General features: G+C 40.3%; 1 protein-coding gene across 1 annotated transcript; it reads right to left on the bottom strand.

Annotated features, from left to right (window-relative positions):
* Window positions 1–25,697: 25,697 nt before the first annotated feature.
* LOC133072644 (fatty acid desaturase 2-like protein FADS2B) lies at window positions 25,698–69,418 on the bottom strand. Its single transcript, XM_061166181.1, has 12 exons — window positions 69,098–69,418; window positions 58,275–58,385; window positions 48,700–48,897; window positions 46,937–47,038; window positions 40,930–41,055; window positions 38,474–38,534; window positions 34,845–34,921; window positions 34,586–34,683; window positions 33,044–33,140; window positions 30,156–30,235; window positions 27,173–27,298; window positions 25,698–25,758 (listed from the first exon to the last, which is right to left on the bottom strand). The coding sequence occupies exons 1-12, from the start codon at window positions 69,416–69,418 to the stop codon at window positions 25,698–25,700; spliced, it is 1,458 nt and encodes a 485-aa protein (XP_061022164.1).
* Between the last annotated feature and the right edge of the window lie 2,671 nt (window positions 69,419–72,089).

Here is a 72,089-nt window from a genome sequence, read left to right as displayed (position 1 = left end):
AGAATGTTTTGAAAAGAAAGTCAGAGCTTCCTGGTACTTTTTGATACAGGCAGTAAGGGGAAGGAAATAGTCTTGAGCACTCAGCGAAATAATGACCCTTGCTCTCAATTAAATCAACTTTGCTTTCTTTTCTGGCCAGCTTTTCTTTAAAATAAATTGAATCTTTTCTCTGAGAGATAGTTGATTGGTATAATCTGCTGAATGGATATAGCAAATATATGCAAATATGCTTTATATATTTTCAATGCATGTAAACTTGTATGTGTATATGCTATATGCTGCTGCTGCTAAGTCGCTTCAGTTGTGTCCGACTCTGTGTGACCCCACAGATGGCAGCCCACCAGGCTACCCCGTCCCTGGGATTCTCCAGGCAAGAACACTGGAGTGGGTTGCCATTTCCTGTATACACACCCATAAACACACTCTGAGCAAATATATGACAGAGCAAGCATTATACTAGCTTAGGGGGAGGTCCTGAATTGATGAAATAAGTTTAAATGGATATTACAAGGCATACCAATGCTAAGTTTTCAGATAAAAGTGAGAGGGTTGCAATAAAAAGCCATGACAAATTATGCAAAAGAGAAACATTGGTGGAACTCTTGCTGTTATAGCACATGCAATAGTCAACCGAAAATGGATTAAAGACTTAAATGTAATACTTTATACTGTAAAAACTAGAAGAAAACATAGAGGGAAATATCCTTGACATTGACAATGATTTTTTAAATGTGACACCAAAAGCCCACAAATCAAAAGCAAAAATATGTAAGTGGACTGTATCAAAATGCTTCTTCACAGCAAAGAAAACTATCATCATAATGAAAAGACAACTTGTGTTTGGAAAAATATTTGCAAATCATAGATCTGATAAGGAATTAATGTCCAAAACATGTAAGGATCTCAAACATCTTAGTAGTAAAAAATGTCAAAGAAGTTGATTTAAAAAAATGGGCAAGAGATTTGAATAGACATTTTTTTTCCCCCAAGGAAGACATACAAATGACCAATAGGTATATAAAAATATACTCCACATCACTAGTCATCAACAAAGTGCAAATTAAAACCATAATGAGGTATGGACTCATACTTGTTGGAATGACTATTGCCCTAATAGTGGTTTGCACATGTGTCTTTTTGAATTGTGCTTTTCTCAGATATATGCTCAGTGGTGGTTTCTATTTTTAGTTCTTTCTTTCTTTTTTTTTTTTCTTTTAAGGAATCTCCATACTGTTCTCCAAGTGGCTGTGTCAATTTACATTCCCATCAACAATGCAAGAGAACTCCCTTTTCTCCACCCCCTCTCCAGCATTTATTGTTTGTAGGTTTTTTGATGATGGCCATTCTGATTGGTGTAGACTGGCACCTTACTGTAGCTTTGATTTTCATTTCCCATGTATGGATATGAAAGTTGGACTATAAAGAAAGCTGAGCACTGAAGAATTGATGCTTTTGAACTGTGGTGTTGGATAAGACTCTTGAGAGTCGCTTGGACTGCAAGGAAATCCAATCAGTCCATCTCAAAGGAGATTAGTCCTGAATATTCATTGGAAGCACTGATGCTGAAACTGAAACTCCACTACTTTGGCCACCCGATTTGATGAGCTGACTCATTTGAAAAGAATCTGATGCTGGGAAAGACTGAAGGTGCGAGAAAAACAGGATGAGAGACGATGAGATGGTTGGATGGCATCACCGACTCAATGGACATGGGTTTGGATAGACTCATGCAGTCTACGGGAGTCGGTGATGGACAGGGAAGCCTGGCTTGCTGCGGTTCGTGGGGTCTCAAAGAGTCGGACATGACTGAGCGACTGAACTGAAGTGATTTTGATAATGTAAGATAGTCTTATTTTAATTTTTAAATTTCTTTAAATAAAAACATCTATTACTTTATATTCTGTAATTGGTAATTCCAATATTTCAGACCCCATGTTATTCAATTCTGTTATCTGCTGTTTCTGCTTAGTTTTGTTCAGGATAATGCTTTTCTTTATATATGTATGTATGGATTATACCATTTTTTTTTTTTTTAGTGATTTTACCTGCAGGAATCTTAAGGTAATCTGGAATATTGTTATAGTCTTCCTCATAGTTTTACTTTGTTTCTGTCAGATAGCTGAGGTATTCACAACCAGCACAAGGTTCTGTTAATTTATTACCTAATAATGCAAATTTCAACTCCACATCCATGTGAATTCAGGGTGGTTGTTAGAAATGCTCATGGGGACTCTTTTTTTTTAACCAAACAGAAGGTCTTTTCCCATCAAAGTAATTTTTTTTGAAACCATTATTTACTAAAATTCCATTTTTGAGTCCATCTACACTGTGTATCCAAGACATAGTTCCCCATCCCCCACTGAAGTCTATAAACCAAAGGTCTATGTTTAATGTAATGGCAGAAGTCCTTATGGCAACCTCAGCACTATCTCATGACCCCACTCTCATTGCAGGTTCGTTTTCAATCTTCAGTGCTAGGTATTTTCTTACTTGCATCTTACTGTATCTCTAAAGTCTCCTGGCAGGCAGGTTCGATCCCTGGGTCAGGAAGATAGGAGAGTATTACAGATTTCCCAAAAAGTAATCATTGAAATGACAGTCTCAGTAGGTGAGCTAAACAATAGATTAGAAATATTTGCAGAGAGAATTAGTGAGCTGGAAGACATGTATGAAGAATTCCTTAGATATGGGGCAGTATGACAAGGAATGGAAACTATGAGAAGGAAGTTAAATGTGGAAGTTGGAATAGAATACATAAAATTAGCATGTCAGAAGAAAGAGAATGTTTTAGGAAATGATGACTGAGAAGTTTTGAGAACTGCCAAAAGATAAAAAAACATTTGGAAAGTACGAAGACTCTCAAGCAGAATAAATAAAAATTGTCCACAGTTAGAAATACCACTGTGAAAAAAAACCTGAACAAAAGAAAACAGAAGATCATAAAAGCAGTCACAGAGAAGGGAATGACAGATTCTGAAAAAGGAGACTTCAGGACAGTAAAAATAAAACACCAGGTGAGGAGAACAAAATCCTCAAAGTGTTGAGAGAAAATAATCACGGTCTAGAAGTGTACATCCATGGATCAATTATACCAAGTGGGGCAAAAGCATCATCTACATTGTTTTAATGCCAGAAATCTTTATCCTGAATTTAATCATGATTAAGCAACCTGAAAAAAAAAATCCAGATGAGGGGAACGTCTCAAAAGTTTTTTTTTTTTTTGAAACCTAAAGAAGTCAGTTTCAAAAAATACAGACAAGAAACTAAACTAAGAACTGCTTTAGATTTTTAAAAGACTAGAAAGATATTATAACTATCGTAAACAATCCTTGATTGGATCCTTAATCTAAGAATAAAATATCTACAAACGATATTGTTGGGGCAAATAGGGAAATTTAAAGAAATTTAAGTAATGAGTACACAGCTGCTACTGCTGCTGCTAAGTCGTGTCAGTCGTGTTCGACTCTGTGCGACCCCACAGATGGCAGCCCACCAGGCTCCGCCGTCCCTGAGATTCTCCAGGCAAGAACACTGGAGTGGGTTGCCATTTCCTTCTCCAGTGCATGACAGTGAAAAGTGAAAGTGAAGTCGCTCAATCGTGTCCAACTCTTAGCGACCCCATGGACTGCAGCCTACCAGGCTCCTCCGTCCATGGGATTTTCCAGGCAAGAGTACTGGAGTGGGGTGCCATCGCCTTCTCCGGAGTACACAATAGATCATGTCATTTTGTGTGCTCAGTCTCTCAGTCATGTCCACTCTTTGCAACCCCATGGAGTGTAGCCCACTGTCTGTGGGATTTTCTAGGCTAGAATACTGGAGTGGATTGCCATTTCCTTCTCCAGGGGACATTCAAGAATTGAACCCACATTTTCTGTGTCTCTTGAATTGGCAGGCAGTTTCTTTACCTGGGAAGTGATACTAAATTCCTTTGGCAAGAAAACTTGGTTATGATAGAGATTTTCTTTGTAGAAGATAAATGCTGAATAGCCCTTATCTATTTGTCAGTGTACAGATAAAGCTAAATGGAAAGAAAAAGAATAGGTTAATCTAGGTGAAGTTCATACCAGTGTTTCTTGTACTATCATTTTAACTGTTATGAAGGTTTTATTTTTAAAAATAAGAAATTAATAAAAATGGGTAGAATAAAATACTTTTATGCAAGAACAAATGCAGAGAGTTTAACCATCAATAGGTGTACACTAAAGATGCTTCTAAAGACTTGTTCAGAATAGAGGAATATGATTTCTAAGCAAAGTCTTAGAAGAAAGAAGAAACAGTGAGCTTAGAAACTGGCAAATGTGGGAAATAACATATTGGCATAAACAGAGGTAGTTTTAAATATTAATAATATTGTCTATGTTGTGTGTGTTAGTCGCTCAGTGGTGTCTGACTCTTTGTGACCCCATGAACTGTAGCCCACCAAGCTCCTCTGTCCATGGGATTCTTCAGGCAAGATTACTGGAGTGACTTGTCATGTCCTCTTCCAGGGGATATTCCCGACCCAGGGATCGAACCCACGTCTCTTATGTCTCCTGCATGGCAGGCAGGTTCTTTACCGCTAGCACCACCTGGGAAGCCCTTTGTCTATGGGGAAGTGAGAAATTAAAAATATCAGCTAACACTAACACCTTATATTGGAGTATTCACTACATTTAGAGTACTCTAAAATTCTTATACTTTGTTACTTAGATGTATGTATTTTCAAAGGAGAAGGCAATGGCACCCCACTCCAGTACTCTTGCCTGGAAGATCCCATGGACGGAGGAGCCTGGTAGGCTGCAGTCCATGGGGTCGCGAAGAGTCTGACACGACTGAGTGACTTCACTTTCACTTTTCACTTTAATGCATTGGAGAAGGAAATGGCAACCCACTCCAGTGTTCTTGCCTGGAGAATGCCAGGGATGGGGTCTCGCAGAGTCAGACACGACTGAAGTGACTTAGCTTAGCATGCATTTTCAAAAATTACAAAAGATAACAATGAAGTTTTTTTAGAGTTTAGGGGAATTAATGGACTTTTAAAATCTCTCAATCTAAATTAAAATAAAGAAGGTAAATAGAATAAAAGGAAAAATCAAGACAAATAGAAGTCCCCTGAGAAGGCATAAATAAGTCTAAATGAATTAGTAAGGAAAATAAAAATGGACTGAACTCATCATTAAAATTCAAAGATTGTGAATGTGGATTTTATAAATGTAAATCAAGCCATTTGATATAATAGGGAAAGATGAAAAAGAAATGAAACAAGTAATAATTAAATAAATAATGGCATAGAGAAGAATGTCATGCAGAAATGAAAATGAATTGACATGAGCTAAACTTTTTAACCCAAATTAAAAAAACACATAATATTGAGGCAAAGAGCTTATAGATTAACTATAGCACAGTAAAATACTGAGGCTTTACGGTTACTGGTAACACTTTACATTTGGTGGTTATATGTGTTGGTTGTATATTCTACATGCCTTTTGTAATATTAAACATTATTTACACCCCCCAAGTTGCCTTTAAAGCACAAGTTACAGACACACCACCTCTCTCAGCAAGTCAAAATGCTGACAGTTTTACTAAATCAAAGCCACATCTCCTTTGCTAGACATTAGAAGGCATTACCATTTTCAAGATGAAAAGACAAATTGGTACTAAAATATATTCAGGATTATATAGACTAGAGATGTGAACAACCAGTGATGCTAACTCCAAACAGGACGCACAGGACTGCTGTCCCAAACTAAGGGCAAGAGGCACAGGCACACACATACACAATTATGGAGTGTTGCTCTAATTGGCAGCGGTTTCTATATTAATATATAGCAAATTTTTCTTGTATCTCTTTCAGTGACATTTTCCCCCCCAGGTTTACTGATATATAACTGACATATAACATGTAAGTATAAGGTGCATAGTGTGATGATTTGATACCCACATACATTGTCAAATATTTATAGTAAGATTAGTTGACACATCTTTCACCTCACGTAACTGTCACATTATCTTTCTTATGATGAGAACATGCAAAATCAACGTGTACAGCACCTTTCAAGTACTTGACAATAAGTGTTAACTGTAGTCACTATGCTGTACATTAGATCCTCAGAACTCATTCCTCTTACAACTGGAAGTTTGTGCCCTGTGACCAACATTTCCTCCAACCTCTGGTCCTTGGCAACCACCGTTCTACTCAAAGATATTCTTAAGTAAGGTAAATTATGGTTCTAGACCTGACTTTCCCTTTCCCCAAAGTGCTAACTGGTAACTACGATGAATTATTTCAGTTGCAAATCTTTCAGAGAGCACTGACAATATCCAAGGCATTGTTTTAAATACTGATGTTCAAAGTGTTCCCATCTCTCCTGGTCAGCAGATCCTGCTATTCATTCCCACTCCTGATTTTCTGGAAGAGGATTCTTCTGGAGTCTGCAAAGAATCAAGAGATAAATTTCCTGGTGTATTTTTCTGACATATAGGCTTGGATTTTCTTTCCAAGACACTATAGAAAAATTTGACAAGAGTTATTTTTTTAGAAAGCCCCATTTATGTTAAAATATCCTTTTCTGTGTGTGTGGCAAAGTGGTATTTTGCTTTTGCTACAAATGGGGGATTTATTTTTAAGGGCTGTTGGATTAAGGACCATTCTCATGAGAATCTTAAACACTGTGGACTTAAGTTGAATGCACAGGTATTGAGCTTCCTAGTTGAGACCATTTAAAATTTTTTTGTTCAGGTCTGTCCTTTAGGCACTTTGCACTACTTTACCCCAAGAGTTTGGGGACTACCTGTTCTGACATGTAGCTGATCTTGGATTTTGAAAACTTGGCTTTGCATCCTCAATTTTCCATTTACTTTAAGTCTTAGTTTCTCCCCTTACACTTTAGACCTAATGACACCAGACATCGCTGCCTTGGTGTTGCTGAAAGAGCGAGTGTGGAATGCACATCCATCTATATGTGTTTTGAACTGTGGAGGGTATTGCCATGAAAGGATTATCAGAATTATTCCTGTTAGAAGACATCTCCAAATCTGGGTGCCCCTCTTTCTTCTTTCCCTGATGCAGCTGTTCTCATTCTCACCCACCTGAAAGACTCTTGGGGCCTTACACAGCCAGGATCCTCAACTTGAACGCTGTTCCCATCATGAGAGAGATTCACATGCCTCATTTTATTAACATGATTAACTCCCTGCCTCACTTTAAATGTTGCCAAAACCTTGGCACTGCTGCTGAATAGAAATATGGAGACAGGATTTTGGAGAAAAGACAGAGTAACTTTATTTCTTTGCCAGGCAAAGAAGGAACATAAAAGGCTAGCACCTCAAGGATTGTGCCTTCTTCTTAGGGAAATAGGGAGAGGTTTTACTGTCAGGGTTCATGGTCTGGGGAAGATGTAAAGGATCAGAGTGCTGAAAGTCTTGCATTCTTCTTCTTCTGTAAAATCTATGGTCAAAGCCAGCATCAGGTGGCTCAGTAACAGTTTAGTGCCTCTGAGGTTATCTGCCTGTGACCTTTTTGTTTTGAAACACAAGACTGCTACAAGGGATCTTAGGGGGAGAAGAATGCCAGGTGCAGAGTATAATTCATATGGAGTCAGAGAATATTAGCTTTGTGAAAGCCATATCTACCTTCAAGTGTTTGTTAGTAGCAACAGCCAAAGAATAACACAGATTGTTTAACTCTTGCAGATCTGTTTGGCTGGTTTGTATTTAAGGCCGTTTATTCATTTCTATTTTTGCTGCAACATTAATCCTGCGGTAGTCTTTGGAAGAAACCTCACAAGCACTACCCTATGGTTTTAGATTCAACGAAGAGGGTGAAGCATGGTAAATAATGCTGGTCACCATTCACAGTTTCAGTGTAGGTTATTTGTTAAGTACAATGAGGATTTGGGCAGTCAAATTCCAACTACTGTCTGCCTACTTGGTAGATATTCAGGCAACAGCTTCACCCTCTCTCACTGAATTTCTTCCATGACTCCTTATTATTTTGGGATAAAATTCAAACTCATTTTAGAGAGCTCTTTTTATGTTCTTGAGCTCAACTGCTGAGGGAGTCTACAGAATTCAAATCCTTTCTCCTCCAGGTATTAGATGCCCTGGCAGGGACTCTGGCTGAACAACAAAAAGTTGTTATAAATTCATATTTTATTGCCTTCTCTTCTTATATTTGGTAATCTCTAGTATTAAATGGCTGTATTCATCTTTTACCTAGCTGGACGGGCAAGGTGGTAGGCTGTCTGTCACATTAATTTTTAAAGCATGAACTCTCAGAGACATTCAGCCTGTGCCCAAAGCCTGGCTCTGTCACCCATTAACCTAGTAAATGTGGGCAAGTTACTGAACCTCACAGAGACTTTGCACTTTGGGGTTTGTGGGCCTAAGGATTCTATAATACATTAAATTATATAATTCATGTTTACTGAAGCACTCAAGATATTTGAATCTGTTACCTGAAAAACTACCAAGTATGCAGACACTGTAGTAGTCACGATTTGATTGACCAAATCCTCATTTCACTTAATGAATAATCTACACTGAACCTGCGAGTGGTGACCAGCATTACTTACCATGTTTCACCCTCATCAGCTGTCCAATTGCTTCTTGATCACTGGCTGATGCTGCACCAAGAGTCAGAACTTGCCAAGAGGGAATTATTGCTCTCAATCTGAATAGGAATGAAGTCTACATTTCCCTTTCACTGGCCATACTTGGGCTTCTCGAAGTGGTCTTTTATTTGAATGTCTTTTTTAAAGCCAAGTTAATTCTACTTCTCTTTCATAAGCTCCAAACTTTCCATCTTCATATCTATTGCCTTAGTTCGTGCCTTTGCTCCTTTAGTTCAGGATCGCAAGAAAAACTTCCTAATTGACTTCCCATTAGCTACTTTCATCTTTCACAAATCCTATCTTTCTTAAAGACACTTCTGGTGTTGCATTTTCTCTCACTGAATTTCTTCCATGACTCTTCATTCTTTCAGGATAAAGTTCAAACTCCTTGGCTCAGCACACAAGACTCTTCACAGTTTGCTCACTAGACGCTAAAGCTCTAGCAGTGAATAAGAAGATAAGTTCTTGGCCCATAATAAGTGGACATTCTGGTAGGGGAGACAGATCAGATACTACTGAAATTATTAATAAAAACTTTAAGCATATGTTAAAGAGTGCCCAGACCCACAGGTACAGGATAATCCACCTAGTCATGAAAACTATTAGAATATCAGAGCTAGGTGAAAACTTAAATATCATCTTAACTCCCTCATTTAATTTACTATATGTGAGGTTCAAGGCACGGAGGCCAAAGCCCAGTAGACATTATTGCCAGTGCTTTGTTCTAGAAGACTACACTAACTCCTTGGAGTCTTAATTATCACTACTTTTATTTTTCTTTTTTCTTAACATTTGAATGTTATTTCAGATGTAAAATTGGTATTTTTGCTGTTTTTTGGATAGAATCCTTATATTTTTATATATTTTGAAATATTTATGGACGAAATTATATAATATCTAGGAATTGAGTGAAAATAATCAAGGGGAGGAGGGAACTTAAGATGGCGGAGGAATAGGATGGGGAGACTACTTTCTCCCCTACAAATTCATCAAAAGAACATTTGAACTCTGAGCAAACTCCACAAAACAATTTCTGATCACTAGCAGAGGACATCAGACACCCAGAAAAGCAGCTCATTGTCTTCGAAAGGAGGTAGGACAAAATATAAAAGATAAAAAGAGAGACAATAGAGTTCGGGATGGAGATCCGTCCCAGGAAGAGAGTCTTAATAGAGGAAGTTTCCAAACACCAGGAAACCCTCTCACTGGCGGGTCTGGGGGAAGTTTTTGAATCTCGGAAGGCAACCTAACTGGGAGGAAAAATAAATAAAACCCACAGACTACATGCCTAAAAGCAACTCCCAGCAGAAAAGTACCCCAGACGCTCGCATCCGCCACCAGCAAGTGGGGGCGGAACGGAGAGGAGCGGGAGGCAGTGCTTAGGGTAAGGACAGGGCCCAAATGCCCTGAGGGGAATCGGAGGGAGCTAACGTGAGATAGCAACTTAAACTGTGGGATAGCAAGAGAGAGAGAATTAAGTTGAGAAAATCCCTAAACTTAGGCACTACCCTCCGGTTCCCAGAACAAATGACTGAGCAAATACCAGGGAAGAGCTACCTGGCGGGGGACAGGCCCATCTCCCGCCGGAGGCAGGAGGCAGGGGGGAGGGGAAAGGGTCAAACTCGGCCCCAGAGATGGCACCCCCTACCAAACTGCAAACAGGCCTCCAGCTTCTAACCAACGACTTCCTTGAGATTCTGGATGGTCGACATCTGCCGGGAGGGTCACAGCTAGAGTCCAGCTCCCCAGAAATGACACAAGGCGCACCCGACTGGCTCGCACGGAAACTGAGGTTGGGACTGCAGAGGGGGATAATGTGCCCCGCACCCAGGGAGAGTGTGCTCATCAGGCTCCTGGCTGCCTGAGCTGCTCCTATCAGGAAAGGCACAAAACGCAGGCCCAACCAAGTCTGTGCTTTTGTGGAATACCCAAAAACCTGTATCTGAGTGGCTTAGGCCTGGGAAGTCCACGCAACGCAGGGCCTGCTCCCTGGAGAGCAGCCTGGAGCCTGAGCAGTGTAGATGGGTAAGCACACACCCGTGAGCGGGGGCAAACCCAGTGAGGCCGGAAAACCACGAGTGCTCCCCACACAGGCAGGTGACATTTGTCTGCAGCACCCCCCTCCCCACAGCACGACTGAACAAGCAAACCTAAACAAGAGACCACTTCCGCCCACGTGTGTCAGGGTGGAAATTAGACACTGAAGAGACCTGCAAACAGAAGTCAAAGAAACAAAGGGAACCACTTCAGAAGTGACCAGTGCAACAGATTAAAATCCCTGTAGGTAACACCTACTACACTGGAAGGGGCCTATAGATAGTGAGAAGTGTAAGCTCGAACAAGAAGCTATCTGAAACTGAACCGAACCCACACTGCTTGCAACAGCTCCAGAGAAATTCCTAGATATATTTTTACTACTTTTTTAAAATTTTTAATTAAAGTTTTTTTTCTTTTTTTACTTTTTCTTTTTCTTTTTTTTTTTTAAAGTTCTCTATTACTCCTCTATTACTCCTTAATTTTCATTTTTATAACCACTATAACCTGGCGGAAAAAAAAAAAAAAAAAAAAAAGGACCCTATTTTTAAAGTGAACTCCATATATATTGCTTACATTTTTTTGTGTTTTTGTGGTTTTTTACTATTGTATTTTTAAGAGTCTAACCTCTACTCTAGATTTTTAATCTTTGTTTTTCAGTATTTGATATCAATTTTGGACATTTAAGAATCCAACCTTCAGTACCCATTTTTACTCAGGAGTGTGATTACTGGTTTGATCACTTTCTCCCCCCTTTGATTCTCCTTTTTCTCCCCCAGATCACCTCTATTTCCTCCCTCCCCGTTCTTTTCTCAATCCAATTCTGTGAATCTCTGTGGGTATCCTGGGCAGCAGAGAACACTTAGGGAACAGAGTACAACCTAGATCTGCCTCGCTCCTCTCTTAAATCCCCCTTTTTCTCCTCCTGCTCACCTCTATCTCCTTCCTCCCTCTCCTCGTCTTCATGTAACTCTGTGAACCTCTCTGGGTGTCCCTCACTGTGGAGAATCCTTTCACCATTAACCTAGAAGTTTTATTATCAGTGCTATATGGAGGGAGAAGTCTTGAGGCTACTGAAAGAATAAGACTGAAACCCAGAGGTGAGAGGCTTAAGCCCAAAACCTGAGAACACCAGAGAACTGCTGACTACAGGGAACATTAATTAATAAGAGATCATCCAAAAGCCTCCATACCTACACTGAAACCAACCACCACCCAAGAGCCAAAAAATTCCAGAACAAGACATACCACACAAATTCTCCAGCAACGCAGGAATATAGCCCTGAGCATCAACATACAGGCTGCCCAAAGTCACACCAAACCCATAGACCCATCTCAAAACTCACTCCTGGACACTCCAGTGCACTCTAGAGAGAAGAAATCCAGCTCCACCCACCAGAACACTGACACAAGCTTCTCTAACCAGCAAACCTCGACAAGCCAAACACCCAGCCCCATCCACTGGGAGAAACCTCCCCAATAAAAAGGAACCACAGACTACCAGAATACAAAAAGTCCACCCCAAACCCAGCAATCTAAATAAGATGAAAAGGCAGAGAAATACACAGCAGGTAAAGGAACATGAAAAATGCCCACCAAGCCAAACAAAAGAGGAAGAGATAGGGAATCTACCTGAAAAAGAATTTAGAATAATGATAATAAAAATGATCCAAAATCTTGAAGACAAGATGGAGTTACAGATAAATAACCTGGAGACAAGGATTGAGAAGATGCAAGAAATGTTTAACAAGGACCTAGAAGAAATAAAAGAGTCAATTAAAAATGAATAATTCAATAAATGAGATCAAAAACACTCTGGAGGGAACTGACAGTAGAATAACAGAGGCAGAAGATAGGATTAGTGAGGTAGAAGATAAAATGGTGGAAATAAATGAAGGAGAGTGGAAAAAACAAAAAAGAATTCAAAGAAATGAGGACAACCTCAGGGACCTCTGGGACAATGTGAAACGCACCAACATTCGAATCATAGGAGTCCCAGAAGAAGAAGACAAAAAGAAAGGACATGAGAAGATACTCAAGGAAATAATAGTTGAAAACTTCCCCAAAATGGGGAAAGAAATAGCCATCCAAGTCCAAGAAACCCAGAGAGTCCCAAATAGGATAAACCCAAGGCAAAACACCCCAAGACACTTATTAGTCAAATGAACAAAGATCAAACACAAAGAACAAATACTAAAAGCAGCAAGGGAGAAACAACAAATAACACACAAAAGGATTCCCATAAGGATAACAGCTGATCTTTCAATAGAAACCCTTCAGGCCAGAAGGGAATGGCAGGACATACTTAAAGTTATGAAAGAGAATAACCTACAACCCAGATTACTGTACCCAGCAAGGATTTCATTCAGATATGAAGGAGAATTAAAAAGCTTTACAGACAAGCAAAAGCTGAGAGAATTCAGCACCACCAAAGCAGCTCTTCAACAAATGCTAAAGGATCTTCTCTAGACAGGAAACACAGAAAGGTTGTATGAACGTGAACCCAAAACAACAAAGCAAATGGCAACAGGACAATTCTTATCAATAATTACCTTAAATGTAAATGGGTTGAATGCCCCAACCAAAATACAAAGACTGGCTGAATGGATACAAAAGCAAGACTCTTATATATGCTGTCTAAAGAGACCCACCACAAAGCAAGGGACACATACAGACTGAAAGTGAAGGGCTGGAAAAAAAATATTCCACACAAAAGGAGACCAAAAGAAAGCAGGAATTGCAATACTTATATCAGATAAAATAGACTTCAAAATAAAGGCTGTGAAAAGAGACAAAGGAGGACACTACATAATGATCAAAGGAGCAATCCAAGAAGATATAACAATTATAATTATATATGCACCCAACATAGGAGCACTGGAATATGTAAGGCAAATGCTAACAAGAATGAAGGAGGAAATTAACAATAACACGATAATAGTGGGAGACTTTAATGCCCCACTCTCAAGTATGGATAGGTCAACTAAACAGAAAATTAATAAGGAAACACAAACTTTAAATGACACAATGGTCCAGCCAGACCTAATTGATGGGGATAGGACATTTCACCCCATAACAATCAATTTCACTTTTTCTCAAGCGCACAAATGAACTTTCTCCAGAATAGATCACATCCTGGGCCATAAATCTAGCCTTGATAAATTCAAAAAAATTGAAATCCTTCCAGTCATCTTTTCTGACCACAATGCAGTAAGATTAGATCTCAATGACAGGAAAAAAAAAAAAAAACTATTAAAAATTCCAATATATGGAGGCTAAATAACACACTTCTGAATAATGAACAAATCATAGAAGAAATAAAAAAAGACATCAAAATATGCATAGAAATGAATGAAAATGAAAACACAACAACCCAAAACCTATGGGACACTGTAAAAGCAGTGCTAAGGGGAAGGTTCATAGCAATACAGGCTTACCTCAAGAAACAAGAAAAAAGTCAAATAAATAACCTAACTCTACACCTAAAGCAACTAGAGAAGGAAGAAATTAAGAACCCCAGGGTTAGTAGAAGGAAAGAAATCGTAAAAATTAGGGCAGAAATAAATGCAAAAGATAAAAAATAGACCACAGCAAAAGTTAACAAAGCTAAAAGTTGTTCTTTTGAAAAGGTAAATAGAATTGACAAGCCATTAGCCAGACTCATCAAGAAACAAAGGGAGAAGAACCAAATTAACAAAATTAGCAATGAAAATGGAGAGATCACAAGAGACAACTCTGAAATACAAAGGATCATAAGAGACTAGTACTAGCAGCTCTATGCCAATAAAATGGACAACTTGGAAGAAATGGACAAATTCTTAGAAAAGTATAACTTTCCAAAATTGAACCAGGAAGAAATAGAAGATCTTAACAGACCCATCTCAAGCAAGAAATCGAAACTGTAATCAGAAATCTTCCAGCAAACAAAAGCCCAGGACCAGAAGGCTTCACAGCTGAATTCTACCAAAAATTTAGAGAAGAGCTAACACCTAACTTATTCAAATTCTTCCAGAAAATTGCAGAAGGTAAACTTCCGAACTCGTTCTATGAGGCTACCATCACCCTAATACCAAAACCAGACAAGCATGCCACAAAAAAAAGAAAACTACAGGCCAATATCACTGATGAACATAGATGCAAAAATCCTTAACAAAATTCTAGCAAACAGAATCCAAGAACATATTAAAAAGATCATACACCATGACAAAGTGGGCTTTATCCCAGGAATGCAAGGATTCTTTAATATCCACAAATCAATCAATGTAATACACCACATAAACAAATTGAAAGATAAAAACCATATGATTAGCTCAATAGATGCAGAAAAAGCCTTTGACAAAATTCAACATCCATTTATGATAAAAACTCTCCAGAAAGCAGGCATGGAAGGAACACACCTCAACATAATAAAAGCTATATATGACAAACCCACAGCAAACATTATCCTCAATGGTGAAAAATTGAAAGCACTTCCCTTAAAGTCAGGACCAAGACAAGTGTGTCCACTCTCACCACTACTATTCAACATAGTTTTGGAAGTGTTGACCACAGCAATCAGAGCAGAAAAAGAAGTAAAATGAATCCAGATAGGAAAAGAAGAAGTAAAACTCTCACTGTTTGCAGACGACATGATCCTCTACATAGAAAACCTTAAAGACTCTACCAGAAAATTACTACAGCTAATCAACGAATATATTAAAGTTGCAGGATATAAAATTAACACAGAGAAATCCCTTGCATTCCTATACACTAACAATGAGAAAACAGAAAGAGAAATTAAGGAAACAATACCATTCACCATTGCAACAAAAAGAATAAAATACTTAGGAGTATATCTACCTAAAGAAACAAAAGACCTATATATAGAAAACTATAAAACACTGATGAAAGAAATCAAAGAGGACACAAATAGATGAAGAAATATACTGTGTCCATTGATTGGAAGAATCAATATTGTGAAAATGAGTATACTACCCAAAGCAATCTATAGATTCAATGCAATCCCTATCAAGCTACCAACGGTATTTTTCACAGAACTAGAACAAATAATTTCACAATTTGTATGGACATACAAAAAACCTCGAATAGCCAAAGTAATCTTGAGAAATAAGAATGGAACAGGAGGAATCAATCTGCCTGACTAAGGCTCGACTACAAAGCCACAGTCATCAAGACAGTATGGTACTGGCACAAAGACAGAAATATAGATCAATGGAACAGAACTGAAAGCCCAGAGATAAATCCGCGTACCTACGGACACCTTATCTTCGACAAAGGAGGCAAGGATATACAATGGAAAAAAGACAACATCTTTAACAAGTGGTGCTGGAAAAACTGGTCAACCACTTGTAAAAGAATGAAACTAGAACACCTTCTAACACCATACACAAAAATAAACTCAAAATGGATTAAAGATCTAAACATAAGACCAGAAACTATAAAACTCCAGAGAAGAACATAGGCAAAACACTCTCCAACATAAATCACAGCAGGATCCTCTATGACCCACCTCCCAGAATATTGGAAATAAAAGCAAAAATAAACAAATGGGACCTAATGAAACTTAAAAGCTTTTGCACAATAAAGGAAACGATAAGCAAGGTGAAAAGACAGACCTCAGAATGGGAGAAAATAATAGCAAATGAAGAAACACACAAAGGATTAATCTCAAAAATATACAAGCAGCTCCTGCAGCTCAATTCCAGAAAAATAAATGACCCGATCAGAAAATGGGCCAAAGATCTAAACAGACATTTCTCCAAAGAAGACATACAGATGGCTAGCAAACACATGAAAAGATGTTCAACAGCACTCATTATCAGAGAAATGCAAATCAAAACCAAAATGAGGTACCATTACCCGCCAGTCAGGATGGCTGCTATCCAAAAGTCTACAAGCAATAAATGCTGGAGTGTGTGTGGAGAAAAGGGAACCCTCTTACACTGTTGATGGGAATGCAAACTAGTATATCCACTATGGAGAACACTGTGGAGATTTCTTAAAAAACTGGAAACAGAACTGCCATATGACCCAGCAATCCCACTCCTGGGCATACACACTGAGGAAACCAGATCTGAAAGAGACACATGCACCCCAATGTTCATTTAAGCACTGTTTATAATTGCCAGGACATGGAAGCAACCTAGATGCCCATCAGCAGACGAATGGATAAGGAAGCTATGGTACATATACACCATGGAATATTACTCAGCCATTTAAAATAATTCATTTGAATTGGTTCTAATGAGATGAATGAAACTGGAGCTCATTATGGAGAGTGAAGTAAGCCAGAAAGATAAACACCAATACAGTATGCTAACGCATATATATGGAATTTTAAAAGATGGTAATGATAATCCAATATGCAAAACAGAAAAAGAGACACAGATGTACAGAACAGACTTTTGGACTCAGTGGGAGAAGGTGAGGGTGAGATGTTCTGAGAGAATAGCATTGAAACAAGTATACTATCAAGGGTGAAACAGACCACCAGCCCAGGTTGGATATGTGAGACAAGTGCTCAGGGCTGGTGCACTGGGAAGACCCAGAGGGATGGGATGGGGAGGGAGGCGGGAGGGGGGGATCAGGGTGGGGAACACATGTAAATCCATGGCTGATTCATGAGTATTGCAAAAACCACTACAATACTGTGAAGTAATTAGTCTCCAACTAATAAAAATAAATGAAAAAAAAAAAAAAAAAAAAAAAAGGATGGGGAATGGAAACAGCTAGAGAAAACAAGACTGGTTATGAGTTAAGCATTATGGAAGCTGAGTGACAGTTAAATGGAAGTTCATTATAGAAGCCTTTTGCTTTTGCCAGTGGAAAGTTTTCCACAGTGAAAAGTTTAAAAAAAAAATGAGTATGAGGATCCTTTGGTAGAAATTCTCTGGGTTCCATACCATTTCCTGGGATTCTTCCCATCACCCTGGGATTCTTCCCATCACCCTGTATGTCTTTAACTGAGTCTACAGAAAGCTCTAGAGACTCCCTTGAAAAGGAGGCCATGTCTTCTCTTCTGGATTCATGTCCAAGAGGCATGGGAAAAATCAAACAAACCAACCCCTGGAGGTAAAACTGGAAAAGGACCAGAGGATGAAGGCGGAATCCCAAAGATGATGTTGGTCTTCACTTTGCTGATGGACTATCATTTTAGTGCCAGCGCCTAAGCAGTAAGTACTTGGCTAATCAGTACTCGCGGGCACTGGGGAGGCCCTTCTCCAGCAGACATTCTGGTTGTAGTACTACCTCTGTTGCCTACTATCTGTGTGACCTTGAGCAAGTTACTTAACTTCTCTGTGCCTCTCTTTCCTCACCTATAAAATGGGGATACGAGTATCAATTTGGCGAGGATTATGTGTTTATGTCTGGCATAAAGTAAGTGCTAAATAAATGTCAGCTGGCATTAATATTATTGCCTGAGCTTACCAATAACCGGAGTCAAAGTGCACGTGGGACTAAAGAGCAGCCGTGAAAATGCAGCTCACTGCCCTGTCCTGACCACCTGCAGCACAGTAACCTACACAAAGGCTCTGCCTGCTGCTGCTGGGGCCATGACATACTCTGGAGTCCCCAGCTTGGAGGGGAGGGCTGTGCTGCAGGGTGGGGAGCAGACGGTTTCTCCCCACTGTGGGCCCCCCAGGACCTCTCCTCCACGCCCCCCCCACCCCGGGGGAACCGGGCCTCACTGGGTGTGTGCTCACCAGCAGCCCACCATAGGCAGTGGGCTTCCTCGTATGGGAGGTGGTCCTGACCAAAGAACCAGCACCAACCTCGGCTGGACAGGTGTCTGAGGGCTGAAGAACGTGATGGGGGAGCACCGGGGACGCCCTGGACGACACGCGTTCACTTTCACCTCGGCCACGGGCAGCGACAGGTTCTCAGCCAGGTGGCTGGGGCCTGGGGGAGGCCCTTCTCCAGCAGGAACCCGTCCGGGGCCACGGACAGCGGGTGGAACGCCTCGCAGTCACCGGCAAGGTCTGCTTCCAGACTCGCCCTTGGCTGTCTCGGCCTGTTCTTCCGCCAGCTTTTCCTTCTCTTTATCGTGGTGTGCCTCAGGCCGGGGCTTCTCCGGCAGCTTCTCCAGGACCAGTGAGAGGGAGCCAGGTTGGCCTCCGGTCCTGGCTGCACCGCGGCCTCTGGCGGCTTCTCCTCGCCCCGCCTCAAGGAACCCCGGACCCGCCGATGTTGGCAAGTTCTGCGCAGGCGCTGCCTCCCGCCCCTCCCCTCGGTGTGTCCGACGTCGCCCTGGCGTGTTAGTTTTATCTTTCTATTAAATCTATTTTAGTCTTGGTAGTAAAGCTGTCCGCTCTTCGAGGGCGGAACACTAGCGTGTCCACGGTCCACGTGCCTGCAGCTCACCTTGGCCGACACAAGGTTCTCCATGGTTGGATGTTGGCTTCTCTGAAGCGGGACTGGGAAGTCCTCCAGGTTCTACTCCCTTGGACAGGGCTGGGGCTAAGGAGCCCAAGCTCGTTCTGCTTGTTGCTCCAGGCCAACGAATCCGGAGACGAGTTGTTGGAACAAGGGATAAAGACCCTCCTCAGAAAGCTAGCTGACAGGGAAACGGCAGCCTCAACTGTGAGAGACCCATCTTCCATGCGTCAGAATGTGGGCGCCTTTATTTATAGAAGGGGGCGGGGCTTACTGTGGCAGTAACCAATGGCTGAGGGGGCCACTAACGGTCGCTGGGCGTCAGTTACTCACTAACGGCCTCCTGCCTGGGGGAGGGGTTTACTGGCGCTGCCAACTGTGGAGCAGGGCTGCCCCAGCTTGTGCCCGCCTCCTGGCCTCCACGCCCAGAGCAGAAAAGTGCCACAGCAGAAACCAGCCAGTCAGAAGTACCATCCGCTCCGGCAGTTGTCCTACAGCTCTCAGTGAAGCAAGTCGCGCAGGCGGAAGACATGACATTGGCCGCGTAGAGACAGCGGAGGTGCAGTCAACTGGGATCAGCGTCTGAGGCGGCGGGCGCCAGGGGCTCATCCCACAGCCAGCCTGTGACCGCCAGGATGGCCCCGGATGGGCAGCAGGAGCAGCTGGTCTGCCTGGCTGCAAGGGGGTCTGCAGGCGGAGACGTGCAGGGGAGCAGCCTCGGCCTCTGGAGAGGAGTATGATGGTGCAGCAAAGGAGGCAAAAACCCATCACATCTCGGATTCGGATACAGCGGCCATCACTACACTGGTGGCTTTTTCCCTCAGAAATTCCAGCCAAGCCTGGACCTTGTTGTACCCTTTGCAGGACCACTCAGAGATGTGTTTATTGGCTTGAAGAGAAAAAATAAATAAATAAAAATAAAAAGCAGCCCTTGAAAAACAGGTGTTTACATGCACCCCAATGTTCATCACAGTACTGTTTATAATAGCGAGGACATGGAATCAACCTAGATGCCCATCAGCAGATGAATGGATAAGGAAGCTGTGGTACATATACACCATGGAATATTACTCAGCCGTTAAAAAGAATTCATTTGAATCAGTCCTAATGAGATGGATGAAACTGGAGCCCATTATACAGAGTGAAGTCAGCCAGAAAGATAAAGACCATTACAGCATACTAACACATATATATGGAATTTAGAAAGATGGTAATGATAACCCTATATGCAAAACAGAAAAAGAGACACAGAAATACAGAACAGACTTTTGAACTCTGTGGGAGAAGGTGAGGGTGGGATGTTTCAAAAGAACAGCATGTATACTATCTATGGTGAAACAGATCACCAGACCAGGTGGGATGCATGAGACAAGTGCTCGGGCCTGGTGCACTGGGAAGACCCAGAGGAATCGGGTGGAGAGGGAGGGGGGAGGGATGATCGGGATGGGGAATACGTGTAAATCTATGGCTGATTCATATCAATGTATAACAAAACCCACTGAAATGTTGTGAAGTAATTAGCCTCCAACTAATAATAAAAAAAACAAAAAAAACCAGGTGTTTACTGAAGAGGCCCTCAGGGCAACTATGGTGTTAGAGCTATAACAAAACCACTGCTCCCAAGGAGTTGATGTTAAATTTTATGAAGAGCAAGGATATACTTATTCATTTGCCAGGTTTTGATGTTAAAACTTATATCCCAATGAAATGAGATAACAAATGATTTCGGATGGTGTTGAATACTGTGAAGAAATTAAAAGAGGTTACTGCTTAGGGAATGACAGACTCTGGTAGGGAGGGAACAGGGATTTCATGCCTCAGTTCCATTAGATAGAAGGGGGCCGAGATAATAAAAAGGTACCCATCGTGCAAATATCTGGGAGATCAGGATAGCTAGGACAAGTTCAAAGCTGTTGGTGAGGGGAAGAAGAGGGTAAACAATGAGAACAATTAGAAAGCTGGTGCAATAGCCCATGAAAGCTGACCAGTGCCAGGCAAAGTACTGAACTCTCTAACATATATTGCCTTTTTATAAGCCCAAATAATGCCTTGTATTTCAATCAATTACCTATGAATAAGAGGTAATCTCTAGAAAGTAAGGAGCAAGCTCATGATTAGAGAGTGAGGACTAGATATATAACTATTAAGAGAATCCAAATCTAGGGCTGCAAACTCCACATTGTGATTTAGGGCAACCTTACTTTCTCATCTCTTCAGCTCTGCCTATTCCTTCCCCCAAAAACATGTCAGAATGCAAATTCAGTTGGTGTGAGTCAGCATTTGAGTGTTCCGTTGAGACATAGACCTAAGTCACTCTTGTGCAGCCTTTTTCAATTGACTGAGGAAAGGGTTCCAAGTTGCAGGCTTTAACAATTCCTTTCACTTAGGGGTGTTATTATCACCATTTTTTAATCTCCATATGGAACAGAGCGCATCAGGACTACAGCTGGATTCTAGGCAGCAATTACAAGGAATTTTTGGAATGTTTGTCATGAGAAGAACGGTTAACTAATTATTCTTTAAAACACTTGTTGAATACCTGGTCAATGCCAAACATTGGGCTGGGCCTGGTTGTAAAATGGTAACAACATACAGGCTGGTCACTACCCTCATGGTGTTTTCAGCTTTCAGAGGTTACACAGGCAGAAATAAATTGTATAAGTGAGGCACACAGGACACAGAACACATGAAGGGAGATTTAACCTAGTCATTTAAATCTGGAAGGATTTCCCAGAGAAAACTATGCTTGTACAAATAATAGAAAATACTTTCATTATTTTTATTGAAGTATCATTGATTCACAATATAATTTTTAGTTTCAGGTGTACATCATGATGCTCCAACATTTTTACAGTTTATACCCCACTAATATTATTACAAGACAATGGCTATAATTCCCTGTGCTCTACAATTTATTCTTGTTGCGTATCTAGAAAACTATTTTTGAATGCCTCTGAAAGGTCAAAATACACTGAAGAAATGAAGTTGAAGTAAGATTAACGAAAATACTGGGACACTATTCCACTGACATTCAGGCCTCCTGCTGTGTTCTTTGAACAGAAGCCTATTCCTGCCTTAGGGCCTTTGCGCTTGGCTGATGCCACTGCTCCTTCGAATCTGATTGCATGCTCCTTCATATTCTTCTTATGGTCACTTTTCCATGACCGTCCTTATTTTGATTAGCCCTGCTTATCACTCTCAAAAAACTCTTTTGCTTTCTTTAGATGTGATGATCTAAGTTTTTCTTCCATTTATTTATTTATTTATTTTTTATAGTAGGTTGTAAGCTTCAAGAACCTGGGCTCCTGGATCTCTGGGTCACATCAGCTGGTCCAAGTCTGACACATGGTAAGTGCTCAATAAATATTGAAGTGCTCAACAAATAATGAAGGATACATGTTTGCACAAGAAGGTTTATACTGAGTTAATTTATTTTGCACAATGTTAACCATGTTATATTCCCTTCACATCACAAAATTCTGATAAAACTCCCTTAAAAATGAAGCTTTATTGAAGATGAGAAATGAGCCTTATTGTTTGCATAATCTGAGGCTTAGTTTAAAAAATAAGCCCCTGGAAATTTACTTTGAAGCACATAAAAAAGATTAATAGATAGGTAGGTAGATGGATAGATATAAAATAAAACAAGTTTACTAAAATGTAATTTCAAAATTTTGATTATGGCTAAACAGATAGATGTTCACTGTAAATTTCTTTCAACACAACTGTCTTTATGCAAATTTTCATAAATAAATGTGGGAAAGAAAAAATACCCGAGTATATTCCTCCTCTGAGTAGAGTTTATGTTTAATCTATATTTTCTGTGTCCTTCAGGTGGATGATTAGCAGGGAAATAGTCAAGAAAATCCTTTACAATATATTGTTTAAGCAACAAGTGATAGATTTGGCATGGTTTCCACTAAAGAGTTGTGCACTCACATGGTTAATTGGAAGTTGGGAAACTGGAGCCCATGGCTCACTATTCCTCTGGCTTGAGATCTGGCTGCTGGTTCCAGGAGACTGAGTACAGTCAGAAGTGGAAGGTGACTCCCAAGTGTTACTTGTTGTGATAGGAGAAATCATGGTCTCACTTGTGACTCATAATCCTCTCATCAAAGGAAATGTGCCCTCTTCACCATTAAGATGATTCAGTGTCTTTCTGTCCTGTGAATCTGCTTGACCTCGAAATTGCTCTTGATTTTGATGGTCCAGGATGGGAGGAACCCTCATTACATTAATAATAACAACCAGCATTTGAATGAGTGTTCCTGGCTTATGCAAGTATTCTATTTACCTTACTTTATTTGTCTGTCCAAACAATGCATTGATGCAAATAGGCCAGATAATATTATACACTCACCTATTTTAAGGATCGAGGCAATGTGTGACAGCCATGGCTAATTTCATGGTAGGGTACTGAGGAGCTGAAATTTGGACTGAGGTTCCTGACTTCTAATCCAATCATTCACCCTTATCTAATGCCGGACTGAAAATGTAAGCAATTTTTTTACTACATGATTTTATCGAAAGGAGGGAGGCTTTCTAGGAAATAGAGGATCAGAGAAAAGCCATAGGGAAAGTGAACTTTTCCCAGGTTGAATTCATGCTATGTTATCCCCAAATCTCAAATCCACTTCTCGATTCTGCTGAACAACAGCAACACTTACACACAGCTTTTTCTTCCTGCCTCCTCCCTCCCTCCCTCCCTCCCTTCCTCCTGTAGACTGAAAGAAAGGTGCAACATGAGAGCTGTGAGTTAAGTTTTGTTGGGGCAAAATGAGGACTACAGCCAGGGAGACAGCATTTCTGATAGCTCTGAGAAACTGCTCCAAAGAGCAACTGCTGCCTGACTTTCAGTTTTCTTTTATCTCTGAAAACATTTCAGTGTCTTGTTAGGGGATGAGGTAAGTGTCATATATGATTTTAGTGAAGAGGGGACCTGCAGCCATGCACACATTGTGGCAGAGGTTTGCTGCTAGTCATGAGGAGCAAATTCACCATTAATGAGTTTAGTGCTTTTCTGGATATGAACAGATGTAATAACTGGGCTCATAAAATCTTCTCCTGAAAATATCTATCTGAAGACTTTTCCTGCCAGTTTTTCCAAGAGCACAGAATGCCTCATTCCTGTTCTCCACTCTTAATTCCTTTCAGAGGGTATTGAATGTCAGCAGCACTTGATTTATTCCTTGCAGAGTAGCTGTCAAGTGCCAATTTGTAGTTGACAAATTCCTTCTTTCCTTCTTTCCTTTCTCCCCTCCAGCTCCCTCCCTCCCTCCCTTCCTTCTGCATGTCTTCATTGAGTGTCTCTATAATGTCAGGAAGTCTCTACTCATGAATATTGCAGGTTACAGTGGTAGACTAAGGAATCACACAAATGGATGTAAAAATATAGCTCTAGTAATTACTACACAGTATATCACAAGGAGGCCTTGAATTAATGGGGAGGCTTCCCTGAAATCTTTACCAAGCAAAGGGCTCACTGCTTGAAGCATGTAGAAACCAGTACTACAGCACCACCTTTTGAGAAGAGTGTTTTGAGGCCAACTGGCAATGAGACACGGGAAGGGCTCGAATCTGTGTCTTTGATCTGGGGTTCGGTCAAACATTATGAGTTTGTGGAGGATGTATTAGTTGGCAGAAATGTTGGTGGAGCAGGTTTCAATTAGTGGGCTTTGGAACTTGTCCTTTTAGGATAAGATATGGTTGAAGCTTCAACATGGGATCTTCTAGGATGGAGAACCCTTCACTTCTGAAAGGATTCTGGCATTCAAGTTCTAGTCATGTCCTGATCCTTTGGTTCCCATGAGGTGGTGCGGAGACTTAGTTTTGGGGTGTTATTTGAGGTCAGACATTCTTCCCTTGTGCCTGCTTTGGCTGCCTGGGCCTGAAGCTGAGGGAGGGAGTGGCACAAGGTGGGAGAGGGTTCTGGGAGGAAGGCAGGTGCTGGTCGTCTGCTGGCAATCACCAGGTTGCAGATTGCAACTTTATTCCAAGGGCAATGGGAATCCACTGAAGAATTTCAGGTAGGACTGTAACATAACTCTCATGAGTCATTTAGTTTAAATGGAAGCCTGCCCAATTAAGCCATCTTTATTCATGTGGCCAGTGAGCAGAGGGCCGACATGATCCACAGGATTGATCATCTGAATTCTAACGCCATGCTCAGTGATCTGGGAAGTTGTGAAAGTAATAGACCTTGAGTGTCCTCCTCTGGGAATCTTATTGAACAAGCTATTAAAAATTCAATTGAGTAAATCTGAAGACTTCATTGGCTTTATTCAATGACTTCTGAATCAAGCAATATCCCAGTGACTAAGCAGAAGGGAATTCTGAGGGGTTGTGCAAATGTAAGGTTTTTATAGGAAGAAATGAGGGGCGAAGAAGCCATCAGCAAACTATATTTAGGGCAGACACCTTTTATGGGTGGGGGGGGGGATTACAAGGGTTTTATCATGCAGATATATATATGTCTTTTCTCTGGGCCAGGGATAGGAATGGAGAAGGAGTAAAACACAACAGATCACCACCACATTGCCTACACCAAAATTCCAGACTAGATGATTAAGATAACATTTCTGGGGAAGGCTGTAACTGCAATTGTGTCAGGTATTGTAGAGGTTTGGTGTCATGGGCTTTAGCACAAGTGACACTTTTGGGGCCTGTGGTTTTCTCTTTAGCACCTGCACATCTGCATTATATTTCTGGATGCGTGCAGTAAGCCTCCTTCCAGAGGGCTGCGGACTTCTTCAGGGCCCTGCAAGAGGAATAGACAAAAGCATGAGTAGCTGAGACTCAGGTCAAAGGAGCTACTTCAAGGAGCATTTGCTCTTTTACTCAATACTTTATAACATTGTCATTTTCAGCTATATCTGAAAGACCTCTTTCTATCTTGCCCGGTGAAGGGAGTCAAATACTGACATGTTTTAGAAAGTGATTTCACATTTTCTATATGGAGGAGATTGAGATTTTCTTTTGTTTTATGCTTTTCTATACTCCAAAGCATCACTTTCCTTTTCTCCAGTGTTAAGAGAAAAAGCTCTGCTGAATCTCTATAAGATAAAACATATAACTATAAACCAACTCATCCTGTATCCACCGACCTCTCTTACTTTATAAAGTGAAACATTTTCTAGGCTCTGGTGATACAGAAGTGAAAGGGAGTGATAAGAGTCTTGTCCACCTGGAGTTCCTGGTCTGCATTGGGAGACACATATTACCCAATATGCTATTTAATCATGATTGTGATAAAGGTCAGACATGAAGAGAAGCAAGTGTTATAAGAAGCAAATGTGACAGGTTTAGACTTGGGGGCAAGGGAGGACTGAGATGAAGAAAAGACCTTTCAGTTGAGCTTTGGAGAGTGAGTGGAAATTGAGAAGGTGATAGGAGGGGGGAGGCAGGTTGGAAGATTATTCTGGTAGAAGAAAACATGACCAAGGATGTGTCATGGGCAAGGGGCAGGGAGTTATGTAGCAGCTGAATGGAGGTCAGATATGTGGAGGGCAGGAAAGGAGGAGGGCAGTGGTAGAAAGTGAAGATGGATCACTGTTCAGGGATCAGATCTGACTAGGTCTAGCCTTGATGGCTTATTTATTCATATTAATAAGATAGTGTTTTTCTTTTTCCTAATCTTAAAATTAAAAAAATAAAAAAGATTCAACCAAGGTTTTGGCTATTAATTTGACAAGCACAGGATTCTCCAGGGAACTGTGCATGGTTTAGGATGAGTATGGATTCTCAGTTCCTATAGAAAGAGTCACCCCTGCCTGTCCCATCAGACCCTGCAAGCATCTTAGTTTGCAACCCTGGACCAGATGATTTGAGTCCCTTCCACCGGTTAAGTTCTAAAGCATGTTAAGGCTCTCTGGGTGATACAAAGACAAATAATACAGAACCCTGGTTTATAAGAAGCTTGAAATTTAGTAGGGCATCAAGGCACTAAGAAGTACCCAGAAGGCAGCAGGTAAATGGTAGGAATTATTGTTAACAGTTCTGTGTTAGTGTTGCTCCTTATAGAGCCTCAGTCCTTATAGAGCCTCATGTCCATGGTGGGCATGTGGCTATTCCTTAATAAATAGCTATTGGCTGAATGATTCATAAAGAAGTGAAGAGTCTGGGGACCAGCAGTGAAGGAAAATGAGAATTGTGGGTTGCGGAACTGTTATTACCTGACAATATCTCCAAATGCCTTCAACATGGGCTTATTCACGTACGGCAGTCCATGCTTGGCACACAGTGACTTCACCAGAGGTGCCACCTTGTGATAATTATGGCGTGGCATTGTGGGAAATAGACTAGGGAAATAGAGAAGATATAAAACTTCTCAGACCTAAGGAGAAACCCAAAGTTCCCATTCCCCTTTTACAAATTAAAATGATATCAACCACACAGACCCAACCTTGACCTTGCATAATACTTTTGTTTTGGGAAATTAAACTTGCTGGCAGACTCTTCTTATTCCTTAACCCACTACAAGCCTTGTGAGTGGCATATGTTTAGGAAGAACTAAGAATATCTTTTAGCTCCATCAACTGTTTATTTTTGGCCTGATCAAATGAAAGTATACCATTTAGAACTTTTTACCATTTAGAACTACCCAGAGAACTGGAGATACTGAACAACCCACCCCGCCCCTGCTAATCTCTGTCTTATCTCTGTTTTTCTAACTTCCTTAGCAAGCATAGATGAATGTATATTCAGTTCAGTTCAGTCGCTCAGTTGTGTCTGACTCTTTGCGACCCCACGAATCACAGCACGCCAGGCCTCCCTGTCCATCACCAACTCCTGGAGTTTACCCAAACTCATGCCCATCGAGTCAGTGATGCCATCCAGCCATCTCATCCTCTGTCGACCCCTTCTCCTCCTGCTCCCAATCCCTCCCAGCATCAGGGTCTTTCCCAATGAGTCAACTCTTCACATGAGGTGACCAAAGGACTGGAGTTTCAGCTTCTGCATCAGTCTTTCCAATGAACACCCAGGACTGATCTCTTTTAGGATGGACTGGTTGGATCTCCTTGCAGTCCAAGGGACTCTCAAGAGTCTTGTCCAACACCACAGTTCAAAAGCATCAATTTCTCAGTGCTCAGCTTTCTTTATAGTCCAATTCTCACATCCATACATGACCACTGGAAAAACCATAGCCTTGACCAGACGGACCCTTGTTGGCAAAGTAATGTCTCTGCTTTTTAATATGCTATCTAGGTTGGCCATAACTTTCATTCCAAGGAGTAAGTGTCTTTAATTTCATGGCTGCAGTCACCATCTGCAGTGATTTTCGGGCCCCAAAAAATAAAGTCTGACACTGTTTCCACTGTCTCCCCATCTATTTCCCATGAGATGATGGGACCAGATGCCACAATCTTAGTTTTCTGAATGTTGAGCTTTAAGCCAACTTTTTCACTCTCCTCTTTCACTTTCATCAAGAGGATTTTTAGTTCATCTTCACTCTCTGCCATAAGGGTGGTGTCATCTGCATATCTGAGGTTATTGATATTTCTCCTGGCAATCTTGATTCCAGCTTGTGCTTCTTCCAGCCCAGCATTTCTCATGATGTTACCTGCATATAAGCTAAATAAGCAGGGTGACAATATACAGCCATGACGTACTCCTTTTCCTATTTGGAACCAGTCAGTTTCTCCATGTCCAGTTCTAACTGTTGCTTCCTGACCTGCATACAGGTTTCTCAAGAAGCAGATCAGGAGGTCTGGTATTCCCATGTCTTTCAGAATTTTCCACAGTTGGTTGTGATCCACATATGGAAGGCTTTCGTGTAGTCAGTAAAGCAGAAATAGATGTTTTTCTGGAACTCTCTTGCTTTTTCAATGATCCACCGGATCTCGGCAATTTGATCTCTGGTTCCTCTACCTTTTATAAAACCAGCTTGAACATCTGGAAGTTCTTGGTTCACATTATTGCTGAAGCCTGGCTTGGAGAATTTTGAGCATTACTTTACTAGCGTATGAGATGGGTGCAATTGTGCGGTAGTTTGAGCATTCTTTGGGATTGCCTTTCTTTGGGATTGGAATGAAAACTGAACTTTTCCAGTCCTTTGGCCACTGCTGAGTTTTCCAAATTTGCTGGCATATTGAGTGCAGCACTTTAACAACATCATCTTTCAGGATTTGAAATAGCTCAACTAGAATTCCATCACATCCACTAGCTTTGTTCGTAATGATGCTTTCTAAGGCCCACTTGACTTCACATTCCAGGATGTCTGGCTCTAGGTGAGTAATCACACCATTGTGATTATCTGGGTCGTGAAGATCTTTTTTGTACAGTTCTTCTGTGTATTCTTGCCACCTCTTTTTAATATCTTCTGCCTTATATTAAGACATGGTAAATAACTAAAAGTCCCAGGAAAGGAATAAGAAGTGAAGAAAGATGGATTTTTAATCCCAAGTTTTCACTAGCCAGATGACCATCTTGGATGTAAACCTCTTCTTTAATAAAATTATGAATAATAGTCCTTCCTTTGTTTTGCTGAAATTTTCAAGCACTAATATGAGAACTATAATGAAAAAATCCATTGAACCAATAAAGATCTTGTTCCTCCTTTGACTACCATAGACACACATGGCTTAGACAAAGAGAATGTGGAAAACTTCTCTCTGATATTACGGAGAAACTGACTCTCATGTATTATCTATCATCAAGGCATGAACTACCCATTTCCTCTCCCTAACTGACCCGTTGGTAAAGTATTTCCAGATACCATTTTGAAATTGCAGCAGGGACTCTATTATTCATTATATTGTAAACTGGGCTGTAAAGACACAGATAAGCACATGTTTGAATTATAGTGAAGTTAATTTTGAACACAAGTTGCTTATCTAAGTGTCCTGATTTTTCTTGGATTTTGCCAAAGAAGCAAATGCAAAGAGAACAATCACCAATTCCTAAGCCCATAGGAATCTGGAAACTGAGTCACTGATACTTTTCCAAGATTTCACTCCATTTACTCACAATTGTGACACCTTCATTTCTCTCTTCTCTTATCATTGATGCTAGTAGAAAAATAACATTCATTAGAGAATCCTGGTTCATTCTATTCCCTTTAAGATCCCAAGCCCAGTGCTCTACTCTGGACTATATGTAGAGCAGTTATTAGTGACAGCCCTTGCCCTTTATCATAAATTTTATTCTCTCACTCACTGGTGCTCAATTTGGAAGTTCAAGTGCCCAGTGAACCAGTCATTGAAAAAGGACTGTTCAACATCACAGGTGGCCAAGACCTGCAAAGAAAAAACTTATGTTAGATGTAAATGAGCCCATGTGTCAAAATATTTATTTTATTCAGTCATTCAACAGGTGCTCATTGAGTACCTATTTTTTGTAAGAAACTATGAAGGATTAAAAATGAAATACAGTTTTATATAAATATCATATAAAGGCAATAAGGTATTTTGCTCAGAAGTACAGGTTAGGCAGGCCTCCCCAGTGGCTCAGTCGGTAAAGAGTCCACCTGTTATGCAGGAGACACAGGAAATGTGAGTTCAATCCCTGAGTTGAGAAGATAGATATGATAAAGTATGCAGGGTTTGAGGGGAGTACCTCACTACCAACCCTCAAATACAGAAGACTAAGTTGTCATGAATAAGAACTTTGGCAGATGTACTTGGGATTGTAGGGCTTTGGTAGAAATTGTAGGGGTCTTTGAATACCATTTCCAAGGGGTAGGCTTAAAGGACTTCTAACCTTTGGACTGCAGTGAGATCCAACTGAAGGAGATCAGTCCTGAGTGTTCATTGGAAGGACTGATGTTGAAGCTGAAACTCCAATAGTTTGGCCACCTGATGCGAAGAGCTGACTCATTTGAAAAGACCCTGATGCTGGGAAAGATTGAGGGCAGGAGGAGAAGGGGACTACAGAGGATGAGATGGTTGGATGGCATCACCAACTCCATGGACATGGGTTTGGGTGGACTCTGGAAGTTGGTGATGGACAGGGAGGCCTGGTGTGCTTTGGTTCATGAGGTCGCAAAGAGTCGGACACGAATGAGCGACTAAACTGAACTGAATAAATGGGGAGTATTGTATTCAAGGCCTTTAACTAAGGGTATGTGAATGGAAATGCATTTGTATACAAGTACTTCCTTGTTGGAGAAGGCAATGGCACCCCACTCCAGTACTCTTGCCTGGAGAATCCCATGGACGGAGGAGCCTGGTAGGCTGCAGTCCATCGGGTCGCTACGAGTCAGACATGACTGAGCGACTTCACTTTCACTTTTCACTTTCACACATTGGAGAAGGAAATGGCGACCCACTCCAGTGTTCTTGCCTTGAGAATCCCAGGGACGGGGGAGCCTGGTGGGCTGCCGTCTGTGGGGTCGCACAGAGTCGGACACGACTGAAGTGACTCAGCAGCAGCAGCAGCAGCAGCTTTTGTAATCTATTTTATACATTTTGAAACTTAGCCTGAGAAGAAGTTCATAGGCTTCTCAGACTACCTTAAACTCTTAGTACTATACTATGCATGTGTGTTCAGTTGTGTCCTACTGTTTGTGACCCCAAGGACTATAGCCTATCAGACTCCTGTGTCCATGGAATTTTCCAGGTGAGCCTACTAGTGTGAGTTGCCATTTTCTCCTCCAGGTGATCATCCGACCCAGGGATGGAACCTGCATCTATTACATGGGCAGGTGTATTCTTTACAACTGAACCACATGGGGAGCCCAGAACCCTGCATTGAATGTCATTCTATGCAGTACCTTCCTAAGGCTTAATTCTTATTGCTGCTGCCATTTCAAATGTTATTTTTGAAGTTACTGTATATCAAGGTAGATCAAAGTATACTTTAGAGTACCTTGGAGTTCCCCAGAACACTTTCAGGGGATCCTCAAGCTCAAAACGATTCCAATAATACTTCTGAGATGGTATATGCATTTTTCATTCTTCCTCACATGCCTATAGCATGGGTTTTTCCAGAGGTTACTAAACAGGCAATGACTTCATCACTCTGATGATAACATGTATTGGCCTTATTCTTGTCATTTTAAAATAATCAATGTTTTAAAATCTTCAGTTTTAATTTCAAATACAGTAAATATAAATGTATATAACCTCCACAGAAAGAAGTTGTTTGAAGTTCTCAATAAATTTTAAGAGTGGAAAGTGGATCCATGATGAGAGAATCCACTGAATTTGGGAATGAACTTTAAGAAGCAATATGATGACTGGATTCTCCAGTTAAACATGGCATAACCAGTAGAAGGCTTGGGAGGAAGTGGAATTCTGCATAGGTCACAGTTCTGCTAATCGTTAACAGCGTGCTTGGAGAGAATGCCATGTCTCCTCTCTGGGTCTCTTTATCTATACAATGAGATGAGGGGATTCCAGGGTTCTTCCAGGTGCAAATTCATTCTGTAATTCTAGGAGTCTCAGATTCATTGAAAAACTATGTCATGTTGGAGCAGGAGTCCTTTTTTGTCAAGTACCAGGCAGTAACTATTTTAATTCTCTACCACAGCTACCTAGTTCTGTTGTTTTGGCATGAAAGCTGTCATAGAGGATATGTAAATGTATGAGTGTGGCTGTGTACCAATAAAACTTTATTTACAAAAACAGAGAGCTGGGCTAGATTGGGCTCTTGGTGTGTAGTTTACTGAAACCTGGTTTAAATCAAAGACTCTAAAATCAAACTGCTCAGTTTTAAAACATACTTCTATGGAATTCACAGGTGGTTCAGTGGTTCATACTCTGTGCTTCCACTGCATGGAGCACAGGTTTGATCCCTGGTTGTTGAACTAAGATTCTGCATGCCATACAGTACAGCCAAATAAATAAATACATAAATACATAAAAAAGACTGTTTCTACCACTTATTAGCTGTGTGATACTATGCAAGTTACTCAACTTCGTGCCTCAAATTTGTCATGTATAAAGTGGAAATAATCATGGCACATATATTATGTAGTTACATGAAAAGCAGTTGACAGTACTTGGCCCCTGGCAAGCCTTCAATAAATATGAATTATGATTTGAGGTAAGCAAATTCTAAATCAGGATGTTTTGGTAGATGCTTCCCAGGAAATGCCTGATTACCTGAGTGCTGAACCAGTCCTGGTTCTCCTCTCTGCTGATTTTCATTGGTATGTGGCTCATCTGGCTAACATATCCAAACCAGGGACTTTCAAGAAGCCTTTTAGAGAATAAAAGGAGGATGTGATCAGTTGGGGAGTTTCAATTCTAATTGCTGGGCTTGCATAACCACTGGCAGAGCTCACTGGGCATTGGAGGAAATGGCAGTCACTCCAAGTTTCCAATAATATGGTGGTTATTTGTTTTCTTCTTTGGAGGCCTTTATATCTACAGATGACACATTACACATCCAGTCACATGGCCTGCATTGTAGTCTAATGTACAGGAGCCATGCTCCTGAAGTTTTCTCTGGCATTGGTGAAAGACTCAAAAGATACCTAGGTAACTTAAGGGCAAGCTTCCTAGGTGGATCAGTGGAAAAGAATAGACCTGTTAAGGTAGGAGATGCGAGTTTGATCCTTGGGTTGGGAAGATCCCCTGGAGAAAGAAATGGCAACCCACTCCAGTATTCTTGCCTGTGAACGCCCAAGAACAGAAGAGTCTGGCAGGCTACAGTCCATGGGGTCCCAAAAGAGTTGGATGCGACTTAGTGACTAAAACAACTTAAGGATATATGCAATGTGATCAATAGCTTGGGTGTTGTCATCAGATAGAGCTGGGTTCAAGCTCTAATTTTTCACTGCCACTGGCCCTTATTTGCTCTATAACCTTGAGTAGGTTATTTAATTCTCTGAACTTTAGTTCTCTTATCAGAAAAATAAAGCTAATGCTATCTATATTACCGAGTTGTGCATGGATTGATTACATCAAATAAGAATGCATGTAAAGCATTTAGCAAAAATGCTTTAGCTAAAGCATTTAGCTTGAGACATAGTAGCTATACCGTTATTGTTATGGAGGATTTAGAATAATAATGCAAATGAATGAAGGAGGGATAAATTGGGAAGTTGAAGAAGGTTATTCAGTCTGAAGTCATTTAGGTGTTGGGAAAATCTCTAGTCAAAAATAACTTTAAAAAATCCTGTACTTCCATTATCATTGGCAAGAATTATATCCAACTGGATTACAGTTTTAAGGGCTTCGTGATCAGGAAGACTACAGGTGACATTTGAGCAACACATTGGTTCACTTAAATATGGATATTTTTTCAGGAAATATGTACAATATTATAAGATCCATGGTTGGTTGAATCTACTGGTGTGGAAACACAGATAGGGATAGCTGACAATGGGACCTAAATCTCTCTGAATTTTGGTAACCAAGGCAGGTCTAAGGCTCAATCCCCTACAGATGCTGAGGGAATATTGTACTGCAATTGGTAATTAAGCAAGTGGGGGAAGAAAAAGGCAAGATTGGGCAAATTCATTTTCCAAGGTACTCATTCAACTATTTGAACATTTTTTGCCCTGCATTTTCTTGGAAATGTTTCAGTTACAAGAATGTAGCCAGCTGTCATAATCTGCTGATCATTGCTAATCATAAATAAATCAGATAAGAAAGGTAAGAGGACCATCCAGGTAACTAAGAATATTCTTGTTTTCTTACTTTGTTAAGTATATGAGCACCATGGTTCCAAAGATTCCATAGAAAGGACCAAATGTGATGAAATAGCGAATGTAAAAGCTGCTGACCCAGGCAATGTCCTGCAGAAAGAAGTGTTTGAAAGTTAAGCTAGTGGAAATAAAACTGGCTAAATCTTATATCCTGGTACTCAAGGAAGCTACATCTGGAAAGGACCAAGTGTTTACATTTCCCGTTTTCTACCAGCCTGATCTAGCTTTAGAGAAAGAATTGAGTTACTCACCTTCCAGTACCTTCTGAGGTACATCTCTTGCATGGATTCCAGGTTCAGATATACTGGCATGAAAAGGGGGACCCCAACTGAAAACAAAAACAAAGACAGAAGATGGTGAACAGATGAGCAGATATGATTCCTGTGGAAGCTAGTGGGAGTTGATCTCCTTAACATGCTCCCCCTGGAATATTGCCCCTGAGAAGGGATGCAAGGTGGAGATCCACAGCCGCATCCTAGATGCTGCTGGGCTTTTAGAGTCTCTGAGGCTCAACCAGGACTTTGGTTCAAGCTCCCTTAAGGAGACTAGGGAAGCTTTGAGGATCTGAGTCATTCTTGATGAAGGCATCCTGGAAAGGCTTCTGCTATGAGCTTTCAAGTTTTCTCAAGGTCCCTGGAATCCTTCAATCCTTCACAATCCTTCGTGTTGGGCCCTGTCACAGTATGTTGAGGTGGCAGATACAGAGCAGGTATACTGAGTCTGGCCAGATAGTTATTTACCTGCTTCTCCCCAAGGACCAGTGAAGTTGCCTGGAGCACGTAGGAGTCATGTGGAGACCCTTCAGATTTTGACAGCTCTCTCCTTGATCAAACTTTAGTCAGATGCTCTGAGTCCCCTTCCTGACTAGGCTTCAAACTTGACCTATACACTTTCAAAGTCTGTGAACTGTCAGCATAAATGATTTTGTCCACCCTACATACTAAGAGACTTGAACCAACAGTAGCAAAGTTTCTAAGAACAGCTCATGGCATGTCCTTGGGATGACCCTGACACCCTTAAAGTTCCTGCCTGAGAAACTTCAAGACTGTCCAAAGAACTTACTGTTTGTTTAAGCCAAAACCTGACTGTAGGCTTCTGACCTGTTTTCTTAGATCATTTGTTAGAAAACTTAAAATTGTAAAGTTCTTTCTCTGTCCTTCTGAGATGGATCTTGCCCGACCCAGAAATGTCTTTCTCAAGGATTGGGAGTCATCCCTCTGAAACGTAATCATTAAGAATTCAGCTCTTTACCCTCTTTTATCAAGGAGCTGGACTTGATAAGCATGGGTTACAAGAAGCCGATGGCTTAATCACAAGAGCAGTTTCACCTACCTTTAACCTCTTTCAGTAATTTCCTTTAGCATACCCATATGTTTTTAAAAAAAAAGTCTCCCACCTTTTTCTCACCAGAGTTGACCTCAGTCTATATTGATGTTCCTTTTCCCGACTACAGATGCTTGAATCAAAGCTGTCTTGCTTCCTTTTCCAAATGTCCAGCCCTATTTCTCTTTGAGAGACTGAGTATGATTCATTTATACCTGATATCCTAAGTTGAAGATATTTGAAAGGAAAGGACAAAATGAAATAGCTCCTGAAGATCGTGTGTTTTGTGAACTGGGCATTCTGCTGTGAATATACCATTGATTCATTCCTCCTAAGTTAACGTTGTATTGTTGAGCTATACATAGGAGGAGAGTTCAGACAAGAGACTCCAATGGAGTTTTCTTATGTGAACACACATATCTCTAGGCTGAGGATCAGTTACCTTTCAAATTGGGGCACCAGTGTCCTCATTACTCTTTTTGGTCATGCAAGAGAAGGACTACTTTAAGATAGGTATGCAGAATTCTAGCAGTGGAAGAGGTAGCAGTGGGTGTTGGTTCCCATGTTGCATAAAAATGGGCCCATAGGCCATCCTGGTCAGACATGTGACAGATGACCTCTGCTGACTAACATTTGGGCAAATCAGATCATCTGCAACAGTTTTTCAGCATTAGCCCTATTGGCATTTTCAGACCAAATAATTCTTTGTCGTTCAAAGTTGTCCTGTGTATTGTAAGTTATTTACAATATCTTATAGTAGCATCCTTGGCTTCTGCCACCCAGATGTCAGCACTGTCCCTCCCTCCTTATCATGCTAACCAAGAAGTATCTAGAGTGTGTCAACTGTCCCACTGGGGCAACAGTGCTACTAGCTGAGAACCACTGATTTATAGGGAATGTTTGGAAGCTACCCTAATTTAGGCTTATTTTCCAAATATGTAGGCATATTTTAGATGAACAATTTTGGGGTTCCACTAAGCCTATCTTTGTGAACTATCATGAACTTGACTTGGCTAAAAGCAAAGCGTTTTTGCTTCTGACTTTTTTTTTTTTTTTATTGGTATTAGCATTATCCAGCTATCCTATTTTCTCTCAAGCCTACACTAACATTCAGTCCTATTTTATCTGTAAAATCTATTCATCTCTCTGTCCACTAAAATATCTTCTACAGCTGTATGTAAGCCATGGGGAACAGTTAATTTTCTTCCACACAGAAACTCTATAGGTAACTTTTATTTTTGAGACTACTTTTTCTGGCATCTACTGTCAGTATTTTCCTATTTTTCCTCCCTACCAAATACCACTATCCTTTTCTTCTTGATAGTATTTAGTTTATCCAGGATGAGAATCACAGATACCAGGCCCCTTTGATTGGCATCCTGCCTCCCATCCTTCTTGGAAGATCTCCATCCCTGCCTAGTAGCCAGAGTGATGAGATGCCTGTTAAGAATGCCTAATTGCTTTTCTATTTTCTTTTTCATATTTCAAATAGTGAAAGGAGTAAGGCAAGGCTGTATATTGTCACCCTGCCTATTTAACTTATATGCAGAGCACATCATGAGAAATGCTGGGCTGGAAGAACCACAAGCTAGAATCAAGATTGCTGGGAGAAATATCAATAACCTCAGATATGCAGATGACACCAACTTTATGGCAGAAAGTGAAGAACTAAAGAGCCTCTTGATGAAAGTGAAAGAGGAGAGTGAAAAACTTGGCTTAAAGCTCAACATTCAGAAAACTAAGATCATGGCATCTGGTCCCATTACTTCATGGCAAGTAGGTAGAAAAACAGTGGAAACAGTGGCAAATTTTATTTTTGGGGGCTCCAAAATCACTGCAGATGGTGACTGCAGCCATGAAGTTAAAAGCCACTTACTCCTTGGAAGGAAAGTTATGACCAACCTAGACAGCATATTAAAAAGCAGAGACATTACTTTGCCAACAAAGGTCCATCTAGTCAAGACTATGGTTTTTCCAGTGGTCATGTATGTATGTGAGAGTTGGACTATAAGGAAAGCTGAGTGCTGAAGAATTGGTGATTTTGAACTGTGGTGTTGGAGAAGACTGGAGAGTCCCTTGGACTGCAGGGAGATCCAACCAGTCCATCCTAAAGGAGATCAGTCCTTGGTGTTCATTGGAAGGACTGATGTTGAAACTGAAACTCCAATACTTTGGACACCTGATGCAAAGAACTGACTCATTTGAAAAGACCCTGATGCTGGAAAAGATTGAAGGCGGGAGAAGAAGGGGACAACAGAGAATGAGACGGTTGGATGGCATTACTGACTCAATGGACATGAGTTTTAGTACACTCCAGGAGTTGGGCAGGGATGCCTGGCGTGCTTCAGTCCATGGGGTTGCAAAGAGTTGGACATGCCTGAGTGACTGAACTAACTTTCATATATCACCTCCCTAAGTCAAAAATGAAACCTGCTGCTTTTCTCAGGTACAGTAAGATGTTGACTGGTCTCTGTGGAAGGATCCCATCCTTCTGGCTTGACGACTGTTTGCTTCAGGGAAACGGGATGAAAAGAAATGTGGTTCTCTGGTGACTCACCCATGTAGAAGTACAGGTGCTGCTTCTCGTAGTCAATGTATTTGATTTTGTTCTTGCCATGCTGAATGAAGAGAGAATAAAACTAAAATAAGAGACAATATCTACTTCTGGTCATTATATTCAAGGTTGTGTGTATTTGTGTAAATTCACTATAGAAAGTGCAATCTAGTCAGAGTTCACTGTCAAAATTAAAGTGCTAGAAAACCAGAACTGAAGACTGTGGTGTCTTTGCCTTTATTTAAAGTGGGCAGTTCTTGCATGGATGCTTTATTCTATTTGACTACAGGGATTGTGGTCTTCTATTTTTATTATTCCCTTGGAAGTCATTTTGAAAATTTTGTCCTTATGTGAAGTAGTGATGGAAAAGACACATTTATGATAAATTTCCAAGCTCTTCTTCAACCAATGTACATAGAATTCTGCTTGCATCTCAGTCTGCATCTCCATTCATCCATTCAATATATATTTATTGAATGGTCATATGAAAAAGGCATGACCCCTAGTGTATGCATCATCATTCATCCTCTGTGTTTCCACTGTGGATCTTATGCTGTGATTTCCTCATTTTAAGGCATGATGATTTTATATATATATAATCATATTACTGGGAATTTGAGTCATTTTCTAGAGGCCTTCTTAAATAATTAGGCTGTGCCCAATGCATAAAGACAGCAAATATTTTGAGAGGAACCATGTATGAGTGTATTTCCCTTACCTAGAAGATACTTAGTAAGCATTTAGTTGAAAGAATAGATGAATGAGTGATAATTCACACCTCTTCTATAGTTTTAATATATGTACATTCAGTAACAACACTATGAACAGTGTTCAATTTTTACTTTCCCTATTCTTCCCTTTACATATAGATTTCTTCTCTTATTCATAGATTAGACTTGATTCTTCTTTTTCTTACTGTGATAAATGAAAAGAAATGTCATGGTGATAAGGTAATAGTAGTTATTTGCAGTTTCTCCCAAGCTTCTGGATAGTTAAGTAGTAGGAAACATGGAAGAGGGAGTGGGTGAGAAGTTTTGCAGAGTTAACAAACATAGGTGAAGGGTTGATTTTTGAGTATCACCCCAAAGGAGAAGTCTAACTCTCCCAGAATGTGAGCGTAGGACTTTGCACCTAGAAGATTTAATTAATGGTTGTTGAAGGAATGAATGTTTGAAGAAAGTAGTAGAAAGATTGACAGTAAAATGGGAAGAACAGAAACATTTAGGGCTTATCAGAACAATTTTGTTATGAAACAGCTGAATTATACAGTTTAAATATTTCTAAGTGATATAGAGTCATTTTGAAACTTTAATACACAGAAAGCTAAGGCTCTAGGGATTTGTCTCTAGATTGATGGAGAGGTGATGTCTCTAGAATGCAGTATCCATTATCTGTGAAGAAGCAGCATGTGAACTGGATACAGTTCTACAGAAGGCACTTCTGGAGGGGGTCAGGGGTCATGAACTCCAGTGAGACAAATCTCCATTGCTGTAAGGGAATGAGGAGAGAAGTCAAAATGTCATAAGTTTAATGATCAGCCTAGGAATTCACAAATATCAGAGTTCTGACTTGTTTGTGGAGTCATTGTGAAGAACAACTGACTGAAGACTACACTCATGTTTTTGTTTTTTGTTTTTCCTTTAAATCTATGAAAGAAACTTTTTTCCTAATTGGAAGAAGGTTGTCTTCCAAAACCGGGAAAACCTATTTTCAGAAAGTTGCACCATTCTGGTTACCACAAAGTCTAGGCAACAACTGACTAAGCTACACTCTTTTGTTTTATGAAAACTAAATTCTTCCAGAAGGAGATAGAGCTTCTTCCTAAGCACCTGACTCTCAGGATCCATCATTTCCCCTTGAGGGAAGATACCTTACTATGGTTATCCTTACACTTCCTATGATGAAAGAAGACTCTTTTCTAAAAAAAACATGGTAATAATCCTTATATGTTGATTTTTAAGTTGAGGTTAAAAAAAATTCAATAGCTGAGACATTCTGGAGTTTGCCTTTCTTCGCTTAAGAAGTCTGAATTAGAAGCAAGGTCACTAAGTGTCTTATGAGGCATGTGAGCCTGAGTTTCATGTATAAATGAACCAAAATGAACCTAAACTAAAAATAACAGCTTAGTTTCTTCTAGCAGCTAGAATTAGTTGATGTAATTAGATATTTAGATATTTGTGATTTAGCACTTGTTGAAGCTACTGCCATGTCTTCTGTGAATGAGTTGGACTGAATGATCTTTAAGGTCACAGAGTCATTCACTCTGCATCTTCTTCTATTCTTAGAACCCCAGATTCAGTTATTTCAAATCTATATCCTGGACTTAAAAGAAGAAGAGATGCTCTGAAAGCATGCTTGAAGCCAGAACCTTCAGCCTGTTCTCCCCAAGACAAGGGTGTAGAGCTTTCCAAGAACCACTTTCTGGAACATTTTCCAGTGCTCAGGATTTCTAAACATACCTCAACAGGTGTCAAATCTCCAACAATAAAAAGTGGGCCTACATCAATATCTGGGTCTTTGGTGTCGATGTTTGTTTTTACATGGTGTTGGAAGTGTCGGTCATTCCACCATTTTGTAGACAGGCCCTGAGGAGAAGAGAGCATTTATTAGCTGCAAGATTTCTCACCTGAAATATCACTCACTATCAGAGTCTTCTGCCTGCATCTCAAAAGTCAAAATAAGATATTGACTCCTTGAAATTGCCACCCCCGCCCCCACCACCACATGGTCACAGACTGATTCATTGGATATAGGCTCTAAAAGTCTATGAACAAAAAATTATCTGATCCAGGAACACAAAATTAGGTTAAAACAACTCCTGATAACGAAGAAGAATAAAAATCTGTTGAAATGAAATGTTATTTCATTCTCACTTAAAAAAGACATATGAATATAAGTAGGGAAGAAATTATTCTTATTTTACAAATAAAGAAACATCAGTTCCAAGACTTTAATTATGGCACACAAAAAAAGTGGCCCCAGGAATCCTACTTCAATGAATATTTTAAAGAATCATAGATCTGAAATCATCTCCTAGGTGGGCTTGCCTCAGATCATTGCATGTTCAAGGCTCTCATAAAGCATAAATGAGAATAAAGATATTCATATCTGAAGACATACTAATCTGATTAGGCTGTTTGAGATTTTTCTCTCTTTCAGTGAAAACCTGAACGTTTTAATAGAGCAAAGAATTTGGAAACTCATCAACCTAGTTTCATCCACTGGATGTACAAATACTGCTGTGTGTTTGGGCAAATTATCCAACCTATGAGGCTCAATTTCATCTTTAGTGAATATAATATAATGACATTTACATCTCTGGGTTATTTGAGGAGACATGAAATGCTGCAGGTAGAATGCTGACATGTTGACATACTCCATTTCTCCTCTCTTCCCCTATTACATTAATCATTTATGGAAGAATAAGCAGTAATCAGAGTTTTTATTGTGTATTTGATATCTCTCAATAACTGGTGTTTTAGATCTGCACTATTCAATATAGTAGTCATTAACCACATGTGGCTACTGAGCACTTAAAATGTGACCAGTTAAATTAAGGTGGACTTTGTAAGTGTATAATGCATAATACATACTGGATTCGAAGCCTCAGAATAAAAAAAGGAAGTGTAAAATATATTAATTTCTATACTGATTACATGTTGAAATGAAAATGTTTTTAATATGTGTGGGCATCATAAAGTTACCTTTTAAAATGTGGCTATTAGAAAATTTAAAATGACTCATGCCATTTTAATGTGGCTTGCATTACATTACTGTTGGACTCTGCTGGCTTAGACCCTGTACATCTATGGGGAAACTAAACTAAACATGAGGGAAGGGGGTTGAGTTTGTTTGAAAATCTGTAGGTATTAGCACTGCCTCTCCATAGTCTTTGTTGCAGAGACCTCTCTTAGCAAACCCCTCTGACCCCATCCATCAGGAGGGATATTATTTTCTTACCTTGCATACTCCCTAACATCCTTACTGTGGAATCTCTCCCACCACCTCAGATCTCTCTTCTGAATCTCAATCTTGCAAGAGTAATCACTTTCCATACATTTCATTTTGGGTATCATAAACTCAACAGGTACTCATCAAAGTTCTGGGACTCCACTGCTCTCTATAACTCTCTCACCAAATTGCATACCACCGACTCACTCTTACAGTTGGACACTCATTTATTCACCCATTCATTATTTGTTTTAAAGTATGTCTATGTGTCAGATACCAAGCCAGGAATCTGGAACAGAAAGGTAGCTATGATAAAATGGCATTCCCACACTGTGAAACATACAGTCTAATAGGAGCAGTAGACAGTTACACAAGGACACTGTGAAAAGAAATTGTTCTCTGTTTCAATGTAAACCTTTTAGTCAATGACCATCTGTGGAAACTGGTAATACGAAAGATAAGTTTTGATTAATGATAGACCAGGTAGCATATCTTTACAGCTCAAGGTCCTGGAGCTTACAACAGTGGTCAGGGTAACAATTATCAGTATGCTGTAAAAGTAGCCAGCTTCACCCTGGCCCCTCTTTCTGGAAGCTGCAATTAACAGAGACAAGGGAGAGAACGGTCAGTGGGGAAGTGAGGATTATTAGCTGCATGCAAAATAGGTTTCCTCTGCACAAATTCTGACACAGGAACCATTCTAAATCATTCCTCATTTCCAAGTTATATCCTTTCTTGGTGCAATACAAAGTATCCAGGCTTTGTACTGAAACGATCCTGAATTTAAATTCATTCTACTAGGTGTTGCCTTGGACAGCTTCCTCATCTATAAAATGGACAACATTATGGAAAGGATTGTTGGAAATAACATGCTTGACACTTCCCCCGTTAAAAATATTTTGGGATTTAGTCATGGAAATTTTAACTTCAAATATTCTGCCTCTTTATCTCTATAATAATACTTGCTCCTCATAGTTTTCAAAGTATGCACACTGGGTTTGGGTTAAAAATATGCTCTGAGGAGTTCTTTCTGATTTTAGAACTGCACAGAAGTCTAAAACATATGCAGATATTTTGTGGGCTCTTTTATTGTGCAAACACTGCAAAGACCAGAACATGTATATTGTTGCACAGCAAGTGAATGAAAATTTCAGAGAATCTCACTATCCGTGCCTTTTCCAGGGGAAAAGTATATTGACATAAAATCAAGTTTTGAAATTAATAATTGTGATACATGTATAAAGTGAGGATGTTGCTGTTTATGTTATACTTTTGTTACCTCCTTCCTGGCCACAGGTAATTTTCTCTCCTGAACAAAGTTGAACCCTATATTCAGTTTGCTTATAAATCCTTGGTTTTGCCTGCAAAAAGGCTGAGTACACATGATTTTCTTTTTGAACAATTTTCCCTTTACTGATTCTGTTCATGAATCATCAAGGTTATATTTATTTCAACTAGTACAAATTGTTTCTGAAGACATAGTTTATAGAAAGCTATGTACAGATTTCCCCTTCATGGATTACAGCCTTGTTGTGGCGAAGGGGCTTGCAAAACTCAATGGATCTATGAGCCATACTGTGCAGGGCCATCCGAGATAGATGGGTTATGGAGAAGAGTTCTGACAAAACATGGTCCAGTGGAGGAGGGGATGGCACACCACTCCAGTACTCTTTCTTTGAAAACTCCATGAACAGTATGAAAAGGCAAAAAGCTATGACACTGTAAGATGAGACCCCCAGGTTGGGAGATGTCCAATATGCTACTGAGGAGGAGCAGAGGAATAGCTCCGGAGAGAATTAACAGGCTTGATGAACGTGGAAGCAAGGCTCAGCTGTGGATGTGTCTGGTGGTACATGTGAAGATCAATGCTGTAAAGAACATTGCGACTCCATGAACTGTATCCTGCAGGCTCCTCTGTCCATGGAATTCTCCAGGCAAGATTACTGAAGTAAGTTGCCATGCCCTTCTCCAGGGGATCTTCCCAGGTTCAGTCTCGAGGATCGAACCTGGGTCTCCTGCAATGCAGACAGATTCATTACTATGAGCCACTTGGGAAGCCTACAACATTGTGTAGGAACCTCGACTGTTAGATCCATGAATGAATCAAAGTAAATTGAATGTGGTCAAGCAAGAGATGGCAAGAGTGAATATGGACATCTTCTGGGGAAGATATCATCAATCTCAGATATGCAGATGATACCACTGTAATGGCAGAAAACAAAGAAGATCTAAAGAGCCTCTTGATGACTGTAAAAGAACAGATTGAAAAAGCTGTCTTAAAACTCAACATTAAAAAAACTAAGATCATGGCATCCAGCCCCATCACTTCATGGCAAATAGATGGGAGAAAAGTTGAAAGAGTGACAGAATTTATTTTCTTGGGCTCCAAAATCACTATGGAGGGTGACTGCAGTCATGAAATTAAAAGGACTTTGCTCCTTGGAAGGAAAGCTGTGACAAACCTAGACAGCATATTAAAAAGCAGAGACAACACTTTGTTGACAAAGGTTTGTAGAGTCAAAGCTATGGTTTTTCCAGTAGTCATCTATAGATGTGAGAGTTGGAACATAAAGAAGGCTGAGCATGGAAAAATTGATGCTTTCAAATTGTGGTGGTGAAGAAGACTCTTGAGAATCCCTTGGACTGCAAGGAGATCAAACCGGTCAATCCTAAAGGAAATAAACCCTGTCTATTTATTGAAGTGACTGATGCTGAAGCTCCAATACTTTGACCACCTGATGTGAAGAGATGACTCATTGGAAAAGACCCTGATTCTGGGAATTATTGAAGGCAAGAGGAGAAGAGGGTGACAGAGGATGAAATGGTTGGATGGCATCACTGACTCAATGGACATGAGTTTGAGCAAACTCTGGCAGAAAGTTAAGGGTAGGGAAGCCTGGCGTGCTGCATACCATGGGGTCACAAAGAGTTAGATAGTACTTAGGGATTGAACAACTACAACAATGTAGAAATTTGAGCCAATATAAAGCAGTGATTTTTTTAAAAAGCACCACCAAGTGTGGAACTGATTTGAAATATTGCATTTACTGGCACCACATCAACTGCATCTTCAGGGCAACTGAGTCTCACCTTTCCTCTTATTACTCAGAACAGGGGTGAGAAACTGCAGGCATCCATAAACTGAGACTCACAACAACATAATCATCTCAGCTTTTATTCTGTGGTCAAGATTTCCAAGTGAATCCAAAACACTTCATACATCTAAGACTGGTGGAGAGAAGGCAGAATAGTGTGCCTGCAAGAATTTTCTGGTCAAATGTACCATGTCATATAAAATTACAATATTATTATTCACTCTAACCAGTTTGAAGACAGACCTAGTTCTCATATGAATCCAGATCCAATTCTGTGTGATTTGGTCTACTTAAGCTTCAATTTTTTCAACTGGAAACTGTGTAGATAAGATGATGGTTCTAAGTATGTTCCAACTCAATATAAACTGTCTGTGTTAAAGGAAAACAGTCTCTGAATCATGACTTATGAGTTTTTTCTAAAACAACCTGGCTTGTGTACAAAGATTTGACTTATTGGAAGGCTGAAGGGCATTTCCCCCTTTCTGGGCCAGAGAATATAGTCACCTAAATCTAGAATGTCATAGAAAAGCTGAGATCCAGTTTAACTCCTAATATTAGAGATGAGAACACTGAGGGCCAGAGATAGAATCTGACTTAATTCACGGCTGTGCAGTGAGCATTATCAGCACCAGGGCTAAAACCGACTCTCATCAGTCGCTGAGCTGTTACCTAGGTTTATTCATCAGTTGGTCCGTCCATCCATCATTCCATCCCTTCCTTCCTTCACTCAATAAATGCTTATGAAAGGTCTACTGCGTGCCAGGCACTCTGCTAAGTGCTGCATTGCAGGGGTGCATAGGGCGGTGTGCCTGTCCTCCTGGAGCAGATGTGAGGGGGATAAGACCAACTGCCCTCATTGCCATCTGCTTTTTCTAGCAGACTGAGTTTGCAACCCTCAACTCTTGAACGGAGTCTTCTGACCTTTCTTGGTTACTCTTTCTCCTTATTTTTATCTATTCTTCTGCATCTTTTCCTTTAATTCTTCATAACCCTTCCTGGACTAATCAGGATTGCTGGATTCACCTAGCTTCCCATTAGTACATATACAGACTCTTTCTAAGAATATTCCTACTTATGACTTTACAGGGCACATCTTCTCCTGAGAGGTGGTTCCTTAATGAGTACCAGGGATTGGGCCAAATACTTATTGGTTAGAAGCAACACTGGAACTTCTTAAATAAAAATAAACCTTTCCTCCTAAACATTTAAAATTTAATTTTAGCATATATGCTATAGTGTTTGTGTGTTTGTGTGTGTGTGTGTATACATCTAGTACCTACATTGTTAGGATATTTACACTTATTTGCAAGGTGTGAACAAACATTTTTGCTGTTATAAGTGCACAGCCAGACACACTTGGAAACCCAGCTTACAAAAATGACTTTCACAAATCTCATCATGCTCCTGGAACATTCTGTACCTTGAGATGACTCATCACAAATTTTTGCATCAGGTGGTTCCACTTGGACTTCTTAAATATGGAAAGGTGTCCCATGTCATGTTGCAGAAACATACTCTGAGCCTAGAAGAGACAGGGCTGCTGTCAGAGATAGTGACAAGGTAAGAAGAAAGTAGTAAGTGAGCCTGCTGGCAGATTTGGGAATCCATGAGAACAGTGGGAGATCTCATCTGACCTCAAGCCAAGTGTGTATCTATCACTTGCTGAGTTCTTTCCCATCTCTGCCTAGAATGCTCTTCTCTCCACTGTCAGAAATGTCCAGGGTGGATTGGAAGGAGGATGCCTTTGGAGTGAGGCTGACTAGGGCTCTGAACTGTCCTTTGCCACTTTACAAGTTGTAAAACTCTTGGCAAGTTACTCATTAGCTCTCAACTCAGTTCGTCATCCAATGTGCTGTGCTGTGTTTAGTCGCTCAGTTGTGTCCGACTCTTTGTGACCCCATGGGCTATAGCCCGCCAGGCTCCTCTGTCCATGGGTATTCTCCAGGTGAGAATACTGGGTTGCCACGCCCTCCTCCAGGGGATCTTCCCAACCCAGGGATCGAATCCAGGTCTCTCGCATTGCAGGTGGATTCCTTACCACCTGAACCACCAGGGAAGCCCATGAGTAAGGATTATAATACTGTACTCACTGGGGCGTCATAGAGCTAAAACACATGTAAAGTTACCGCTAATACTAAGAACCCAAACAAATGTTTGTTTCCTTTCTTGTTTCCAAAAGTGGCTTTTCAAGCAATAAAGCAGGTTGGCTTTTCAAGAAAAAGAAATTGACCTATGAAGTTTTGGAATTAACATTGATGTCATTTCTCTATGAAATCATCCCCAGTTGCCCCAGTTAGAATTAATGCCTGTTTCTGCTTAAACAGCACATGCTTGTTTCTTTCCCTTCTGCCTTGTATCCAGTCTAGATATCTAAATGACCCCACTGGATGACTGTTTCCCAAGGGCAGCGTCAGGTGCATTTCCTTTTCTGTCCACAATACAGTATTGGGCTTATCTTCAGAGACGTGAAGTAGATCTGTGCTTCATTCAACAAGGATTTATCAACTGCCCTGCTACATGCCAGTTGCTGATTGCCATTTCTGGCAGAATCTACATGATTCTATTATCATGTAATAAGATGTAGTCTGTGCTCTTCATAGTCTGGTGTATTAATAAATGTTGGTGGGAATGTGGCTTTTGGTTAAGCTCTCTTAGGGAACTTTTTAAAAAACATATCTAGCTTCTTTTTAAAAGAATTTTTACTGTGAAACACATTATGTGTAAGTAGTGACTAAATATAAAGGTAAAAATATGTTGTGTATGCATATAGTCTTTAATAAAATCATTGAACAATCATAAAAAATGTTGGTTGGTAAATAAATGAAAAGTAAAGATGAGTGTTTCATGTCTGGGAACAGAACTTCAGTTATTGACATTTTGTGGATAAAACTGGGCAAAGAGTAGTAACTGACATGACTATTTACCACATGCCAGTCTCTGTGCTAGGTACACTACAGAGTAACTTGTTTAGTCCTTCTCAGAATATTTCCATAAGAAAATTGTTACCCCATGTTACAGAAAACAGAACTGGGGCCCAGAGTGGTTTGGTAGCTTGCTAGTGTCAGACACTGATAAGTAACTTGCCAGGAAGTGCCAGGCCAGCTGCTGACACCAGCGTAAAGAGAAGAAAAAATTCTACGGCTTCGCATGAAGTAACAGCCCAGGCTTATGATACTGACTTACCTGAGAAACTGTGAGAAGACAGGAAATGAATATTGTGACAAGCCAGCCACAGCCAAAATGCCACACTATTACCCAAGCCAGGGCTTCCAAAATCAAGATCTGGGCAAGGTGAAGGAAGAAGAACCCCAGGTTGGCTTTGAACATATTCATGGTCTCTAATGTCCTCCGCAGTTCTTGGAAATCTTCCACCAACTGGGACTGTGAGATAAACATGCAAGAAAGAAATTAGTTCCTTCAGCGGAGAGGGAGCACACATGAACATAATTATTAATCTATTTTATCAATGTATGATACCTTAATTTTAAGAATAGACATTTATTTAATAAATTTAATAAATAAAATTTAAACAAAAAATTAAGAAACCTAAAAAAATTAACAAAAAGCTAAATGCTTAAAACAAGTTATGATAATTTTTTTTTTTTTCTGGAGAAGAGACAGATGAGTAGTGATTTGTAAACTGTCCTCAAATGGTTATAGGACGTATAATTTACCTTTTTGTGTGTGGATGGGGAAGTTCAGTGAACAGATACATAACTCTAACAATTCTCTTTTTAACTGATTAATTAAAAATATTCTTGATGCAGATCATTTCTTTTGAAGTCTTTAGTGAATTTGTGGCAATATTGCTTTTATTTTATTTATTTATTTTTTTGCTGTGAGGCATGGGAGATCTTGGTTTCCTGACGAGGGATCAAACCTGCATCCCCTGCATTGAAAGAAGTAGTCTTAATGACTGGGCTTCCAGGGAAACTCCCCAAAAGTAGTTTTCTGCTTTTCAAAGCAAAGAGTTTTATTGACATGGAGGTGATGAACAATGTTGCATTGGTCTCAGGTATACAGCAAATGATATATATGTGTGTATATATATACATGTTGTTTCTTCAGAGTCTATTCCATTGTAGACCATTATGAGTTACTGAATATAGATCCCTGCCAAACAGTAGGTCCTTGTTGTTTGTCTGTTTTATATGTAGAAGAAGTGTGTATCTATTAATAATAGTTGCCTTTTAAAATCAATGTGTTGTTTGATCTCTGATTATACTTTTGGGATCTTTGCTATCTATACGGATCTCTGTTACTTTCTATGTTAACAGCTATTTAGTGTGTGCAAAAGACTCCTTTATGAAAGATAGAGTTCACTTAGATTAGCTCAAAGGATGAATTTCCTGTGAGATGCTCAGAAGCCCTATAGGAATGAGACAGGGTCTCCTGTGGTAATAGCATGTGTGCCTATTGGTTGAAGGAGTCCTGATTCTGTGCACAAGTACTGGGCTTATGTATGTAGGTCAAGTACTAGCACTGATTTATGAACTTGCACATACTTAAGAGTCAGTGAAAGGCCTGGGAAGAAATATCTCCTTAGCTTAATAACTATAATGTGCTCGAAACTCAGACTGTTGAGAAAGTGACCAGGATATAAGAAATGAAAACTTGATTGTTCAGATGTAAAAAAGAAGAGAAATTTGAAATAATAATAAAAAAGAGCTATGAGCATAATCCTAGAAGCAAGAAAATTCATTTCAAAATTCACTGATAAAACTTTTAAATGATCCAATGCCTGGGAAAGGTCGGGATGGGCTCACCCCTAGAGGCCCAATGAACATCAGATTCTTGTAGCCATAGATAACTTTAATAGATCACACAAATGTGCTAGTCCACAAAGGAGTCTGAAATAGAGTACTTGGGTGCAAAAATAAAAAATGAAAGACGCTCTCTGTTCATTTCCAAGGGAAACTGTTCATATCAGAGTAATGCAAGTCTGAGCTCTGATCACTAATGCTGAAGAAGCTGAAGTTGGATGGTTCTCTGAAGACTTACAAGACCTTCTAGAACCAACACAAAGAAAAGATGTCCTTTTCATCATCAGTTCAGTTCAGTCGCTCAGTCATGTCTGACATTTTGCAACCAAGTGGACTGCTGCATGCTAGTCTTCCCTGTCCATCGCCAACTCCCGGAGCTTACTCAAACTCATGTCCATTTAGGTGGTGATGCCATCCAACCATCTCATCCTCTGTCATCCCCTTCTCTTCCCACATTCTATCATCTATCCCAGCATCAGGGTCTTTGCAAATGAGTCAGTTCTTTGCATCAGGTGGTCAAAGTATTGCAGTTTCAGCTTCAGCATCAGTCCTTCCAATGAATATTCAGGACTGATCTCCTTTAGGATGGACTGGTTGGATCTCCTTGCAGTCCAAGGGACTCTCAAGATTCTTCTCCAACACCACAGTTCAAAAGCATCAATTCTTCAGTGTTTAGTTTTCTTTCATCATAAGGGATTAAAATGCAAAAGTAGGAAGTCAAAAGGTACCTGGAGTAACAGGCAAGCATGGCCTTGGAGTACAAAATGAACCTGGGCAGATGCTAACAAAGTTTTGTGAAGAGAACACACTGGTCATAAAAAACACCCTCTTCCAACAACATAATAGATGACTCTACACATGGACATCACCAGATGGTCAATACCAAAATCAGATTGATTATATTCTTTGCAGCCAAGATAGCAAAGCTCTATACATCAGCAAAAACAAGACCGGGAGCTGATTATGGCTCAGATCATGAAATCCTTATTGCCAAATTCAGACTTAAATTGAAGAAAGTAGGGAAAGCCACTAGGCCATTCAGGTGTAAACTTGCAGTTATACAGTGGAAGTGAGAAATACATTCAAGGGATAAGATCTGATAGACAGATTGTCTGAAGAACTATGGACAGAGGTTCATAACATTGTACTGGAGGTGGTGATCAAGATCATCCCCCAAGAAAATAAATGCAAAATGGAAAAGTGATGCCTGAGGTGGTCTTACACATAGCTGAGAAAAGAAGAGAAGTGAAAGGCAAAGGAGAAAAAGAGAGATATACCTACCTGAATGCAGAGTTCCAGAGAATAGCAAGGAGAGATAAGAAAGCCTTCCTCAGCAATGAATGCAAAGACATAGAGGAAAACAATAGAATGGGAAAGGCTGGAGATCTCTTTGAGAAAATTAGAGATACCAAGGGAAAATTTCATACAAAGATGGGATCAATAAAGGACAGAAACGATATGGACCTAACAGAAGCAGAAGATATCAAGAAGAGGTGGCAATAATACACAGAAGAACTGTACAAAAAAGATCTTAATGACCCAGATAACCACGATGGTGTTGTGATCACTCACCTACAGCTATACATGCAGGAGTGTGCAGTCAAGTGGGCCTTAGGAAGCATCACTACCAACAAAGTTAGCAGAAGTGATAGAATTCCAGCTGAGCTATTTCAAATCCTAAAAGATGATGCTGTTAAAGTGCTGCATTTAATATGCCAGCAAATTTTGGAAACTCAGCAGTGGCCACAGGACTTGAAAAATCAATTTTCATTCTAATCCCAAAGAAACGCAACACCAAAGGATATTCAAACTTATGCACAATTGCAATCATTCCACATGCTAACAAAGTAATGCTTAAAATTCTCCAAGCTAGGCTTTAACAGTACATGAACTGAGAACATCCAGATGTTCAAGTTGGGTTTAGAAGAGGCAGAGGAACCAGCAATCAAATTGCTAACATCTGTTGGATCATAGAGAAAGCAAAGGAATTCCAAAAGACACCTACTTCTGCTTCACTGACTATGCTAAAGCCTTTGACGATGTGGATCACAAAAAACTGGAAAATTCTTCAATAGCTGGGAATACCAGAGTGCCTTACCTACCTCCTGAGCAACCTATATGCAGGCCAAGAAGCAACAGTTAGAACTGGACATGGAACAATGGAGTGGTTCCAAATTGGGAAAGGAGTCCATCAAGGCTGTATGTTGTCACCCTGCTTATTTAACTTCAATGCAGAGTATATAATGAGAAATGTTGGGCTGGATAATGCAGAAGCTGGAATCAAGACTGCCAGGAGAAATATCAATAACCTCAGATATGCAGATGACACCACCCTTATGGCAGAAAGTGAAGAGGACCTAAAGAGCCTCTTGATGAAGGTGAAAAGGAGAGTGAAAAAGCTGGTTTAAATGCAACATTCAAAAATGAAGATAATGGCAACCGGTCCCATGATTTCATGACATGGTAAACAATTAAAATAATGACAGACTTTACTTTCTTGTGCTCCAAAATCACTGCAGATTGTGACTGCAGCCATGGAACTAAACTTTGCTTGCTCCTTGGAAGAAAAGCAGTGACAAACCTAGACAACATATTGAAAAGCAGAGACATTACTTTGCCAACAAATGTCTGTCTAGTCAAAGCTATGGTTTTTCCTGTAGTCATGTATGGATGTGAGAATTGGACTATAAAGAAGTTTGAGCACTGAAGAATTGATGGTTTTGAACTGTGGTGTTGGAGAAGACTCTTGAGAGTCTCGTGGACTGTAAGGAGATCAAACCAGTCAATCCTAAAGGAAATCAGTCCTGAATATCCATTGGAAGGGCTGATGTTGAAGCTGAAGTTCCAAATTTGGCCACCTAATAAGAAGAGCTGACTCATTTGAAAAGACCCCGATGCTGGGAAAGATTGAAGTTACAAGGAGAAGGGGATGCCAGAGAATGAGATGGCTGGATGGGCATCACTGACTCCATGGATATGAGTTTGAACAAGTTCTGGGAAATGGTGAAGGATAGAGAAGCCTGCTGTGCTGCAGTCCATGAGGTCACAATGAGTCAGACACAACCTAATGACTGAACAGCAGCAACAGGACATTTCCCTGATTTTACCATCACATTCACTGTACTGCTGGGGTCACTAAAGCCCAGAAGGGTGGTTAATGTGAAATCCTCTGCAAGTGATGGAAGCTGGACTTAAGCCTGTACTTCCTGACTTTCAGTTCTGTGTTCAAACACTAATTGTCTACATACATATCTCTGGGTAATCACAGATGCACAAAGAAAATTCATATCAGATCTTTACCCTCAGGGATCACCACTGTTTTAGATAATGAATAATTATAGCTCTCAGCCATGAATGGGATTATCTTTTCCTTAGAGAAAATATTTAGGAAAAACAACTAAGCTCTGCACCATTTCCTCTTTTTTTACCTAGGGCATCCTGCCCTAAATGATTCTGTAAATTTAGAGGCTTGTAAATTACTTGTGTGACAGTTGAGTTTATGATAATTATAGTATCTAAAGTTCATTGAACATTTGCTATATTCCAGACACTGTTCTAAGCATTTTAAATGTCTTTAAACTCTCTCAGTAATCTCCCAATATCACTTGATATGGTTTGTTCTGTTGTTGCTATTTTACAGAGAGAGAAACTGAACCACAGACATGTTTGGTAACTGGCCTAGACTCATATCCCACAGTCTCAAGCCCTTCAAAGTCAGGGTCCCAAGATGGATGGGCCATGGTGGAAAGTTGTGACCAAACGTGGTCAGAAGGGAATGGCAAACCACTTCAGTATTCTTGCCTCAAGAATCCCATGAGCAGTATGAAAAGGCTAAAGCTATGACACTGAAAGAGGAGCCTCCCAGGTAAGTAGATATCCAATATGCTACTGGGGAATAGTGGAGAAATAGCTCCAGAAAGAATATGAGACTAGGCCATGGCAGAAATGATGCCCAGTTATGGATATGTTTAATGGCGAAAGTAAAGTCCAATGAAGAAAACAACAATATTGCATAGGGACCTGGAAAGTTAGGTCCATGAATTAAGATAAACTGGACATGGTCAAGCAGGAGATGGCAAGGGTGAACACCAACATTTTAGGAATCAGTGAACTACAGTGTATGGGAATGGGTGAATGTAATTCATAGGACCATTGTATTTACTACTGTGGGCAAGAATCCCTTATAAGAAATGGAGTATCCATCATAGTCAACAAAAGAGTCTAAAATGCAGTACTTGGGTGCAGTCTTAAAAATGAGAGTATGATCTCTGTTCGATTCCAAGGCAAACCATTCAGTATCACAGTAATCCAAATCTATACCCCGACCACTAATGCTGAAGAAGCTGAAGTTGAACGATTCTCTGAAGACCTACCAGACGTTCTAGAACTAACACCAAAAAAAGATGTCCTTTTCGTCATAGGGAATTGGAATGCAAAAGTAGGAAGTCAAGAGACACCTGGAGTAATAGGTAAGTTTGGCCTTGGAGTACAAAATGAAGCCAGGCAAAGGCTAACAAATTTTTGCCAAGAGAATGCACTGGTTATAGCAAACAGCCTCTTCCAATAACACAAGAAACGACTCTACACATTGCTATCACCAGATCATCAATACTGAAATCAGATTGATTATATTCTTTGCAGCCAAAGATGGAGAAGCTCTATACATCAGCAGAGCAAGACCAGGAGCTGATTATGGCTCAGATCATGAAATCCTTATTGCCAAATTCAGACTTAAATTGAAGAAAGTAGGGAAAACCAGTACGCCATTCAGGTATGAAGTTGCAGCTATACAGTGGAAGTGACAAATAAATTCAAGGGATAAGATCTGATAGACAGATTGTCTGAAGAACTATGGACAGAGGTTCATAACATTGTACTGGAGGTGATGATCAAAATCATCCCCAAGGAAAAGAAATGCAAAAAGGCAAAGTGGTGTCTGAGGAGGCCTTACAAATAGCTGAGAAAAGAAGAGAAGTGAAAGGCAAGGAGAAAAGGAAAGATAAACCCAACTGAATGCAGATTTCCAGAGAATAGCAAGTAGTGATAAGAAAGCATTCTTATGTGAACAAAGCAAAAAGCAGAGGAAAATAATAGAATGGAAAACACTAGAGATCTCTTCAATGGAATTGGAGATGTCAAGGGAACATTTCATGCAAAGATGGGCCCAATAAAAGACAGAAATGGTAAAGACCTAACAGAAAAGAAGATATTAAGATGTGGCAAGAATAAACAGAATTATACAAAAAAGTCTAATGATCCAGATAACCACAATGGTATGGTCATTCACCTAGAGCCAGACATTTTGCAATGTGAAGTTAAGTGGGCCTTAGAAAGCACTGATATGAACAGTGCTAATGGAGGTGATTTAATGCTAATGGAGGTGGTGGAATTCCAGCTGAACTACTTCAAATCCCAAATGAAAATGCTATTATAGTGTTACACTCGATATGCCAGGAAATTTGGAAAACTCAGCAGTGGCCACAGGACTTGAAAAATCAATTGTCATTCCAATTCCAAAGAAAGGCAATGCCAAAGAACATTCTAAGTACCACATAATTGCTCTCACTTCACATGCTAGTAAGGTAATGCTCAAAATCCTTCAAACTAGCCTTCAATAGTACATGAACTGAGAACTTCTAGATATACAAGTTGGATTTAGAAAAGGCAGAGGAACCAAAAATCAAATTACCAATATCTGTTGGATCATAGAAGAAGCAAGAGAATTCCAAAAAATAAAAAATAAAGTCTGCTTCACTGACTACACTAATATTCCTCTGGGTTTACTGTTTCTTCTGATCCTTTGTGGATCACAACAAGCCGTGGAAAATTCTTAATGAGATGGGAGTACTAGACCATCTTACCAGCCTCCTGAGAAACCTGTATGCAGGCCAAGAAGCAACAGTTTGAACGAGACTTGGAACAATGGACCAGTTCAAAATTGGGAAAGGAGTACGTCAAGGCTGTATATTGTCACCCTGCTTAATTAATTTATATGCAGAGTACATCATGTGAAATGCTGTGCTGAATGAAGCAGAAGCTGAATAAGATTGCTGGGAGAAATATTAACAACTTCAGATAAGATCATGCCACTCTGATGGCAGAAAGTGAAGAGGAACTAAAGAGTCTGTTGATGAAGGTGAAAGAGGAAGGTAAAAAAGCTGGCTTCAAACTCAGCATTCAAAAAATGAAGATCATGACATTCAGTCCAATCACTTCATTCAAATAGATGGGGAGAAAATAGAAATAGTGACAGACTTTATTTTCTTGGTCTCCAAAATTCACTGCAGCTGGTGACTTCAGCCATGAAATTAAAAGATGCTTGCTCCTTAAAAGAAAAACAATGAAAAACCTAGATAGCATATTAAAAAGCAGAGTGTTAGTTTGCCAACAAAGGTCCATATAGTCAAATATATGGGTTTTCCAGTAGTCATGTATGGATGTGAGAGTTGGACATGAAAGAAGGCTGAGCCTCAAAGAATTATTGCTTTTGAACTGTGGTGTTGGAGAAAACTCTTGAGAGTCCCTTGGACAGCAGGGAGATTAAACCTGTCAATCCTACAGGAAATCAACCCAGGATATTCATTGAAATGATTGATGGTTAAGCTGAAGCTCCAATACACTGGCCACCTGATGGAAGAACAGACTCATTGGAAAAGACCCTTGTGCCAGGAAAGGCTGAGGGCAGGAAGAGAAGAGGGATAGAGGATGAGATGGTTGGATGGCATCATGCTCTATGGACATGAGTTCGAGCAAACTCTGGGAGATAGTGAGGGAACATGGAGGCCTGGCATGCTGCAGTTCACAGGGTCGCAGAGTCAGATGTGACTTAGTGACTGAACGACAGCATCTCGGCTCCTACACCTTGTCACAGGAACTGGGCTCTGTGTCCAGGCTGTCTGCCTGAGGGTACAATCATCTCAAAACAATGCGTTATTTCCTGACACACAGCCTTGAGGGATGCACATGGGCCTAAGTTGTCAGCCTAAGTATTTCTCTTCGTCCTGCACGTAACCAGTCCTCTTTCCTCAGATTTCTCCTATCCCCTTGTGAGTTTGTTTCTTCATTTCTTTTTGTTTGTTTGTTTGTTGTTTTTCTTCATTTTTTAAAGTGGAAATATAATTCTTTTTCTTTCTGCCTCATAGTTATATCTGGATCACCACTTTGTACAAAGTATTTCAAAAGAATGATACAATTGTAAACTGTTTTAAAACATGAAGTGCAAAAAAAAAAAAAAAAATGCAGTGCTTAATATTAGCTAAAATCCCTTTAAGCTTTATGTGCAACCGTTCCAGTGAATTCTAGTTTTATGGAGGCCCTGCCCTCTGAAGACAGTTTTTCAGTCAACCAAATTCTTGGTGAAAGAAAAGTGGTGCTCTTCGTGGGGATTACCCAAAGGTTTGGAGCCAGAAAGAGGTGAACTGGAGTTCCTGTTCTTTGCTTTTCAGAAGATAGTTTATTCTCCTGGAACTGTAATTTCTCCAACTGTAAAAAGAACTATAGTTAGGTTATAGTCACATCATTGATTCAACAGCTATTTATGGAATTCCTACTACAGGTCCAATCCTGTGCCAGTAGGTACTGAGGACACATAGTGTCTGCTCTCATGAAAACTGGTTTAACAGGGAACATCAAACAATTATAAGCAGTCATGGAAAAAGAAAAGTTATGTGTAAGTTCGAGGCAAGAAGTAGGTAGTTCAGTTCAGTCGCTCAGTCGTGTCCAACTGTTTGCAACCCCATGAATCATAGGTAGTTAGACACATGGGATTACTGTTTGGCAGAGGGCTAAGCATTCCATTCCTTTGTTTCTCACAGGTTTAACAATTCTGAGTATTTCAGGAGGATTATTATGAAATATTTGGAATCCTCTCATTTATGCTATTGCAGGCCCTCCCAGACATGATGGCTGGTTTCCCACAAAAAGTGATAAGTTGGCCCTGAAATATACCCCATCCCCATCCCTCTGTATATTCTTGAGTCCTAAGACCTCACTCACATTTTTGTTTCTCTCCTGACTGGGCTCTTCTGGAGCAAGCTCTCCAATGAGCAGTGGTTTAAGGTACAATCGCACAATGTCAGGGTCCGGATGCATGGCTCTGAAGACGTCCTGTGAATGAGACAGAACTGTTAGAGGCTTAAAAAAGACATGCTTACACACAGATATCTCCCCTTTCTTATTTCATTCTGTACCGACCTTAGCAATCAGCACAGGCTATGAGCATTTACTTCCAACTCTAGGTTGACACTTCAAGTTCATTGGTCAGAATTGCCCTTGAAATTCCTCTATGAAAGCCTCACAATGGTGATCCACCCTCTGAGTGCATGGCTTACTAGGCAAGTCCTGGGTAGAAAGTTGATCCCCAAGCATTGGAAGAGATTTTTGTTTATTTTATTGAGCACCAGAAGAAGTAGTTGGCTTTGAGATTATGGGCTATGGCAAGTCTTTAGAGTCAAACCTCAGGCATGGTGTGGAAGTTGCCCACATTATTTGGGGCATGCAGCAACCAAGACTGCCTATGCAAATCACATTTATCAGAGTTTCCCTTTTAATACTTGGCCAAGGACCAAGGGACAGAGGTTCTTGCATTAAGTTATTTCCAAGGAAAGACAAGTTAAAGTTGATGATGATAACAAATGTCTAAGAGAGCTTGGGAGCAAAGCTCTCAAATCCTTATGAGAGGGTAACAGGCAGGAAGGCCAGGGGTCTCCAAAAGGAGGAAAGAGGCTGCAAGTGCCAGACATTTTTATCTCTCTTAAGTGGCAGGAAGAAACAAACCAGCGATATGATTTTCCTTCTCTATACAAATTTAAAAGGAGGTTTCTCTTAACATGCTGTGTTGCCATGACACCTGGTCTCACCTAAAGCTAACTGCTCTCAAACCTTGAGTTAACCAATACATTTCTTTTTCTTATGGAAATGTTGTCTTAAGCTATGTTAATGAAGCCCAGAGTCTATCTTCAAGTTAGTTCCGCCAAAAGGCCTAACTTACTTACTCAGGTATTGTTCCCCTAATCTATGTAAATGGAACTATTTGTTGGTATTCTGCCCTTCTACAAGATTCAAGTCAATCGTTTTATGGCCAGGGATGAATTATCTGGTGCCATTCTAAATTTTATGACATTCCTTTCGTTTCATTAACAGACTGTGAGTGACTATATAACATACAGCTAAAGACTGGGGGGGGGGGGGTACTCTTTTGCCCCCTTCTTATGCCTATGTCAGAAGCTTTCTCTATCTCCTTTATACTTTAATAAAACTTTATTACACAAAAGCTCTGAGCGATCCAGCCTCGTCTCTGGCCCCGGATTGAATTCTTCTCCTCAGGAGGCCAAGAATCCCGGGTCTTATCTTTCAGCAACAACCTTTCACTAGTTGTCTAAAGTAGCACTTTCTTGGCTAAGTTTATTACTGAAGAAGCCTTAGCACTCTTTAAAAAACAAAACAACAACAACGAAAAAACCATAGCATTCCCTGTGGGGGCTTGAAACAGGCACAAAATAGAGCTGACCCACTATATTTTGCCAAATCCATTCCCATTTTAAGTAGTAACTCCAAGTGGCTATGAGAAGCAGTGTTGATTCTCATGTCCTGCTTAAGTTTGGAAATAAGAGATAGAGGGTTTTTTTTTTTTCTTCTTCTTCTTCTTCTTTTTTTTTTTTTTCTTCAGGGATTTAAACTGCTTTGGGGGAAAGGAGGCTTCTCCAAGAGTAAGATACTGCACTTCTTGCTATTATGACTTTGAGAATAGGAAGGATTTAGTATGAAGAGAAATAACCAAGGTTTTAATTTGAATGTGTGGAATCCATACACAATATTTTGGAGTGGTGGTGTTGCATGGTGCTGATTAAGAAACCAGATCCCCTAGCAGCCTTCCTCCACCTAAGTTCAGTACTTGCTGTGTAATTGTGGACAAGTCTCTTGACCAGTCCATGCTCCTGTTTTCTATTCCCTAACATGGAGTGACAGTAATAGCTACTCAATATATAAAGTTATTATAAAAATTGAGTGAACTGATTAGAATCTGAGTGGCTTATAGTAAATTCTCAGACATATTAGTTCTCTTTCCTATGTGTATACCTCTTGGCTTCCTTGGTGGCTCAGATGGTAAGGAATTTGCCTGCAATGCAGGAGAGCCCTGTTAGATCCCTGGGTTGGGAAGATCCCCTGGAGAAGGGAAAGTCTACCCATTCCAGTATTCTTGCCTGCACAATTCCATGGACAGAGGAGCCTGGTGGACTACAGTCTATGGCGTTGCAGAGTTGAACATGACTGAACAACTAAGACACACAGGGATAAGAGCTACCTGCCTTCCTTCTTTTCAATAAAATATAACAGTTCGGAGATTTTCTTTCCATACTCCACTCGGAGTGAGCTCTGAATTGTTTTAGTGAATACAATGAACCCTCCATCTTCAAAATCTAAAGCAACTTTAGATATATCTAGAACTACACGCAACATGCAAGCCTACACATAAAGCATTTTCATACGTGTAGGCTTGTATGATGTACGTGTGTATATATATATATATATATATATATATATAGTGAATGAGGTTATTCAGAGAGGTGCAATATCAACTCTTTAGACTCATTTTTTGAGATTCAATGATGTAAGAAGGGATTTGCATCTGCTAGAACCAGTCCAGGCTCTACTGTTCATTCTGCCTTTGTACACTTTCTCTGACCCCCTTGGGAAATGCTGCTTTCAAAGATGTGTTTTCGTGTCACATTCAATGACTCTAAAGTTAGTTTACCTAACAGGATAAGAGTCATTCGGTGATTACCAATGTGACTAAACGTTTCAGGATGGCCCATACTGAAAAATCATGTTCTGCCTGTTGTTAAGGAACAGATGAGGGTGAGAAACACTCTGAGGGATCAAGATCAGAGTGTAGAGGAGGGGTGAGGCCCTGGATTTGCGTCTTACTCTGAGCAGTCATCCGGAGCCCTGGAACAGTGTGCTGACGCTAATGTTCCTCTGGGTTCACTGTTTCTTCTGATCTTCAGCAAGATTCACAGGTCAGTACTGTGACAACAGAGACTGAAGACCCGCAGAGTTTTCCAGAATTGTAAGAACTGCCCTGCTGTGTGGAACTCTTTTCATTGTATTAATGGGCAGCACAAAAGTGGCTTAGGTGGTCTTAGAATATTCAATTAGAAGGAACTGCCTATTAGAGTCTAGATACAGAGTAAGTTGTGAAATTTCCTTCTCAAAAGACCTTCATAATAGAGTTTTTGGTTTTTTTTTTAAATTAACATTATTTGGCAAGTATGCTCCTCCTGAAGAAAGTCTGGGCTAAATGAAGGGGAGAGGGAGTAACACCATTTTTTTTTGTTGTTGTTGTTATATCCTATGTACAAGGTGCTCTATGGGCCAACTCAGCATCATCAACTTAGTTCTATGAACTTCCATCACTTTTGTTATACATATAAAGACTCCAAATCTCAGGACATTTCCACAGTAAGTGGGAGAGCCAGGATTTGAACTCAAGTCTAGGTGGTTTTAAAGCCGTGAAGCCATAATGTCCATTCCAGTCATAACATGAACAGTTCTTTTCCTGAAAGAAGGGTGATACAAGATTGTTTTGGGAGGATATTAAGACCAGTACATGCATGCTAGGCAGTTAGTAAAGGTGTTTCCCACCTTAGGTTTTAATCACGTGCATCACTTTGTCTGTGGCCCCAACCTACTTCTCCAAGTTTACCTCTCACCATACCCTTCAGGCCTCATCCTGTCCGATGTAAGTCTCCCTGTTCAATAAACATTCCATGACCCTGTGTAGTTCTGAAGCTTCGTGATACATACAGCTCCCTTTGCCTTGACTGCTTTCCTCCATTTTTTCAACTTAAAATTTCCTTCTCATTCTTGAACATCCAGATGAAACATGCCTTCCTAACATAGTTAGGAAAGTTATTTATGATCTTTTCTGGGCTCCCATGACACTGTGTTCCTAAAGCTTTTCGAATGATGTTGCAGTGAACCTGTGTATTCACAAAGACCTTCTTAGTGGCTTTTGACTTTTTTGAAGACTGAGACCATGCACTATTGATTAAATTATACCTGATGTTTCTCGCTGTGCCTGGAATATGACATGTGATCAAGAGATGTCTCATGAATAAGGGAAAGGGTGAATGAATAGAGCAGTATATGATTTCTCTAACAAGGAGAAAGTTGAGAAGTACTGAGTTCAAAGGATATGGGTCTTAAGCACTGCTGTCTCTTCCCAACTCTCAGCATCTCTATTTTCTGACCTCTTAACTACTTTATAATCTCTCATTTTCCTCTGTTATCTTTTGATTCACTTCTCAACCATCATCGCTATTTCCTAACCTATTCATAAATTTACACTGTAGCTCCACTTAAGACTGATTATTTCTCAAACAGTATCAACACAGAGGAAAGATGTGATTGTCTTTGCTTTCACAAGTGAGTTTGGAAATCCTGCTGATTTTTTGCTGTTATTTAATGGGGGATGGAAAGGTATCCTTTATTGGAAGAGCAGTTTGATCCCTAGTGGGAGAGACAAGTATGTAAAGTGAGAAGGCCTGAGAAGGATCATGTCCTTACAATTTACCTACTGTATACAGGCTGTGCCCTGCATCAAGGCACTTGGCTGTGCCCTGCATCAAGGCATTTGGCCTAGAGGGCATGTGTGGGTTGAAATCCAGGAGAAACTCCATTTACCAAATCTTGTTCTGCAATCAAAGTGTGTGCCTATAAAATTTACACCAAAATACAGCATAGGGAGCAGTGCAGTGTGTTGTTTATATTGGGGAAAGGCTTAATCTCTCAAGATTCGATTTCTTTCCTAACTGTGGATGCTACTTATTCTCCCACATGGGTTCATTTATTCCTTCATTCCTTTATTCAGTCATTACAAAACCTTGCTGAAGACTTAGCCTAGCAACAAAGAGCTTAAGCTTTGGAATCACATGTCATTAAATGATGATATTCTTATATAATTATTATTTGGTTCATCTGAAGTGGGTTGAAATTTCCCCAAATTCAGAAAAGAAAAACTCACCCATGGTGAATATATGTATATAGTTACAAAACAATGTAACTAGAACATAGATTTTGATTTACTTAGCTCAAAAAGCTCACTCAGGGACTTCCCTGTCAGTCTGGTGGTTAAGACTCCATGCTTCCAATGGAGGGTGTGGGTTCAATCCCTTTGGGCAACTAAGGTCCCACATGCCTTGCAGCACAACCCCAACCCCCCCCACAAAAAAAAAAAAAAAAAAAACAACTCCCCAGAATATTCAATACCCAACCACGAACACCGAGTCCTACACCTTGCATAGTTCCTCTTCTTGTTTCTTCTCAGATCTCACCTGTTTCAAGGCAACTGCTAAATCAAGGTCCCTTGTATTTCTGGAAGATCACAAGTTTTGAGTAGGCTGATTTATGGGGAGAATATTGTCTTTGCCTTTGTTGTGGAAAAGAGCCACTTTGGAGTGGAGAATGTTTACATGAAGTCACCAAGATTCCCCTCCACCCACAGGGATAAACAGAGGGTTATTATTATTACTATTATTATTATTTTGCCATATCTCACTCTATTATTTGAGAACTTTCATCATTTGAGACTTTTTCCTGTGATATACTTAACTGAGCTCCAGGCCAGACTCTCTCTCTCTCTCTCTCCAGTGTCCCCACTGAACCTGTTCATCATCCTGGCTTCATTATCTCATAATGACAACTACCACCCACTTACCTACATAAGTCATCCATCAGGCAGTTTAGACTCCTTACTCCTTCTTACTTACCCAGCCACTTATCCCCTGTTATAAATTATGTCTCCTGGTTATCCATCCCCTCGCCCTCATTCCTGTTGTCAGTGCCTTGTTCAGGACTTCAGCATGTTCCCTGGACTCCTTCCTTCATTTTGACTCTTTTTATTTTATTTCACATGGGACCATAGCCTATTAACAATGTTGTGATAGCTTCAGGCAGACAGCAAAGGGACTCAGCCATTCGGATACCTGTACCCATTCTGTCTTGACTTACTCTTCTTGATCTTCAACCTTTACTTAACCTCCAGGCTGGCGTTTGAAAAAGAGTTCCTCTTCATGGCCATTATCACCCATTAGCACTTTAACTGCACTTGTCTCTTTACTCTCATACCTATTTTTCAACCTGAACCATCATTCAAATGAGAATCAAATTAAATTTTAATTTTAAAGTAAAAAAAAAAAAATGTTGACAGCCCACAAAAGATGCAGTTATTACTGATGACAACTTTCCTTTTATAAACAGCTGGAATCCTGGTTGGTTTCCTTGTAGGACTGCATGTAGGGAGGGATGCTGTGCTGGAGAAGTATCATTACCTGCAGCAGGAGGAGAGGAAGACCTACAGTGATGGTAAAATCCAGGGTCCTTCGCTCAGAACCCAGGACCCTTTCTCCCCCTCCTCCTTCTCTTGTCTCTTTCTTTACCTCCCACACCCTTCATCCTCTCTTCCTCCTTCTTTCCTCATCCTCAAGCCATCATGTTGACCAGGATTGTGCTAAGCAAAGGATGTGGCCAAGCCGGGACACCTATTCTGCTGGTGCTTACTCACGATGTGAACCTGATCTGTATCCCACCTCTGTACACATCCGCTCTTGCCCCGCCCCAGCTTTGCCTCTGTGATTCCACATGACTCTTTTGGACTTTCACACAACTCGTTCCTCTTCCACCTTGCATTCTTCCAAGGAGACGAAATAAATTTTGCTATATTTCCTCTAGGCTTTTGTCATCTCTTTCCTGTTATATTGGATTTTTACTCTGATGAAGAATTTGAGTTCCTCATTGTCCCTCTCAGAGTGTGATGTTCAGACACAAGGAGGTGGCTGACCATGCACATTGGGTGATAACCCTGACTTCTTTGTTCTGAACATGCTGCTCTTGTGCACACCTCACAAGACTGTGTTTACTTCTTTTGCGGAGCCCAGAAATATTGTTGACTTACTGATATAAAATTTGGGGCTTCCCAGGTGGTGCTAGTGGTAAAGAACCCACCTGCCAATGCAGGAGACATAAGAGATGTCGGTTTGATCCCTGGGTGGGGAAGGTCCCCTGGAGGAGGGCAGAACAATCGACTCCAGTGTTGTTGCTTGGAGAATCGCCAAGGACAGAGGAGCCTTGGGCTATAGTACACAGGGTTGCCCAGAGTCAGATGTGACTGAAGCAACTCAGCACAACTTAGCATGCAGCATGCTTCATATGGACATGTTGTAATCCATATAATCAATTCCTCTTGTTCGACTTATAGGCTGTTTCTGGCTTTTCCTAGGTAAGCTTTTCTAGGTGAGAGGATCTGAGCCTCGACTTTAGTTATGAGCATTGTGCATTAGTTTTAAATCATATAATTTGAAAAAATCAGATTAATATGTGCAATAACAGGAATTGATGTGCCTGTGTTTTGTATAATAGACTTATTTTTCTTAATACTATTCCTTGGACAAAATGACAACTTATCTCAGAATAACTAAGTAATAATAAACACCATTTTTTGAGTGTTTGATCTGTGCCAATATAAGAAGAAACCCTTTATTTTATCTCTGCCAACTTTGACAACCATAGTAAGATAAAAGTATCATTATCCCACTTTCTAGACAAAGGAGCTGAGTTTCCAAGAGCTTCAGCAAGCTCCTCAGGACATACCTAGTAAGTGGTGGAGCCCACATGCAAACCACACCTCTTTCATTCCCAAATTTGTACTCTTAATCATTAGAGTGGACACCTAAAAAAGTTTTAGAATGACTGACCATATGAATGAATGAATGAATGAATGAATGAATGAGTGGCCCTATGGAACAAACTACCTTGGTATCATTATGTACTTTTCATGAGAAGGATGGAGGCTTGGGGAAGAGTTTCTATGTAAATAACGAAAGACGCCCCCCTCTGGGTAGGTGCAGCTATGATCCAGGGCTTGTGCACAGAGATCATATTTGGTACACATTTGCCTTTCAGGGCACAGCCTGCAAACACTTTTTAGGCTGTAGAGAGAGAGCATTTGACCTCAGGTTCTCTGACTTAACGTCCTCCTCTCCTTCCCTAGAGAACATGCCGTTTCTCCACCAAGTATTCCTCTGTTACCAGTTGGCAACAAACAATCAGGATTTCTAAGCAGGTGGTAAACAGGAAATGTGAGTCACATCTCTGAGGCTATGGATGCTGTGATGTGAATAATAATAGCTATGATTTAATGAAAAGTGTGTCTGGCATTATGCTAAACACTTTACAAGCTTTAGTCTCATTTTCTAATTAGATGGGTAAGGTCGTCCCCATTATGCAGGTGATGAAGCTGAGTTCCAGAGCATTCCAGTGACTTTCCCAGGCTTATATAACCAGTATACTGCACCTCAGGCCCCATGTACTCTTGAGTGGCCATGGAATACCGTGGTTGTCAGAGTTCTCCCGGCACGCTTCCATTCTTTTCTAGCCATCATCCCCTGGAGACTTTTCCCTGAACATTCTGGATCTGCCTTCTAAAAGTGTGGGGCACATGACTGACCATGCTCAGGATGTTCATCCTCAAGACACAAATCCTAAGGTGTCATGCGTATTTTCCCATAAGGTTCTGGTTGTTTCTATTTTATTAATTAATTCTACCTTCTTGACTAGAATTGGATGCAGAATTGTGGTCTTTCTCTGACTTCTGGGAGATAAAAACTCACCAGCAAATTACAAATTCATCAGCTGAGCTGCTTGCTGCAAGCTACGTCTACCAGTTATATTTAAGGTGGTTGAAGGTACATATTTTTCTAACACATCCTCTGAGCTGATTCTGTGACTTGTGTTAGAAAAGCATTGTCCATATTTTCTTTGTGTTGTGGAGATGAGATCTGTGGTATTTTCTTCCTCTTTTTTGCCACTTTAGTTTTTTAAGTGAAGTATAATTGCTTTACAGAATTTTGTGGTTTTCTGTCATACATCAACAAGTATTTTTTCCCTTTATTTTTGTTAATCTTTCCCCTGATTCTTGCACAAATGCCTGTCACTTGGCTTCTTCTATCCTCAGCTCTCTGGCTTCCTAGGGTCTTCCTGACACATGTGAGACTCCCATTATGGGCCACAGGCTCATGCACACTTTCCCAGGAAAAGGTTGAGCTTTGTCTTAAAAATATCAGATCAGACCAGAGTGGTGGGGACGTGGAAGGGTCTGCTCAGAGAGGCATTCCTCTGACTGCAGAATCAAGATGAGAAGATTGTAGAAGACCCTGATTAGACAGAAAAGTTTAGAAATTGGGGAAAACGAGAATTGGGGAAAGATGTTGCTAGTGTCAAAAAACAAAATCTTTCTTACTTTGCAGACTTGCCGCATGCTTGTGTATTCTGTTTTCATCAGTCAGGTAACACAGAGCAGAGCTTCATGAATCAACATTTTTAATCGTATGCTTTGACAGCAGTTGGAAAAATTATATACTAACAAGAAAACAACAAGGGTAATGTAAAAAAATCTGTTTAAATTTCTACTCTATAATATGCTAATTTTCTGATCTTGAATTAGTTTATTTAACACCTTTTATTCTCCATTTCTTCTTTTGTATAATATGGAGGAAAAGTTCCTGATTGGGCTAAAACCAACTTTCTTATAGAATATTTTAGAAGGGATTCCTAAATGCTTTTAAGGTTTGAGAAACCTCCCTCTTCAATATTAAATGACAATTTTATTTTTAATATCAGCTATAAAGGGCTTTATGGTATAAAACCTATCTGATTTAAAAATTTGTCACTGTTATTTGTGGACTGTGAGATACATTATTTTCATGTTTTAGCATTAGTCTTTTTTTTTTTCTTTAATATGGGAATACTATTCACTTTCCTTATGGTGAAGTTTAAGTGAGGTCATGCATTTGAATGTGTCTATAGTGTCTTCGGGCTTCCCAAGTGATGCTGATGGTAAAGAACGCTCCTGCCATTGCTGGAGAGGTAAGAGATACAGGTTCGATCCCTGGGTCAGGAAGATCCCCTGGAAAATAGCATGGCAACCCACTCCAGTATTCACGCCTGGAGAATCCCAAGGACAGAGGTGCCTGGTGGGATGTGGTCCATAGGGTTGCAAAGAGTTGAATGTGGCTGAAGTGACTTAACATACATGATGTGTGGTATTTTAGGAATCCATTGAAAGTCTATTTTTTTTCAGCTATTTTGGTGAAGGAAAGTGGTTAAGACTGAAAGTTAAGAAAGATAAGTGTTTTGAATCTGAGATCTGCTGGCTGGGTGAACTTGGGTCAGTCACTTGACCACCCTGATTTCAGTTACTTCTTCCAGAAAAGTGGGTTGTATTACCCGTATCACACTGAATGAACTACACGACAAAAAAGAACTCTACAAAGTCTAAATTCCTGTGTCACTGTACGCTTTAAACAGTGTTCAACGTTTTGATGCTCACCAGATGAATTGCTGTCTATTTCATGCACTCCAGTTGCAGGAGTCTGAGAAGTTTCTACTTGGATGAAGTTGTTTTTTCCAGATTTTACTCACCTATTTGTAATGTTCTTCTTATAAGACAATGACTCCATTTCAAAACAAAACAAATAAAACAAAACAAAATCATAATGCCAAGAACAAAAACCCAAACCTGAATTACACATAGTATCTACTGTCAGCATCTGAGCCCATCCCAAACCTAGTGTAAATAATAGTTAGACCTTGAGGCTTAATTAACTTTCAAGTTTTTCTGGATGGGAATCCTGAAAAATTGCTTTGGAGGGAGATGAGTGATCATGGAACTTGAACACGTACTTGGAAAGCTTTTGGAAAGACAGCCAAGCTCCCAGCCACCCAGCAGCTTCTTCAGAGAGGGCAGACTTTGAGTTCCTTACCGTGGAGTCCTCCCCAGCATAGTGGTTGAGGACCTTGCGCCCACCGGGATGCCTGTCCGCCCAGCCAGTAACATCGTAGACCTTGCGATTGATCACCAGCCACTGGTCAGTCTCCTGACTGTGTCTCTGGATCTCCTGCCAGCTGTACCTGTTGAGGCTTTTTCTGGGCAAGTCGCACTTGTCATTTGCCTCCTGCCTTGCAGAGAGCCTGGCTTTCCCACTTGCTCCTGGTTTCCCGTTTGCCTGATGCCTCGCACCTAGGTACAGCTGGTTCTCGTCTACAAGGCTCCCATTGCCCTCAGGCTTTTCTTCAAATGTCATTGTCTCTGTACTTTTAGAATCTCTGGCTTGACACCGAGAATTTCTATTTTTCTCCTGATTCAACTACAGAATGACCTTTTCCCTCTCCTTTTATTCCATGAAGTAAGACGCCTACACAGAAAACTTTTTAGCCTACTTGACTCTTGGCAAACCTGATAGTGAGCTCTTTCCCAGTGTCTCACTTCTCTGTCCTGAATCTTTTTTTGTCCTGATGAAGACCGGACTACTTTTTCTCACACCCAAGATTAGTCTGCCTTTCTCTCTTCTCTCTCTCTGCTAGCTGATCTTTTAGCTGCATTCTTATTCATCATTAAATGTCCCTTAGCCAAGAGCTGGAGCCAATCACAGCCCAGAGGATGGTGTGGCCTGACCCCTGGAAGGAGAGGCTGGGCTCCCTCTCTGCTGACTGCCTACACTGGCATCATGCTGGGTCAGGTGCATTAGCTCTCCCCCATGTCTCTGAAAGGAACAGTTGTTTTAATTCAACACATGAGAAGATTTCAAAACATTTAGGAGGATATGAACGCCTCCTGGAATTGGGAAATGTTCTTTCTTTGTTGTTGTTAAGATTGGAAATTTTCCTTTTGTTCTGGTTTTCTCAGATTACTTAATTTTTTTTTTTTTTTTTTGGAATGAAGGATAATTGCTTTACAGAATTTTGTGGCTTTCTGTCATACATCAACAAGAATCAGCCGCAGGTACGACCATATCCCTTGTATCTCCCTCCCCCTCTTACCCTTCTAGATTGTCATAGAACCCTGTTTGAATTCCCTGAGTCACATAGCAAAGTGTTCTTTTGACAGCTGTTCTTTCTCCTGAAGGGTTTTAAATTTCTGAAAAAAGCATTTTTGACTTTAAAATGTTTGTAACACCCTATTGAGGTTGCATTGGTTTATAACATTATATAAACTTCAGGTGTGGAAAATTATAATTCAACTTCTGAAACACTACAGCATGCTCACCACCAAAAGTTTTATTTTCCATCAGTCACCATACAGTTGACTTTCTTTACCCATTTTACCATCCTCCCAACTCTTCCACTAGAGTAGCCACTTCACTGTTCTGTATGTTTGTTTTTAACATTTCAAGTTTATATTCCAGAAAGGAGTGAAATCATATGGTAGCTGTCTTTCTCTGCTTGATTTTTTTCACTTAGTATAATATTCTCAAGAAAGTGAAGTTGCTCAGTCATGTCCAAGTCCATGCAACCCCATGGACTGTAGCCTACCAGGGTCCTCTGTCCATGGGATTTTCCAGGCAAGAATACTGGAGTGGGTTGCTGTCTCCTTCTCCAGGGGATCTTCCCAATCCAGGGGTTGAACCCAGGTCTCCCCCACATTGCGGGCAGATGGTTTGCCATCTGAGCCACCAGGGAAGTCCAAATTCTCAAGGGCCATTGCTATTTCCAAAAGTGTTAAGATTTCATCTTTCAATCATTTTAATTATCTTTTAATGATTTCTGATCATTTTTATCTGTTTTGTTTTCTTTGCTTTATTCTTCAGTTATCACTCTGCTTTGGTTTTGTTTTATTTATTTATTTTAGCTTTTAAAAATTGTTTGATTTCCTTTTTATCTTCTTTAGTTTGTCTGGTTGTTCTCTTGTGTTTTGTTTTGGTTTTCATTTCTTTTGTGTGTATGTGTTACTTTGTTCTTGTTTCTATTTACAATTTGGGGCTTTGTTTTTTCTTTCTTTTTTCCTTTTCTTTAATCCTCATTAAAGGATTTTGATTTGCATTTCCCTGATGACTAACAGGAGAAGGCAATGGCACCCCACTCCAGTACTCTTGCCTGGAAAATCCCATGGACGGAGGAGCCCGGTAGACTGCAGTCCATGGGGTCACTAAGAGTCGGGCACAACTGAACGACTTCACTTTCATTTTTCACATTCATGCATTGGAGAAGGACATGGCAACCCACTCCAGTGTTCTTGCCTGGAGAATCCCAGGGACGGGGGAGCCTGGTGGGCTGCCGTCTGTGGTGCCGCACAGAGTCGGACAAAATTGAAGTGACTTGGCGGTGGCGGATGACTAACAATGTTGAGCATCTTTTCATACATCTGTTGGCCATCTGCATATCTTCTTTGGAAAAATGTCTATTCATTTCTTCTGCCCATATTTTAACTGGGTTGTCTGTTTTTTGGAGGTTGAGTTGTATGAGCTGTTCATGTTGTTTGGATCCCTTTTTGCTCATATCATTTGCAAATATTTTCTTCCATTCAGTAAGTTGTCTTTTTTGTTCTGTTGGTGGTTTCCTTTGTAGTGGAAAGCTTTTAAGTAGGTCCCATTTGCTTATTTTTATTTATTTATTTATTTTATTTTTCGCTGTGCTCGGGCTTTATTGCTGAGCATGAGCTTTCTCTAGTTGCAGTGAACAAGGGATACTCTTTGTTGAAGTGGCTTCCTTGCTGGGCAGTGTAGACTCTAGACTCATTCTGAGCACAGGATTTCTCTAGTTGCAGTGAGCAAGGGACACTCTTTGTTGAAGTGGCTTCCTTGCTGGGCAGTGTGGACTTTAGGCTCATTCTGAGCACGGGCTTTCTCGAGTTGCAGTGAGCAAGGGACACTCTTTGTTGAAGTGGCCTTCTTGCTGGGCAGTGTGGACTTTAGGCTCATTCTGAGCACGGGCTTTCTCGAGTTGCAGTGAGCAAGGGGTGCTCTTTGTTGAAGTGGC

The sequence above is a fragment of the Dama dama genome, chromosome 1, assembly GCF_033118175.1.
Source record: "Dama dama isolate Ldn47 chromosome 1, ASM3311817v1, whole genome shotgun sequence".
In the NCBI taxonomy this organism is placed as follows: domain Eukaryota; kingdom Metazoa; phylum Chordata; class Mammalia; order Artiodactyla; family Cervidae; genus Dama; species Dama dama.
This window is presented reverse-complemented; position numbering and strand designations above follow the sequence as displayed.

Bases quoted from the DNA above. Each gene is read 5' to 3' on its own strand.
- LOC133072644 (XM_061166181.1), bottom strand. From the start codon at position 69,418: ATGACATTTGAAGAAAAGCCTGAGGGCAATGGGAGCCTTGTAGACGAG. The intron at 48,898-58,274 runs GTGAGTGAGGTC...TTTATCTCACAG, and splicing joins GTCAGGAGAGAAACAAAAAT to TCCCAGTTGGTGGAAGATTT. The intron at 33,141-34,585 runs GTAAGAAAACAA...ATTCTCTAAAAG, and splicing joins GTGCTCATATACTTAACAAA to GCTTCTTGAAAGTCCCTGGT.